The sequence below is a fragment of the Parasteatoda tepidariorum genome, chromosome 2 (assembly GCF_982258835.1).
Source record: "Parasteatoda tepidariorum strain Cologne lab strain chromosome 2, Ptep-v5.0, whole genome shotgun sequence".
NCBI lineage: Eukaryota > Metazoa > Arthropoda > Arachnida > Araneae > Theridiidae > Parasteatoda > Parasteatoda tepidariorum.
In genome coordinates this window covers 89,303,102-89,364,049 of record NC_141756.1, presented here as the reverse complement: position 1 = coordinate 89,364,049, position 60,948 = coordinate 89,303,102, and the positions used below count along the sequence as shown (strand labels likewise).

General features: G+C 27.9%; 3 protein-coding genes across 4 annotated transcripts; 2 read left to right on the top strand and 1 right to left on the bottom strand.

Moving 5' to 3' along the window:
* Window positions 1-7,878: 7,878 nt before the first annotated feature.
* Window positions 7,879-22,012, bottom strand: LOC107441176 (DDRGK domain-containing protein 1). The gene is made up of 8 exons (XM_043041363.3): window positions 21,556-22,012; window positions 17,289-17,405; window positions 15,566-15,672; window positions 13,301-13,402; window positions 10,641-10,763; window positions 10,442-10,477; window positions 10,295-10,351; window positions 7,879-8,147 (listed from the first exon to the last, which is right to left on the bottom strand). Exons 1-8 carry the CDS (start codon window positions 21,659-21,661, stop codon window positions 7,932-7,934), a joined length of 864 nt encoding a protein of 287 aa, XP_042897297.1. The 5' UTR covers window positions 21,662-22,012; the 3' UTR covers window positions 7,879-7,931.
* GCS1 (mannosyl-oligosaccharide glucosidase) lies at window positions 21,994-33,102 on the top strand. 2 transcript variants are annotated; one of them, XM_043041362.3, is made up of 4 exons: window positions 21,994-22,312; window positions 24,637-24,768; window positions 26,942-27,519; window positions 30,959-33,102. In XM_043041362.3, the coding sequence occupies exons 3-4, from the start codon at window positions 26,947-26,949 to the stop codon at window positions 32,864-32,866; spliced, it is 2,481 nt and encodes an 826-aa protein (XP_042897296.2). In that variant the 5' UTR covers window positions 21,994-22,312; window positions 24,637-24,768; window positions 26,942-26,946; the 3' UTR covers window positions 32,867-33,102. The 2 variants fall into 2 exon arrangements, with proteins under 2 accessions (XP_042897296.2, XP_071033911.2); XM_071177810.2 differs by having other exon boundaries at window positions 22,237-22,491.
* Window positions 33,103-38,727: 5,625 nt separating this feature from the next.
* LOC107441177 (uncharacterized) lies at window positions 38,728-43,947 on the top strand. Its single transcript, XM_087156094.1, has 3 exons — window positions 38,728-38,833; window positions 40,068-40,175; window positions 42,912-43,947. The coding sequence occupies exons 2-3, from the start codon at window positions 40,071-40,073 to the stop codon at window positions 43,935-43,937; spliced, it is 1,131 nt and encodes a 376-aa protein (XP_087012220.1). The 5' UTR covers window positions 38,728-38,833; window positions 40,068-40,070; the 3' UTR covers window positions 43,938-43,947.
* Window positions 43,948-60,948: the final 17,001 nt, after the last annotated feature.

Genomic DNA, 60,948 nt, shown 5'->3' with positions numbered 1-60,948 from the left:
AGGGGGTGAGCTGCTTGACAGTGATGCATAGGAACTCATTGACAGTCAAAAGGAAAGAGGTGTGCGAACTTCACGCTTTATTTAGAACCATTTCCCCCTGTGGTTTTAGAGAAACACAAAATCCCAGATTTGTTGATTTGGTTATTTATTAAAAATTCGGGAATGGTGGGCTTTTGGGAATTTATTTTTGAAATCCCCGCGTCCACTAAAACAAATATCATTTTAATAAAATTGCAATGTGTTAACTGTTGACTACCAAACGCAAATTTGTTATATAATTAAAAGTGCACCATCATAAATACCGAAATTACTGAAAAACATTTGGATAAAGCCAACGTTGTATAATGCTTTCTGTTAATCACTGATATTTTAATGATAATGTTATCATTAGTTCATAGAAATTTTGATTCTTGAATAAAAAAAAAAATTAATATTTCTATCATTTAATAAAATTTTAATATGTTTTTCTTTTTAAATATTTTATTTATTTCCGTTTTGTTCTCTATTATGCTGTTTGGTGTTTCTCAGTAATCAATTTTATTACAGTGTGCTTTTTATTAGTGAGTTTTAGAGAATAGATAAAATAATTTAAAATACATTATATTAATAATGTATCTTTTAAACTTGAACGAGGAAAGTTGTTTTAGACTTTGTTTTACTGCAGCGAAAAAAATTTTAAATCTTAAAATTCCTATAAAAATTTCCATTTTATGCTCAATTAAAGAAAACTGAATTCAATTCTATCTAAATTTATGATTAACGTAATATAATGCATACATTAAAATGCCTTTTTATATAATTTTAAATACTATACAAATATTTAAAAAAAATAATAATTTTTTCTTTTTTTTTTCTATTTCGTTTTATTCTATTATATTTGCATCGTTGTGTTGTAGTAATTTCGTTCTTTTTGGTATTGATTTCCTATTACTTTCGAATCTTAAATTTCAGTGATTTTATACTTAAAATGCTTTCAAAATAAAATGAATTATTTATTAAGGATAATAAATTATATAAAATTATTGTTTACAGGAAATTACTTTCATGTAAGGGAATTTTTAAAATGTTATCTCACTTTTATGTAAGCATTTTTGATAATGCAGTTATTGTATATCAGTAATTCACTAGGTATGGTCAAACAATATCGTAGATCTTCCTGAATGAAATGGTTTTTCAGATTTCACCTGTAATGTTTGTAAATAATTAATTGTTATGAAAATAGCTTTTTAAATTCGAATACATTTTCTTTGAGAAACAAAACAAGTTATATATTCTAATTGTAAACCAGAGCCTGTTAATCATTATTTACTTTTTTACTACTATTACAATTTCCAAATCAGCTTAAAAATAAGTTTATTGCTTTTTTTTACATTGATGATAAGAATTTAATTTAATTGAATAATCTTATAGTAAATTATGTAATAAATGAATAAATTATGTATATAATAAATTTTGCGTCCTGGATCAGATAGCAGCAAAAAGCATCCAGGTAAAAAAATTATCTTCAAATCACGATACATAATAGTAAGTATCTATTATCTGGAGTTTTCTAAATGGTGCAATTTTAATTGTTAGTCACTCTTTTGATTACTTAAGTCAAATTGTTAGATACTTTAGTTGACTTAAAAATTGAGCAAAATTGTTTCAATATATATCTAATATATATTTATGGAAAAATTTCAAAATTAACTGATTTATTAGAGAAAAGAATTAGGTGATAATGAGCCTTTTAAATCATTAGTTGTTAAAAACGAGTTTGAATGCAACAAATAGAAGATTTCGAAATGAAAGCCATCAGTCAGGAGAAGTGCAGAAAGCGATCTTCCTTGGTCACTGAACGGCGAAAGGATGGCATATTTGTGTTCTTTTGTGACTAAGCCGAAAAGTGAAGTAAATAGATAGGCATTGACAATAGCAACTTATCTTGTTTGAAAAATACTAGGAATCTATTTCCAAGCACTATACGCCGTTATTATTTGCAACCATCTGGTAGTACTCTCATGTGATTAGTAGGTAAAGTGTGTAATTGAGTGCAGGTAGTTAAATAGAATTGACAATACACTCATTTGCAATGATAAATTTCACCCTGTCAATGGTTTATTCAAATAAATAAATAATTTAATTTAATAGCAATTTTGAAAGATAATCTCTAATCTCAGAAAATAAAAAGAAACCCACCAGCTAAAGAGTACCATACCTTATTTAATCGTTAATTTTTTTGTCTGATTTGTTATTATTCTTAAAACAGTATTATTGCTGAATTATCCGATATTTATTTGTTTACGAAAATAATTTTTTTGTCACCATAAATGAATTTAACAATGTAAAGAGCGGTATAAGTAAACTATTTTCATGTTTCAAGATATTTCAGAAATTTTATGTTGAGCAAAATATGGCTTTAAAGGTGTAGGTAGCATAGTTATGGATAAAACCAGACATCAATCAAAATAATTCAGATTGATTCATATATTTCATTTATATGCATTTCAAAAAACATTATTTAGATATACTACTAAATAATACCAAAGATACCACCTACAAGAAATTTAGGTTTCCTTATTATTTTTTTTTTTTTAAAAAAAATAAGAAAGAAAAAAAAAATTACATATATATATATATATATATATATATATATATATATATATATATATATATATATATATATATATATATATATATATATATATATATATATATATATATATATATACATAAAAGAGAAATAGCTAACATGCACCCATTTTCGTTATGCGAAACGGAAAAACTTCTAAATTAATATAAATGAAGGAACTCATTATTTATTATTTAAAAAGCTTTTATTACATTACGTAAGAAAAGAAATTAAGTAAATTTTATTTGTTAAACAATTTTATTTGTTTCGGCGGCAGGATTAATTTGATAGATCAATGAATAAAAATATTTCGTTTAAAATAGTACGAACTCTGTAAAAAATGCTAAATGCTTTTTTTTTTAAAATTCTGTAATTAATATTAAAAAGAAGTATTACAATTTCCTTTTTTCAGTTGATTTCTAAATCTTTACTAACAAGCGGTAAAAAATCCAATTACTGCAAAAAACTTGATTTTTCGTTATGATATTCCTTACTCAAAATTGTAGTCATAATATCATTAGTTCTAAAAATGTGATGTAAAGCCGTTGCGGCTCAGGCTATAGAACATCCGCCTTTCGCTGAGGGGAACCAGGTTCAAATTCCAGTGATGGATAATCATACTTTCATATTATGGGTAGTCATCGGCTTTTCACAGTAATTAATAAACAGTAATTTCCAGTTTCAGCGTCTCTTGTTACAGTTACACCTAAATATTTACGCATTTGGAAAGTTATTTCTATTATTCTTCCACGTATTCAAATCAGGAAAATAGTTCAAATAAATATTTTACAAAAACATTTCTATTAACGAACTTCAATATAATCGAAGCTTTATTTGATTCTTAAAACTGAAAAGAACGCGAGTTCAGTTAATATTAACTCATAAAAAAAATAAAAAAATTTAAAATGTTTTTGTTACTTTTAGAAAGCTGATCTTTCAACACATTTTAAAAATAAAACTTTTTTTTTTGTATTACATATCCATTCAAAATAATCAGTTTTAAGAAAAAATAAACAGAAACTTAAAAAAAATGAAGAAAAATAAATAAATAATAATTAAAAAGGAGATTTGGGAAAAAGATATAAAAATCTCTTTATTCTCGCTTTAAAATAGTTAACGAGAAAATTGTTCAATGGGGGGAAAAATAAGCGATTTTTACAAGCCGATTGTTAGTTTGAATGCCAGGAAGTTCCACTGTCAAGATGAGCACGCCTTTGATTTATTAGTGACGTGGGGGATACTCTTGCCAGCTGTGAAGCAAATGTCCAAAGATAGCCCCCAACAAAATGGGTGAGTTCATTTGCGAGTGAAAAACTAAGGATGTTTACAGTGGTAAATTTTCTTCTGCTTGGGTCTTTAAAGAGTTAAAAGATGATCGCTGTTTTCTACGAGGCATAATTGATCGTTTTTTGAAGAAACCACAAGAAAAACACAATTGCCGAACTTGAAATCGTCGAAATCTCCTAGCCTTAAATAGCGCTTTGAAGTGGCTCCACAGGTGTGAGTAATGTGCGTATGCACTGAAATTCTAATCATTTGCATATCTCACCTCCGCACCTCCGTTGCAAATTTCATATTATTGGCATGCTTCCTTTAGGGTGTTGCATTTACTGTGGCCAGCAGTGTAGTTTTTTTCCCGATATATACTAATATATTTTGTCTAATTTGTATTAATATTTAATTTTTTTTCTCGAAATTAACACTCGTTTAAAATAATTGTCAATAGCTGATAAGAATTCAAAAGCATTTTGCTATATTAAAATTACTCCGTGCAAAGCGCCTGTCTTATCGTATAAAATAAGTTTTTTATGTCTTATTTAAATGAATAAATTCAAACCGCAATTTTATTTAAAGTTCTTGTAATACACCGTTAACTTTAAGAAAGCTGCTGTTTTTTTTTTTCTTCTTTTTTTTAATATGACTTAAATATTTTTAGCGAATAATGTAAAAAATGTTTGTTAAAATGATTTTTCAACTTTAGCACAGTTTGCAAGATAATATTATAGTATATTTTGTTATCAGGGAAAACCTGATTTTGTTTAACAGCAAAAACTAAATATAGAAAATTGTAAGAAGAATTCAAAGTTGGGCAATTTTTAGAATAATTATCTGATTTGAAATATGTAATAAAAAATGCGCAAATTCTTTAATCCGTTTTGATAAAAAAAAATTTAAAAAATACGCAGCGATAGGCTTAACATACTTTTTTTTTAGAGAAATTATGAATAAAAATTTTTCCTATATTTCTCCTAGGAAAATTCTCAGTAATTTCGTTACTTCTAGAATTGAAATCTGATTGAACGAAACATATTGCTTGAAAGCTAAAGCGAGAAAATATTTAAATATTGTTTTTTTATTTAAGCTTATCCCATTAATCTGTTGATGGCGGTATCAAGGATTAGGATATGCTAAAGAAGTCCTGGTTAACTATGGATGCGTTACATCATATAGCTTAAATAATTTATTTTAGTCCCGCAGTGGACTGATCGTTAAGACACGGTTCCCAGCAGATCACCGAAGTCAAGCATCACTGGCTGCTGTCAGTGTGCAGGTAGGGACCGAGGGTGTGCGGTATTGGTCCTCGTTAAACTGTTCTGCCGTAAAGTGCTCGACTTCGCGTGCAGGTCGTCGGGCTACCGAAGCAGGGGTGCCATCCCCTCTGCAGAGGATCAAAATTGTGATGGCATGTCTTTGGATCATCCTCAGGGATGTTTCCCAGACCGTCGCCAATAGCCCATTGTGCAGCTCTAGTGCGACGTAAATTAACAACAACAACAAAAATAAAATCAATTGAAGTACGCCAACTGTTTACCCTAAAATATATCTTGAATGAATTTTGAAGAAAATAAATAAAATATACATTTTCTAACAATTTTGAGTCAGATAAAACATTCGAACCTACTATCTTTTTATCGTTACTTGTACTTGGTCCCGTTACCATTTTATCAGTACTCGAAGACGCTAAGATTTGAGCAAGTAGTATTGAACCCACTGTCTTTTTGTCAGTACTTGAATCCATAATGTCCAGCTGTAGAATCCACTATAATAAGAGCTAAAAACGTACCCTTTACCATTTAATCAATACTCGTACCTGCTATAATTTAAAACCCGCTGTCATTTAATCAGTACTCGAACCTATTATGACCATTTTTCGAATTCACTATCATTAGAACAAGAATCGAACTTATTACCTTTCCGTCGGCGCTCGAACTCATCGCTTGTTTCTATGAGCATCTAAAGCGATTATCACTTGGTAAATGCACCTTGTAAAGGTTACATCAACTGTTTGAAGTGAAAAAAGCCGGACCCCTAACTCTAAATGAAGAGAAAGAGCTCTCCATCTACAAGTCTTCATTTTTTGTTCCTAAACAAACATAATAAACTTTTACTGGTAGTTTCGATCAAATGAATTTTCCATTTATCTGATATTGAACTTGTCCTGCTTGATTTATGAATAAAATTATTCTAATCATTTTATATAAAATTTATATTTGGTTTCAAAACCTTGATTATTTAGTTAATGAAAAAATTGTAATAAATTACTTTAAAAACTTTATTAGAAGTACTCAACCAACTACGGTTCGACTCAGGGCCGGATTAACCTATGGGCACGTGCCTAGGGCCTACGAAAAACTTGGGAGAAAAAAATTTGTTGACAAAAATAATTTAGCTTTAAAAACAACAAGTGCATTTTGCACAAAATTATGAAGATACAAATAAAAATATAATATTTTTCGGAAATAAATTATTTTGCAGAATCTTATGATCTAATATATTACTTTTTGCAATTTTTGGATTCAACGAAATCTTGTATTATGCTGTCGAATTCCAAACTACGCAAAATGTCGTATTCAATAGGCATAAGTGCGAGCGATGTCAAATGATCTTGATTCATTGTTGAACGCAAATAATTTTTTATCAATTTTAATCTGGAGAAAGATCTTTCTCCTTCTGCATTTGATCCAAGAATCGACAAATATATTCTTAATGCAATGTGAACGTTTGGAAAAGTATTCACAAGTTTATATTTAATTTGAGCCTTCAACATTTCTTGTGCAGATTTATGTTCATACAAATTTGAAAATAGTAAAAATTCATCTACAAAGTTTTCCTCAAAATCGGATGAGTAAATTTTCACCAAATTTGCAGATAAAGTTCAATAAACAAATTTGTAAATTAAAATCCAAATTAATAAAAATGTAAAAAAAAATATGCAAGAAAATTTTAGCATAAATTTTGAAAAGAGGGGAGGGGAGGGCCCAAAAACGGCTATGCCTAGGGCCTACGAAAGGTATAATCCGGCTCTGGTTAGACTAGTTTTCAAATTCACTATTTTTTTATCCGTACTTGGTCCTGCTGTCATTTAAACAGTGATTGAACGTGCTTAAAAATATTTAAAGTGGTAGCAAAATTAAAGAGTTTAAAAACTATATTTTGTCATATTCGTAATTGTCTTGATATTTTTAAAATTTAAAGGGATAACCATAGATGAAATACCCGGAGTTTTGTGGTTTCGATTTGAATGGAAAAGCTTATAATAAATTAGTTATAGTTCTACAATTTTTAGATGTTCAACAAATCCCAAAAATGTATGACTTTAAAGTTTAAAAAATAAATGTTGTTATAAAGTCACAGCTTTCACATTACAATTTCAGATGAGCATTTCAATTTTATTCGATAGGCAAATAGTGCTTATATAAAGAGTTTTCTCAGAAACTTGAAGATTCATTACGCTCAATTCAAAATTATAGCCAATAAAATAACAGAATCTAATTAGTCTTATCAGATGTAATAAAATATTCACTTTTTAAGGATTCTATCGCAGTAAGATTTTTTTTCTTCTGAAAACAAAACGCTGAATTTTTATGAATAAAGAAATATTCACAAATGTTCAAGAGTTATTTAATAGCTCAGAATCAAGACAAATGATTGCAACCCCACACAGTATATCATTTATAATAAAATATAATAAAAACTGATACTTGTGCAAAGTAGAAAAAGATCAGAAATGTATTTTTAAAGATTCGCATGCTTATGCATCTTGATGAGTCATTAATTGTTTCCAAGTCATTAATTGTTGTGAGTAATTAATTGAAACTTAATAAAAAAATTCACATTAAATGGACGAAGAAAAGCTTTTTAAAGAAAGTGTAATAAATTAAGACCAAATGAATACAAATATTTTTTTTTTATCATTTTATATAAAAAAATATTGCAAGTTGAAGATCATCTGTATTTTTTAAGTGAACTTTATAAATAAATAGGACTTTGATAAAACAACATTTATTATAAAGGCATCACTAAAATAAAATATACATTTTCAAGAAGAACTTTCAATCGGGCTCTCAGGTTGAAGATTAATTAATGTGTTGCTACAATCCACTAACTCAGATATAGACACCCTGCCTCTTTGCTTAATAAACTGGCCAACAGATTCTAATTCTTCTTTAGTAATGTAAATAAATTTTCCTCTGTCATCAATTACTCCTACTAGCCATTCTTGAGCCAATAGATCTTGAACTCTATCAATTGTATCCTGCATAAAATAAAAGCACTGTTAGTTAGTTACTATGACTAAACAAAAATGATTAAAAAAATTTAGAACAGCAAAAATACTCTTAACGGAAAATAATTATTTACATCATTTGATTTTTAAAAATTAAGATTTTATGATGAGAAAAATTTCATAGATACTTCTAAAGGAATTAAATTATGAGATTTCCTATGGCAATCCTCTGGTTAAAAGTTTTTTGGTTAGAAATTAGATTAATTATTATATTAATAATAAAGCAATGTATATAAAATTTTAAAAAATTGAGACACATTAAAATTAATAAACAAACATTCGTAAGAAATCTTTTCCTCTCTTGTAGAAATTTTGGACAAAAACCAAAGCACCAAGAAAAAAGCTTGTAACCAATAAGAATACGATATATAACACTTTGATTACCCTTGTGTTCTTTTTAAGATGCATATACAATAATTTATATTAAGAAAATAAAAGACATAAAGAACAGACAAACAATGAATTGTAAAGAAAATAATTAAAATAGAATTGAAGATCTAACTAACAATGGGACCTAAAACTGGCACTCTATGTCTTTATGTGCTCAAAATGACCACAATGACTGTAAACAATTGAATTTTTTGAAGGTTTTGTCATTGTAATATTTACCTTAGCATGTTTGAAATAAAATAATTCATGCCAGTGATGTTTTGACTTTTAATGGTGAGCATGAAAATACATAGAGTGCCAGTTTTGGGTAATTATATTAAGTAAATGCAATTATATTATGGTTGCAAATATAAAAATCCAAACAAAACTTATGCCCTCTCTAAGTAAATTGAATTTGGTTTATAACGGTCGGCATAAATCATAATTAAAATATTTAGTTGAAAGAAGAATTTAGATAGCAACCAAATGTACCTAAGCAACAACAAAAATAAAAATTTAAAAACATTGATTTAAAATAACAATAACATTAAATTGATTTCCAAACATCATTCTTATTGTTAAAGCATAGTTATATTAAATCTAATTTTTATTTTCAAAATCTAATTTTATACTGAGTTATAAATTTGAATTGATTAATAAATTGGAACTGTGATTGATATAGGAATTGCTGGAAGCAAAATATCACTATGGTAAGATTTTAATTTTTTTCTCCAAACAAACACACAATTTCAACTTCATATAAAACGTTTTGGTGTTTTTTAGCATACATAATTTGTTTTTCCTCTCCTGAATTTACTAACTCCTATTTTTTTTCCAGAAGATAGTTTTGTTGATCAGAAAAACAATTTCATGTCATAAAATTTAAATTAAGGGCAATAAGTATCCACAATTGCTTTCAACAAAATTGAAGTAAAGTGATATTCAATCCTCTGATAGAGTGTGTGAAAATTGAAAACAAAATTCATTTCAATTTTAAGGCACTTCAGTTTACGAAATAAAACTATATTGAATTACCATAATTGTTTACAAGGAGGAAGAAAACTTTACAAAATTTCATATTAATTGATTTTATGCTGAAGACTAGCATGAATTGTATTTAAAAGCAATAAATTGTAATACATTCTAAATTCCTAGATCTGAGAAATATTTAATTAATGAATAACAAATTTCTGCATTGAAGATGCAATAGGTAGTACGGTGACAAAAAATAATAAAATATACTTTCTAGATCATGTATTTAAGACAATTATGTATTAATTTATTGCAGAAATATTGTTTCAATACATAATATTGGTTATTCACTATATTCAGATTCACTAACTCAGATAATATTAAAACTCTAAACATATTCAAAAATTAACCTAAATTTAAAGATATTTAGAACATTTCCGTTATTTTAAGCAATCACAAATGACATTAGCAAATTGAGAATGATAAAATATTAAGTATCATATTTAATTACAATTTTAAAATTCTTTTAGCTTAAAACACTAACATGATAATCATTAAAACCAAATATCCAATTATTGGAAATTAAAAAAAGGACTTTTAAAATATATGACAGAATTAAAGGGAGAATAAAAAAATATTTTACAACCTGCATGCAAAATTTTTAATTGAGTACCATTTACAAATACAATGATTACAATAAATGATTTTCAGCAGTCTGAGGTTGATTTAAATATAAACTATGAACAATAAAAAAAAAAAAAAAAATCAATATTTACTTGTGTCTTAAGCTTGAACTGTGAAGCCAAATCTTCCAACAAAACTACTTTCTGATTCTATAATTGATATAAAGGAATGAATTCAAAACATTATAATTCATGAGTTCATAGTATAATAAATGTAAAGGTAAAGTAATTATAACTTACTTTGATGTAATCAATAAATTCTTGAAATTTATTGGCCTAAAAAGAAAATGTTCATGATATCAAAGGCTACAATATATTTAATTTAACTTAATTAATGGCTTTTAATATATATAAAGGAAAGAAGCATAAATAGGATTTTTTAACTAAATTACTTTTCAGTACATTTAGAAAAGTGTAACACACAATATTTAATACTTACTTCATCTGCATTATCTTCTTGATCATAGCCTTCTTCTTCAACAGCAAATGATTCTTTTAGTTTTAAGTATTCTTCATGCTCTTTTCTTTCTTGCTCTTCTTTAAGAGCCTTTTCTTCCTCTTCCTTAAAACGAATTGTAGGCATTATTTTAAAATAATTTTAATATAATATAATATTACAGATTTCTCCTTAGGAATAAAAAAGGACAAAGTGTTTCCTCAAAGAAAAGAACACTTTGAGTATTGAAAGGGCACTCAACACCATAAAAATTTATTAAAATGCATAATATTATGTAATAAAAGAATTCATCCTCAAAAATTTTTAAGTTCCCATCTTATACTATTTTATCTGTATATTTCAAAAATTAATTTTCAATCATTATCTAAATAAGAGAAAAATTTGTAGTTTATAAATAATAATCAAAGGCATGCTGAGAGACTATCTCTGCGCATACATGAAAAAAAAAGAATTTTTTTTTTTTTTTTTGATAAAGGACTTGTAAGATTTTTTCTATTATTTATACTGAAAATTAATTTTTTTTAAACTCACATATTTAAAAAAAGGTATTTATTTAAAAATAATTACAAAATTTAAAATCACTTAAAAAATTTATTAACATACTCCCTTGAAAAAACAGAAACTTATAAAAATTTAATCAGTTGAGAATAATCCTAACAAAATAAATATTTGTAGTAGTAATCAGAATTAAACTATAAACACAGATAATTTTTGGGCGGAATTATTATTTTAACAGTTAATTAATTTTTCTTAAAAATGGAATATGAATAAATAGGCAGTGTTTTAAGGGATGGTAGCTTACTTTTACAAAAAGGGCACTTTTATAGAGATCAAAAAGCAAGCAGGGCTGGCTGCCCTTCTAAAAACACTTAGGGAGAGCACTATTAAAAGCAAAATAAATAAATAAATATAAATAAAAAATAAATTCATTTTAAGGAGGCAATTTAATAATAATGACACTCATTTTTATCGTAAAATGTTTTAAATCAAACATTTAATAATTTGATAAAACAATATATTATCATAAAAATTTCGCTAATTAAAACTTTTTTTTATATAATTGTATTGTTCACAATTTTAAATCAAAAAAGGGTATGTAATAAAATTTAAATAAGCTTATACTGTAAAATTTGTAAACTGTAAGATTTATGTAGTAAAGATTTTAATAAAATAATGGTGCAGAGGATTCAAATTGAAAGAGTTTTTTTTAACAATAATTATGTAACATAAACTCATTTTTTTTGTATGTTATAAAATCTCTATATAAGAAGAATTGAATTTCAACAAAGCCATATGCCAGAACAACAAAATAATAAAAAAAAAATTACTTGCTTTTGATAAAATACTTTGCTCTCTTAATGTCTTAAAAACCTTTAGAAAAAATTATGTGGTTTGTTTTTAATGTTTAATAAAATGAATTTTATAAAACTATTTAAAATAAATTAACTGCATTTTATTCGTAGAAAATCATTGATTTTTGAAAGAATATGAGAACAAGTTACACACCTTCAGTTTGTTTTAATTACTTAACTCAATGTTAAACTCAATGTTATACTTAAGTCACGTGGTATTTAAATGATTCCTTTTAAGAACTATCAAATGCAATGAAGTAAAAACAAATAAATAAAATAATAATTGAATCTTTCCTTCTATTGATATAAGTAATGTCTAAAGAAGTTTTGTCAAAAATTACCAGGAATGAAAAAATTAAGAAACAATTACATATTCTTATTATATAAAAAATTAAATAATTCTTTTTTTCCCATTCTCCCCTACTTTTTAAATTTTTCTTGCATAAATCATTAGCAACAATAATACTGTTAAAACACTTAGCACTAAAAAAAAAAAAATGATTTCTTGTATTCTTCTATACTTCACATTTTAGGTACGTTTCCATAATTTTATTCAAAATTCGTCAAGAAGAGAATAGTCAAATTTTTCTAGATAAATACTTAAAAGCATCAGGTAATAATCAGAAAAAATTATCAAGAAAAATTAATTTTAATATAAAATAATTTAAGTTAGGAGAATTTTTCAAAAATAAAAATAAATAAGTAAACAAATAATTTTATTTAATGCAGGAAAAGAATACATTTCACTAGAATGGAATAAATAGCCCTCTTTAAATTGGCCAACTATGTTTGGTAATGATATGTTTATAAATATATATATTGAGGGGGTGACCTGGGTTTAATTAAGGCAATAGGAACTATTTAAATAGGTTTTCTTATGATCCCAAAACCCATAAATACATTTCGTAAAATTATTAATTGAAATTTTTTTCCTTATTTCAATTAGAAATTTAAAAAAAAAGTGAGGAAGAAAAACACTTAGAACACACAACTTTTTGTAATAAAATGTACTACTTGAAATTAATATAAATAGGAAAAAAATAATTGATAAAATTAGAAAATAATCTATATGAGCATTTAAAAAAAAAATTGTTTACCTCACATGAAACTAATTTTATAGCTATTAACACTGATAATGAAGTCTAATTTGATGCGAGCATAAAAGTATAGCAGTAGTAAAAATGTTTAAGCACAAAAAGTATTCAAGTATAAGCATACAAGAATAGCAACAATTAGAAGTATAGAAGTACGGAAAAATACAGCAGTAAACACAAGTAGAATGACACATACTTTTTTACGTTCTTCTTCTCTTTCTTGTTCTTCTTGTTTTTTTCTCCTTTCATCTAACTCTTTCTGTCGTTGCTTTCTATCTTCACGTTCCTCAAGCTCTCTCTGAAAAGTTCATTTGAATCATATTTTAATTAGCAAAATTAAAGAAATTTAAAAAAAATAAAATAAGGCATAAAATTGCATTTTGTTTCATTTGAATTTATTAAAAATAACAGAATATCAGAGATGCCAACTTGCTCCGGAGAGCAAATATATATTCTAAAATGGTAGTTTATCAATTGTGATTCTCGGTTTAATAAATTCAATTTAGAAGATTTTTATCCACCACTATTTCTACATAATTCGTAGGCTTATATAATTCACCACCTTCTAGTACTTACATCATGCTGCACCTTTAAAAAAGCAAGCAAAAATCGTCAAACATTTGCAAAATTTACTTTGTAGTTATTTACCGTTATTTTAATTATTTAGGCGTGTCCGGAGCAGTTGGCATCTCTGGAATATAAATAAAAAATTTGTTTCTCATGGTCATAGTTCAGAATGAAATACATTGTGAACATTGTTGGTGCTGGGTACTTGCTTCCCTCAATAATTAGTTAAGTTTGACTTTAATATCAGAAAGTCTGCACTAGCAAGTGAAAATTATTAATTTTCATCTATATAAATTGGGTTTATTTAAAAACAAGCTAAAAAATATTAAAAAAAAAAACCTATTGCAAACATTTAGCATATTAAAGAAATTTTTTTAACTTCTTTTCAAGCATGAAAATTAAAGAACTAATTGTAGTTTTATGTTTTAATTTCACACTCAAAAATCAGATGTGAAAGACACTCATGAAATATATCTTAAAGAAAGCCTTTAAATATTAAAAAGTTGTTCAAAAATAATAATTTTTTCACTAACTAAATTTTATTAAAAATTTGTTCGAACTGTTTAATGTGAAACAATTGAAATTTATAAGAGCAATAAACAAATGTAATGCAAAAAATAAACAATAGTTAATGTTTTTTAAACATTAAAATAATTGAACTTTGCAGCACTAGTTAAAATATCACACGTACAAATGTCAGAATTTGAAGAATAAAAAAAAACAATGTTGCACATAAACTACAATTCGTCACAGTGAACAAAATTCAGTTTTACAGATCGAAACAACAAATTATGTTCTTCAAAAATATTTAAAAATGGCTAAATTGTTTTTAAAAGTAAATTTCAGCAAAAATTGATTCCTCTAATTATATTCAACAGAGAGAGCACAATGGCTTTATAATGTCTGATTAAATTCTCTATGGTACAATTACTCTTATTTCTTCCACTTCATCATTTGATTATGATAATTAGACACTTTTATGAAAAATGATGTTTCATGAAAAATGTCAGATCTGATAGCCTTTTACAATAAGTGTTTAGTATTATTTTTTTAAATTTTAAATTTACTACTGCTACTTTTCTCTATTTTTTGTACATTATAACGTAGATTTATAACTCATAAAAAAAATGGGGTTGACTAATACAAAAAAAAGACATGGAGACATGGCGAAACCTCAGTAAGATTTTAAATGAGTAAAAGAAAAATAACATTATGGATAATATTTACATCTGAAGTGTGAGGATAATTAATTGTCCACTTTAACCACATATTTAAAAGTAGTTTGTTACAAGTTTACAGTTTGCCTCACAGATTTTGCATTAAACTAATTGAATTAAAAATTAAATTATAGAGAAATTAGAATGGCATTAGAGATAACACTATGGCAGACATTATATAAATAAATAAAAAATTGCTTAATTTGGTAGCATATTTCAAAATAATTATTTAAATATATTTAAGTTTAAATTTACAAAAATATTACAGAAGCAATGTTTTTTGATATGCACATTCAGGACTTATGCATATTTTAGACATATTTTTCATACATAAAGATTTGTACACTGATTATGTTACTTTTGCTACCAATTAATCAAATGAACTACAATTTTAATTTGTATTTTTTACAATAAAGGAACATTAGTTTATTACCAAAATAGTTTTTCCATTTATTATATTATATTGGTAATATTTAATGATAATCATTTGTTAGTCTTTTAAAAATAATTTATAACATTAAACCACAGGCTTTCTTCATGACAAATGATGTTTAACATAGGGATGTAACTAATAGTGATTTGTCTGAATATTCAGAGAAAAAAATTCATAATAATAAGTTATAAGTTGTTTTAAAACTTCAAGACAAAAAATGTTTAGACATGATTTAAAATTATACTTCTCTTTCTCTTCTTTTCTCTGCTTTCATTTCAAGTTTCTTCAATTTTTTGGCACCTATTTTACCATCAGGCAAAGCAATATCATCTGGTAACAAATCTTCCTCTTCTAATATAAAAACATAAAATATTTTAATGTTTAAAATACAATTTTTTTTTAATTAATAACATTACTTAGTTATAAAGCTAAGTATAATGAATATTTTTTAAATACTTAATTACAAAAATTCTTAATCATAACTTTACACCAAACTCTATACTCTAATTCAATTACTCTAACTCCAAAATTTCTAAAATTTAAAGAAAAGTTTTAATATTGAAATAATTATTTTTGTATCAAACCAAATCTTTTTAATAAAATTTAAATGTTTTAAGCTTATTTTCCAAAAAATAAAAAAAAAATTGCAAAAATATTTTTAATAAATATTTTGCGGTTTAATAAACATTGGATTTGTTCTTAAGAACCTTCCCAAGGCTGATACAGATAAGCATCAAAATTTAAGCAAATATTTTTCTTACATCCTCATTTCAGCAAACAACAAAAATAGATGTAAAATTTTTATTCTAACAACAATTTTTAAAAAATGTATCTAAACTCAAATCAAATCTCCCCATTGCTTCATTGCAAGTAATATTTCGTAAAATATAGAATATATATACATGTATAATTTTCAGGAGATAAAATTAATATTGTTAATCATTTCAAATAATGTTTTAAATATGATGCTACAGAATCGCTTTTTTAGATTAGTAATTTGCCTAATATCCTTTCGGCAGAGTAGCTTATAACAGTCATGCATTAGACTTAACATTTAAACAATTATTTAAAACAATAATTTGTAAGAATTCCTGAAATAAATTATGTTTTTAATCATTAAATTTTTTTATACAAAATGTTTTGGAGCTTTTCTTTTATAAACCAAGTCTTATATATACATATAAAAATTCTTGTTAGCATGTAGCCAAATTTCCCACTGGAATAGTTTTTACAAATTTTAATATTTTTTCCTTACAGTATAACTTTACTAATGTAAGTAAATTCTGGGATCAATGTTCAACATTATTTGGTACAGACTTCATATAAAGCAGAAAAATGTAAGAATAATGCAAAATAAAAAAACTCTTCTTTCAGAAGCAATGTTTAACCAGAATGTAGTATAACATCATGAATAGCTGACCCCTGCTGAGTCTTCTTACAAATTCTTGGAACTCCAAGCAGGTGTTTTTTCACTGGAGGCGACCTTCTTGAGAGAAGATGTTTGGACGAGCGAATGAAGAGCGGACCTTGTGCCATCTCGATTCAGAAGATATTTTTCTGACAATTTTTGTTGTGTTTTGGAGAATGCAATTATAATTTTGATGAACTCAAAAATAGAACTGTACATAAATTCGAATAATTTAATCCAGAAAATTCTAATAAAAAAAATCAGCTTTGATAAGAGTGACAGTTTTGCCTTTCAAAACATACCAAAATCGTTTACAGTAGCATTATCTTTCATATGTTGAAGTGATATGCTTTGGAAATGTAGATCAATACCAACGCTAAAATAACCAAATTATGATGATTTTGCAGCATTGGCACACCAGTTATCAATATGGAAATTGCTTCTGTTACTAACAAAAAATTACCTTTCTTTAAAGGAGAAAAATTACGTCAACTAATTCTTTAATGATCATTTAATTAAATTTACTAAAATAAAAAAAATATTGCATAAACGCAGCTACCTTCTTCAGGAGATCTGGCAGCAGCTTGTCGCATTCTTTGCCTAACATTTCTTCCAGCTCTTCTAGGTGCTTCAACACCAGCCCCTCTTAAAACAGGAACTGCACGAGGTCTTTGTGCTACAAATATATACTCATTCATTCATCAAAGCAAAAAATATTAATAAAACTTTACAAACATATAGAACAGGGTTCATACAGAGATCAGAAGAAGAAATCCAAGGAGTATTCTAAACTAACTAAACTCAGTGGCGCGACAGCCCATAGAGGGCCAAGGCCTACTGTGCCCATCTCAGTTTTCTTGACCTTGGGCTCTGGGGTGCAGGAGCAGATGTTCTGGTCAGGTGGTCAGCCGAACGTAGAACCCCCAATGTTAAGTTCCCAAGCATGCTTGGTACTCATTTATCGACCCACTGAAGGGATTAAAGGCTGAGTCAACCTTGCCCGACCCCAGATCGAACCAAGGACCTGAGGCACGACAGCGCGAAGCGCTACCGCTCAGCCACCGGGCGTCAGGAGTATCCAAGGAGTCCAAAATTTTAAGGACTTATCAAAAATTTAAAAACTTTGTGTAAAAGATAACTAGACAGTTTTTTTTTTCGAATTAAAAAGCAGTAATTATAAGGAACTTGCAAAAATGTATATTTTGCATATTTTTTTCTAGCCCTTTTGAAATAAATTTTGACTTTGTCAAACTTTATCAAGAAAAATAAATAAAGTCATTTTTACACATAAATACATTTTCCAATTTCAAATATTTGAATAAATCTTGTTAAAGTACAGATGTTCTAAAGATTAACATAAAATTCTACCAATCTTATATTTTTAAATTTGAATACGTAATAAAATCTAGGGCATTTTATACACACTAAAAAAAAAAATCACAGTAAATTATTAATTAAGTTTGTTTGTAACATGTAAAATTAAAATTATTTGTTGTTATTTTTTTCTTCTAACTCTTGCAATTCCATTTTTTTTCTTTTAAAGTTTTTCTTATATTATTAGATTTTGACAGCTAAGTTATATCATTTAGTTTCCCTGCTTGGACAGCAAATTCATCAGCGGACTTAGTAAGTTTATCTATGCAACACAATAATCTAAGGAGTTTTTCTAAGGACTAATTTGGAAATCTAACTAGTTCCAATACTCCTTGGAGACTTCGTTATTTCCATGGAGAATGAGGAGTCTGTGCGCACCTTGCATATAGAAACATAAAATAAAAAAATTAATCAAAACTGTAAAAATAAGTATTACCATATCCAGAGTTCTCCCTAGAAATAAAATAGAGTAGGGCACTTTCTCTCTGAAAAAGGCACTTTGAGTTTTGACAGGGCACTTACTTAGCACTGCAAAAATTTACCAAATTGTGTAACATTACATAATAACTGAATTTCATTCTCAAAAATTTTTAAATTACCTTATTATACTATTTTATGTGTGTATTTAAAAAAAAATAATTTTCTCGCATTATCAAATACGAAGAAAATTTGTAGTTTAAAGGCATGCTAAAAGGCAACCGCTGTGCATATTTTTTTTTTTTTTTTTTTTTTTAAAAACTAACAAAAATGAGAAGTAAAAAAATAACTTGAAAGCTTTTTTCTATAATTTAATCTGAAAATGAAAATTTAAAGCTGCATTTTTTTACTTGGAAAAAAAAAAGAAATTTGATTAAAAAATAGTTTTAAAATCACTTAAAGAATTAATTAATATCTCTCCAAAAAAAGATACTCATAAGAATTTAACCAGTTGAGAATAATCCTAGTGAAGTAAATATTTTTAATAATCAGATTTAAACCTATAAACACAGATAGCTTTACCGAAATATTACTATTATTTAAACAGTGAATTAATATTTTTCAAAATGGAATATTTTTAGAAAAAGAGCGCATTTATTGGGTTAAAAAGGCCAGCCGCCCTTAAAAAAATGCTTAGGAAGAACACTGCCATATCCTATGAGCATGGGCAGATCATGATTTTGTGGGGCCCTGGGCTGAAACTACTTTGGGGCCCTAATAGCAAATTTGTCAAAAAAAAAAACTGTTTGCTATAGTGATGTAAATAAGTATATAGAAAAAAATAGGACAATAAAATAATTTTATTAATTTTTTTTACTTATTTATTTTTATTTGTCTATACAAACAGCAACTGTACAACATTATTTCAAAAGAAATTGACAGGTTAGGTGTAGTTATGTTATATAAATTATAAAGCAACCTTTCTGCATTTTTGTGGCGCAAATTCCTTTATTTGTTCAGCACATTATAAGATTTATGGAAAGAACTGATAAATGATTTAGTCGATGGTTCGACATTGTTGTCCTATATTTGTTTTCTATGTATGACATCCTGGAGAAAGAGAGCTCAGCTTCACAGCTAGTGATTGGCAAAGTTAAAAAATCCTTAAGATAGTGTAGCATAGAAACATCATAGAATGATAGTGTAGAAAATATCAACAAATTTCAGTGGGATGAGAGGGTTGCTGGTAGTCAAGACAATTATTAGTAAACTAAACAAGTTTGACACTTTGACGACGAGAACAGAAGTGCGGAAGAAAAAATTACGTCGGGAGTTAAGCGGCGCTGCGGGAAGTCCCCCGTAATAGACACGAAAAAATACACTGACCAAAAACAAGCAACTGGTAATTCCCCGTTCCGTTCGATAGACGCGCACATGCATGGGTTGATTGATCTCAGGGTTGCCAACCTTATAATAGTTATTTTTTTTTAAATATTAGATTTTTTTTTTAAATTTAAAATATCACCGATTGTTTTCAGTGGGGACTGGGGCCCTTTGTATCCACGGGCCCTGGGCTGCAGCCCAAAAAGCCCTTAAGTAGATCCGCCCCTGCCTATGAGTTGAATTATATCCAACGTAATGCACCATGACTTTCCGTAATTATAAACATTCAATAGGTATCCTCAAAAGTAAACTAACAACTCTCATTAGTTACACTATTACCATTTTTAACTGACATTTCAACAGCATTAAAGCTTTTCTGACAATTTGGACATTAGTTGTTTTACAAGGACGTATGCTATAAATTCAACTACCATCACCAAAACATTTCTGAACTTCTTAAATTAAAAAAACCAAAACAAATATGTATAAATGTAAGTAGAGATATGACCAATAGTGGATAAAAGTAATGCCTTTTGAGTTGGTCCCTTTATGCAATGCTATTCTTTTGGTTTCTAGCCTGCAAATGACTGAAAGTCAGCAAAACTAAGCAATTTATTTGGAAATTGAGGCAGGTGTCAATACGGAAATCTTATGTTATGGAAACAATAGAATACTGGCATGCAAGAACACTGCAGATATTTTAAAACTTACTGTGAACTTGAAGATTTTAGTAAGCGTAAATCGGCGTACTGATCTAGAGACATCTTTAGTATTTCTGTACTTTTGCCAGGGCTGGCAAGTTTTTGACACATGATGGTTTTAACCGTCATGTCAAAAACTCCCCTGTCGAAAACATAAAAAACCCCGACAACTGAACATGTAATTTTGTTTGTAATTATGTTTTCTTTAATGTGCTTTTTCAACTGAATAAAAGTTCTTAACTTTTATTCAGTTGAGTTTTAAAGTTTTTAAAATAGCAGTAATTCTTGACTTAGAGTTTGTTAGTAGTTACAAGTTTTGAAAGTTTTGTTTAGCTTATTTCTAATATTTAAGAAATGCCAAATTTTAAATTCTTCTTCTTAGTTCTAGAATTTATTAATAGTTCCAAGCTTTTTTGTTTCTTGTGTTTTGAGTACCTAATGATAAAAGTAAGTATCACTATTTTTAATAAGTATATTACAGTATTTCTGTATGAATGTATATCCTTCTATAAGAATGCATGTATATAGTTGCAAAATCAATAGCAATCATTTACAACATTCATTTATAAAGGCCATTATGTAAAAATAATATATTGTTCGCTATATGCCATAAATTAAAGAAAACAGTAGGTTTTTGACGGTTTTTACCACTGTCATGTCAAAAATCCAACCCTGACTTTTGCTAGTGTTTTTTTCGCAAAATCAATGCAGGAAGATGTTAATCAATTGAGAGTAAAATAACAAACAATTTTACGTAAAATATGCTTACATTTTTCAACACATTAAATTGTACAAAACAAGGCTAAACTTTTATACTGAAGAGGATCAGAATTATTTGTTTCTAATTACTAAAATATTTTCAATTTGATGGCATTTTAAAAATTCAGAAACATTTAGCGACAAATTACCTAAACATAGAAATTAATACAAAATTAAAGTATATATAATTACCCTCGTTATCAGTGTTGTTACTTGATCTTCTTTTACTTAAATAAGTTAAAACTAAAAGCAATATGATAACAGCAACAATAACAGCAACCAATATCATTGGCTCCATAATAGATATATAAAATTAACCTAAGAGCTATTGTGTTAAGTGTGTAGTGTAAAAATTTAAATTTTATAGGCTTAAACAAATGTGATACATTGCTAACTTTTAGAAAGTAACATTAGAACAATATTAAAAGCTCTATATTTAAATGAAAAAGTATCAACATCAGCAAACAGAAACAGAGCAGAACTTCGAAGGATTTCGAATAAGTATGAGAATGTTCGGAATAAACTGAATGCACCGAATAAACCTGATAATAAAAATTAAGCTCTTTTTACGAATGAAAATGTGAAAAGTAGAATCAATCGAATAAATGTTTTAGTATATTTGATTGGTGTACGTAACTGTTTTGTGTTTCGGGCTGAGTTGTAAGAAATGTCTTAAGAAGCTAAAAATTATAAAATGCGAGACACGTCGATGCAAAAATTTCCTTCTTAAATCTGTTTACTACTGCATTTAATTTATAATTTTTAAGAAATTGATTGTTCAAATGTGATTTAATGTTTTAACACTTTAGTGAGACAAAGCCTCAAACTGTTTTGTTTATTTGCCCCCCCCCCCCCTCTAAGCGGCTTTTCTGCATTGTGTACAGAGTAATTTTATTCTTATCGCTATAAAACAGTAAAATTTATTAAAAAGAAGACACTCTATATTTCTGTATGCCATTTATTACCATCTGCTATGCTTTTAAATTTTCAAATGATACAATTATTCTATGATAATATATTGTATTTGTTGTGATCATGTTAATAACAGAAATTGTTTTATACTTACTTGTGCAGTGTTTTTCCCCCCATTTAATTATATGAAAATATTGAGCTTTATAATTAAGAAAAGTGAGAAGTTTTAGAAATACAATCAAATATAATATTTAGCTTGCAGGGTATTTTGTATTGCTGTGTAAATAATCTCACTGCTGCCAAGTTTTAAGTTACTTAAACGCTGTGTTTGCTGAAAAGTTATGGTCATACCCAACAAAAATTTACTGTTTATTTCATCACTAAATTTCTATAGTGTCCAGTTTGTAGAAATTATTTCGTATTTACTTCTAATATCTTTTTGGATTGTAGAAACTTTAATAATGTTGTAATGATATGTTAAGATACGAAAGAAAAATACAATTGGTATTCGTTAATTTAAAAAAAAAAAAGAAATTTATGCAAAATTAGTTGTAGCTTACAGAAGATACTTTTGAATTTTGCTGAACATAAGATAAAACAAGCTTTTCCTTTTTAAATTATAATTAAATCCTGGTAGGAATTTCTAATTAATTTTCTAAAAATTTTTGTTTGAAATTTGCTGAAAGAAAGAAGACGTAAACATAACATGAGAGCTTAAAAGTCAAGATTCCTTGTATTGCCGCTTTGTTTATTGTACTAAATGCTTGCTAGCTTTTTAAACTATTTTTTTTAATTTTATATTATTATTGTATTATTATATGCAAACACAAAATATGCCCTGTTGTTTATTATTTCATTTTGTTTTAAGAGAAAACTTAATGGAAATTGTTCATCTTATTTTCCATTTTATTTATTTATAATATATAAGATGGAAAAGTAAATTATTATGTATAATAAATAATTATGTATGATGAATAATTATAAATAATTACTATAAGAAGATTATAAATCTATATCTGTCTGATATATATTGAAAAAGTGATTATAATAACAATATTAAGTGACTAAAAGTCAACCAGCAAATGGTCATATTAAGACTCTGAAACTTTACTGACATTTTATTACTGGAAATCAGTAAATTTCTAGTAAGAAATGTATTTTCACTTAAAAATTATCACACTTAGTCAATTTTGAATATTTTACGTTTATCATGCAGTGTAATACCATGAATATTGACAAGTAATTAATTGATAAAAACAATCAAGAATCTATTATTTAAAATGAGTATTTAAAATGAGTATTTAAAATAATGATTTTTAGTTGATGTTAATCCTTTGAGGTACACAGAACCCCTGTGTTCCTTTTATCTATATTTTTTCTGATGCTCTAAATAAAAACAAAAATATATATTTTTTATTTTTAATTATAAAAAAACGATCTAATAGTTTCTAAAAAAAAAAGTCAGTTAAATTATTGAAGTTAATTTTGTACTAAAGTACAAAATTCCAAAAAAAGTAATTTGAAATTTTTTTTTCCATTCATATTCAGAAATTTATTATTAATTGATTTTGTCTAACTGTTTCTCTTAGATCTAAAAGGCCGTGGGTGTTACTCTTTAGTTGTGGGGACTGAAATCAGTCTTGAGAAATATCAATAGACTAAATTCCATCAAATAATATCTCTTTCCCATTTAAAATTAAATTTTCTACTTTTTCCTATTGTAACCTATTTTTTGCTAAAATATCATTTTAACAATCATTTTGTTGAATCTTTATTATCATTTTGTTAAATTCATTTTAAACAAAAATTTATTTTTGTTAAAAAAACAAAATGAAATTAGCTGAAATCATATTTAAATAATAAATTAAAGTTAGCTGAAATCATATTTTTATATTCAGAGTATATTTTATGAAATAGAAACTTCTTTTATGTAAGATAGTTATAATAGGATGATTGCTCCATTTATAAATGTCATGCCAGCTGTTCTAATAAATTTTGTTAAAATAACTCTTTGTGACATTTCCATGCCAATTTTTTATAACTCTTAGAAATTTAAAACTTTTTTAAAAATGAGCTATGTAACAGATTGTGCTTCATATTGTATTTGAAAATCAGAGTAAATGTAAAGGATGTCAACAATTACTTAAACAAAAATTATTAGAAGCATTTGATTTGATATTTTGCAAACACGATATTCATAAATGATGGAATTGTCGAATTTTCTGTTTCAACATATATCATAAGAATGCTATAGCTTCTGAAGATTTAGTATCAATTACTACCATATCAAGTATTTTAAATTTATTTACATATTGAGCTTTATTATTTATATATTCATGTAATATATATTTGAATTTTCAGGACTTTGATGGAAAAAATAAAACAGATGATTTCAGGATTAAGCCAGAAAAATAGGATTTGAAGAAAAATTAAGAGAATTGTTATGTAAACAAATTTCGAAGAAAGAAGTTTTGAATTAATATTCCATAAACAGTAAGAATTAAATTATTTTGGTTTGTATTTATGTTGCATGAGCAAATTGGTATTAAAGTTCCTTTTTTCTAATTTTTTTTCACTTATGTTTATTTTTAGCCTATTATACATTTGCTACAAATCTATCATTTATTTTGAAAACTTTAAAATTTTCATGCATTTGGATTGAAAATTTTATATTGTTATCAAGGTACAAATCATTGCCTTTTTATTTATTACTTAATTGTTTTATGTTTGTTTAATGGGATAACTTCAAAAGTTTGAATTAAATTGTAATTTATAAGAGTGTGATTTTGAGCAATTTGTCAGCAATGTCATTTAACTTTTTTCCGTTTTTACATTTTAATTTTGAAGTAGTTGAATGCTCTTATAATGAGCAAATTTCCAATTAGAAAAAAAATGATATTTTTTTTTAACATTTATGCATAATAGAAAAATGTCACAATAAAATATGGAATATCCTTGTATAATAAATACTCTCTATTTTAAAGATAAGTTTATTATATTTTTTCTTTCCTTGATATTTATTCAAGAGAAAGTTGCACACTGTATATTTGCCTTTAAATTGGTAATACTTAGCAATAAATTTATTGATTATTTTATAGCTTTGTACGAATCTTTAAAATTTTTCATTGCAAAATACAATTGGTGGTACTTTTCAGTTAACTAGATAGAAGACAAAGAATTTCAATTTTTTTTCAATTGATTAAATTCAATTCGAATTCCAATTGATTAAATTTTCATTTTATTGTGTTTATTTTTTATGTGTTTAAAAAAAAAAGTTGGCAGAATTCTACATTTTTTGGCCATTTTTCGCTTGCGCCCATCAAATTGAAAACCCAACCAGTACAATTTATGCTTTGTAATTCAAATTCTAATGAAGCATTTAATTTCTTTTCAATGGCGAAAATTTCAAATAATTATTTAGCAAATTTTTTTCTTGCAAAGTGATTTCTCTAATCTTTAAAAATGTCTTATTATTGGATTTAACTGTCTTATTCAATTTTTAGACTATAAAAATTAAAATAAGTAGAGATAAAATTTTTTAAAATTTGTTATATCATTTTCCCTATGTTTGAATTAGCTGAATGCTTTTTTTTTTAATTAAGAAGTCATTAAAAAAATTAAATTTAGAATAAAGTGTATAAGTTTAATTAAAAAAGAAAAAAAAACTTTACAAATGTATTTCAATGTAGTAGATTCATATAACGTATTTAAAAATACAGATATTTGAATAACTGAAATTTCTTTTTATTATTTCCTAAAAGCTAGAAAGCTAGTATTAACATGTTTTTTTTTTTAAATTACTTATTTTAATGTATTATAAGTAAAACAATTAAGGTATTAAGCTTCTTATCAGCAGTGTGATGAATAATTTTAATGGAAGCAATTAATAAAATTTAACAATTTAATTTCTAAAAAGAGGTATCAGTAATTGTCTTTTGATATAATTCCTTACTTATTTCAATTCATTTTTTGATTCATCAATATTAATTTCCTTAATGCATTGAAGAATTTTTTCTGCTATGTAATAAAAAAAAGAAACAAGCATTTCATTAGGAATACAGTTCAGTTTTTTGTGTTAATTAAATTTTAACAATAGTGCTTTCCCTATACGTTTTGTTATATATATATATATATATATAATGCCATTGCCGAGTGAAAGGATTAAAACAGGTCTAAGGCAGGGCAGGAGGGTACAAAGTTTATTTATTAATTATTAGTCAGAGCAGCATGAAAAGTGTAAATGAAAAGTTGTGTTCCTCGGTTATATGTTAGGGAAAATCTTGCAAAGTAAAGCCGTAGAAGGTTTCAATTTAGGGAAAGAGGGAAATCTTAGTAAATGTAATTGGTTTATCAAATAGGTCGAGCGTTTCCCACAGAGAGCAAAGGGAAAAATGTCTTGCTTTTAATTAAATGCATACTTGAGCCAAAAATAGATTAAAGGACAGGATGTGAATTTAAAAGTGTGAGAAAGCATTTTGTTTTGAATAATAAAATAAAAGAATATTCAGGAAAGAACTAACATAAAAAGATTAATTTAAGCTTTTTATGTTTCATACATATAAAATATGTTTATTTAATAATAAGCAATAAGTTTTATATAGGATGTTTAATTTTATGAACATTATACTAATTCTATATTATCATATTTAATTAATAATTTTTTCAGGAAATATGGCTAGACAACGCACGCATGCTAAAGATTCTCGAAGTAATAATAGCAATATTAGACATCGTAAAACTTCTACTACAACTCGATCAGTCAAACAAAGAAGTCCTTATTTGGAAAATTGGAATAACAAACTGGCAATATTTGTGGCTGCAAATGTGATAATTGTTATTCTTTGTGTGGTATATTTTTTCTATCAACATCATTTAGAAAACATCATTGTTACTCCTTTAAATCTTCCAAAAGTAGTGATAAAAAGTGGTTTAGATGTACCAGAAAAGTTTTGGGGATCCTACAGATCTGGTGCTTACTTTGGACTTCAGACTCGTAGCGAGAATACATTAGCTACTGGTATGATGTGGTTTACTCAAAAGGTTGTGAGTAATCGAATAGAGATTCGTCATTGGTGTAACCAATGGGATAATATAAAGCATTACAGTTGGTTAGAGCATGATGGAGAAAATTTTGGCATTCAAAAAATTGAAGATAAGGATTATTTCCTTGTTACTTCATTTGTAAAGCAACCAGGTGGTGATCATGGTGGAGATTGGACAGCAAAAATCTCTGTTCGGCATAAAGTAAGATATATATTTTTTTATAGTTGTAACTAGACATTGCATAAGTAAGAATATTCTAAGAAATAGAGTTTTTTCAATTGAATGAACTTAAAATATGCAACAAAATTGGCAAATTTTATTGGCATTATTTTGAAATGATCTTTCATTTTGTAAAAATATGTACATTATATCATATCAGTACTTCATCAGTGTACATCATCATATTAGCTTTAGCAGACCATATTCTCTTCATTTGTGCCTATTAAGCTCAAATATTTTTGTGTGTAGTAAAGAGAAGAAATTATAAAATGTTTTGAGTTCTCATGTTATCCTAAAATGTTTCGCCGAACACTTAATTGGTGAACTGACAATATGCAGCAAAATCAACAAATTCAAATATCTGATTTTAAAATAATATATTTTCATTTTGTAAAAGTGTAAGCCATTTTGTGAAAGTGTAACTTTTAGTATACCATATTTTCATTGTCAATATTTTTAAGCTCAAATGTTGAGTGTAATTAAGAGATGAAGAAATAATAAGTTTTGGTTCTTAAGTTTATGTTTTTTGAGTTATCCTGAAGTAAGTAAAGTTAGCAGTTTGTTTAATTGGATAAACCTAAAGTATGTTGTAAAATCGACAAATTCTAAGATACCACTTTAAAATAATAAATTTTCGTTTTCTTAAAATTTTAAAATATGTATTTCAACAAAATATATTTCTAGCATATTATTTTTACTTTGTATAAGATCATTTGAATGTATTGTGTTTGAATAATGTAATCTTTTAAATTTTTTGTTAACTTTATCCAGATGTCTTGACGCTAGTGTCAGCTAGTCATAAAACTTATTATTTAATCTATTCTTACTTAAAAAAGCAAGTAAAACTAATTTTATTTTAAAAATACTATCTTGAATCATAATATTAACAATTGATCTATATTCTGACAAGTACTATGCAAAAAAACTGTTTTAAAGTCAAGTTACATTATAGATGAATTTTAAGTTTTAGTGAAAAAAATATTTCATTTAATCGAATTTCAAGATAATATTTTATTAATTTCAATCAAGTTAATTTTTTTAATGAATCAACTGCTGTTAAAAATTAATTTTCTAGAATGATATTTTTTGTTGCCACGAGGATTTTAAAATATCAAATTCTGTAAAAAAACAAGGCCATAGTTTGAGGCAGAATAAGATAGCATTTTGAGAAACGAATTTTTCTTCCCAAATGATTTGAAAACATAACTTTACCACGTACAGGCTTGGACTACCCCTGTGGCAGAATTTTTTTGAGCTTTCTGTGACATACCTCTCTATTACTAATATCTTTCTGCAAGATACTTTTAAAAATAGCAAATATACGTGTTACTAAATTAAGTAACAAAAGCGTCAACTTCAAAAAAAAAAAAAGAAGAAACTTTTCGGATCAAATAAAATAATTTTTTAATTAAATAAGTAATATTTTTTTTATTCTAATATTATGGGCTATATTCTTGCATTTTGTAGGGGGAAAACAAACTAATTATTTTCTTTTTTGCATTTTGTAAATCATCATCTCATTAAAAAAAAATTAAGAAATTGGGAAATCAGTAGCAGTACATCGGACTCTTCAAAAAAGGGTAACTAAATGCGCATTTTCATTTCGAGATTCAATTGTTGCAATAAATGATATAATAAAAATATCAGATTTTTAAGCTATCTGGATATAAATAGTAATAAAGTTATTAAAAAATTTAGAAAGCGAGCGCTCGCGAAGAAACCAAATTTTTTACTTCATTAATCTTTATTTTTCATTGTTCTCAAATGAGAATAGAAAAAGCATTTTTTTCCACTCGAATGCGCGAGAAAGGCATCTTTTGAATATAATTCTGAAGAAAAGATAAAATCTTTCGAAAATTTCTACAAAGAAAAAAAAAGTTTTTACATCCCAAACGAAAAATCTTTCTGCAGGAACTTGGTAACGTTCTGCGACAATGTCGCCACGATTCTGCCATGGGGTGGACTACAAACTCCAAAGTTTCCAAAATAAGTTCAATTTTTGCTCTTCTTAACTGCTTATGAAAGCTTAATGCAGTTTGTTTCATTCTGTCAGAGTTTTCAGTAGGGTTTGAAAAAACCTGGGTATTTTAGAAAAAACCCAACCAGCCTGGGTTTTATTGAAAAAAACCCGAGGAAAATTGGGTTTTATTTCAAAAAACCTGGGGAAAATTGGGTTTTTTTATTTAGTGCTCATAAACTTTAAGTTTTACTGTGTAAATATTTTTTTTTATTAAAAAGTGTTGTATAAACTTAAAAATAGAAATAAGTCCAAAAAATTATTTCAATTTTGTTATACATATTTTATATTAAGTTTAAATAACGCTTTATCACTAATACATATTTGAATCTTCTTTATTGTTAAATACATAACGTTTCACAATTTTTAACCCAAGCATTATAAAATATAAATGCAGTAATATAAAAGGAACAAGTTTATTAATCTTTTTGTTTTCACACGCATTTATTTACTATATTTATTAAACATTTATTAATATATATATATGTATATATATATAACCCAATAGAAAATTATAATCAGTAAAAAATAAAATTTCATCTGACTTTTGACTTTAATAAAAAACTGAAATAAATATTTAATGGTCTTCTATGTTTTTATAATAATATTAATAGAAAGTGAAATTAAAATTGCGTATAATTATAAAGAGTATCAGTTACTTACTCCATTTTTTTTCTCAAATAATTTATCTTAGGAAAATGATTTCATTTTTAGATAAATAATTTTAAAATGTTCTTGTATAGAAAGTTTAGCTTATTTTTTAAAGCCAGAAAATAAAACTGTTTAAATTCGTTAATGTATCACTTAGTAAAAAAAAGTTTCCTTTGAATTTTTTTAAACATATGAATTAATAATAACCTGTTTATTAATATATAAAGCATGCAACTATATTTGAAAAATTGATATTTCAGACTATATTATTAAATTTCTATTTGATTTAATTTCATTAAAATATTACTTTTTGAAAAAACCCACTTAAAGTTTTCAATAGTACCTACTATAAAATTAGATTCGAATTCCTTTTACTTTACAAATATTAGAAACTTAATTATATAAATCCTGCAACTCTATTTGACAAACTCATGCTGTACAATAAATGATATAAAATTAAATGTGCAACAATAAGTTTTAATAAAAAGTTTTTTTTAAAAAAACCCACTTATCGTTTCAAGTGGCTTTTTTCAAGGTGGGCACACCCAATAAAACCCGGGCAGGTTTTTTCAAAGTAGGCCCACTTGGCGAACCCTAGTTTTCAGAGAAATTTTGAGTAATAGATAGCTAAAATATTTCAGCTCTCCACATTATTCTCATGTTCACACAAGCCACTTTCTCTCCCTTTAAATTTTTAATAATCTCTTTTTTCGTAACAAACTGTTGATATTGAATGCTATTTTTTTCTTTTAGGAATTCAATCCATCACCTGTTCCAGTTTCTCTAATGTTTTATGCCTATGCTACTGCTGATGCTAGATTGACACCTTTTGTCGTTAATGAAGGCCATTTACGTGGTATTCGGGGGCATATGAATGAGCTTGGAAATTTTACTATTCAGTTTAGAGAAATTGAAACTAGCAAAACTATTTTAAAGTATAATTATCTTTCAACCTACGCACCATCTATAGCACATTTAAAAGAATCTGTAATTAGCCACCTTGCTCAATTTCAAGCAAAAGAGCGTGTGCAGCTCCAAATTTTAGGTTTGAATGGTGAGGCAATATTTCGTAACAAAAAAGGTGATAAATTTACACCAAATTTTATTGTATATCAAGTAACATTCATTCCACCATTTGAGCTTGAAGTTTATTTTGAATCTGGTAGTTTTACAAGTAGACCATCAAAATTTATCGGGCCATTGTATAATATGGAGTTAGATAATCACATGAAAAGATTTGAAGAAACATTTGAATATAAATTTCGTCTTCTGGATAAACTATACAATCCAGAAGAAATTAAAACTGCTTGGGCAGCTCTAAGTAATATGATTGGTGGTATTGGGTATTTTTATGGTTCCTCTTTAGTCCAATCTAGTCATAATAAAGATCCAATAAGTTATTGGAAGGCTCCTTTGTACACGGCTGTACCATCTCGTTCATTTTTCCCTCGAGGCTTTCTGTGGGATGAAGGGTTTCATAACCTTTTGATCCTTGAATGGAATCCTGAGATCTCTAAAGATATTCTAAGTCACTGGCTTGATTTAATAAACACTGAAGGATGGATTCCGAGGGAACAAATTTTGGGTGTAGAAGCAAGAGAAAGGGTCCCAGCAGAATTTGTTATTCAAAAAAACACGAATGCAAACCCACCAACTCTCTTTTTGACTTTTGAGAGATTGTTGAATAAGATGAAAACTGGAGAAATTCCAGAAGATATAGATTTTCTTAAAAGAGCTTTCCCTCGTCTTAAAGTGTGGTTTGGTTGGTTTAATAGAACTCAAGCTGGAATGATTCCAGGTACTTACCGTTGGCGGGGACGCGATTCTCAGACAGATGCAGAGCTGAATCCAAAAACTTTGACTTCTGGATTAGATGATTATCCTCGTGCTACTCACCCAACTATAGATGAAAGGCATATAGATTTGCGATGTTGGATTGCCTTTGCTGCTGGTGTGTTAGCTGATATCGGAGATTTTATTGATGAACCTGTAGAGAAATATCGCAATACTCACCAATATTTAACGGATAATAAGCTGTTGGATTTATTGCATTGGTCTCTTAAAACTGAATCTTACTGTGATTATGGATTTCATTCCAGGAGTGTTAAATTGGTTCAAGAGAAAGTTCCTTTTTCACCGGGAAGTCATGAAACTCAAACAATTACTTATAGGGAAGTAAAAGAGGAACCAGCCTTGAGGTTTGTCAATAATTTTGGTTATGTTAGTCTTTTTCCATTCCTTTTAAAAATCATTGATGCTGATAATCCTAAACTTATAAAAGTAATGGCTGACATAAAGAATCCTAACTTACTCTGGACAGATTATGGGTTGAGGTCCCTTTCTAAGAGTTCACCATATTATCTGAAATATAATACTGAACATGATCCTCCCTATTGGAGAGGGTCTATATGGATCAATATTAATTTTCTTGCTATCCGAGCTTTTCATCACTACAGTGTTGTAGATGGACCATATAAAAAAGAGGCGAGAAGTGTATACACAGAATTGCGAGACAATGTTGTGAAAAATATAATAGATGAGTATAAACGAACAGGTTTTATATGGGAACAATATGATGATAGAACTGGGGAGGGAAAAGGTGTGCATCCTTTTACAGGTTGGTCGGCTTTACTTGTATTGTTAATGGCTGAGATTTTTTAAAAATGCCTCTTTTTGAAGCAAACCATTATTCATACTGTGTATGAATACAAAATGTTTGTATTTGTTTTATTGTTCTGTTATTTATTTCAATTGTTTATGTGTTTGATGTTGAAAGTAATGTGACAGTGCAGTAAGCGACCATCTTTTGATAAACTTCACTGATAAAGTGATATTTTTTTTATTACGTTTGTTATGATTCTTATTTGTTGGGAAAATAAAAATGTGTTTTTAAAACAGAGGATTTTGTGTTAATTGATTTATGTATTAATTAGCTTATTTTGAGTATTCCAATATTGTGACCTTTTTAGTGTTTTTTTTGCAACAATGCATAGCAGGGCTCAAAAAGTTTCCATATTTTTTATACGTCCTCCTAGACTTGTAAATAAAAAACATGCCCAGGTGAAACTCTTCTCGGCTCAAACATCTTTTTCAAATGTATATTAAGAAAATGTATGTATGTCTCTAAATGGATGTACTATTTATTAAAAAAATTTTTTTAACACTTAATAATTTTAACTTTCGGTAAGAAATATATTCTTACTATATTCTAAATTATTCTTAATATATTCTAAATTCGGAAAAGAGAAGAATAAATATTAAGTAAAAACAATTTAAAAAAATTGCATGCTATCTCCTGCTTTGATATTTTGGAATTTTATTAAAGGTTTCAAGTAGATATTGTTATTAAAATGTTATCACTCCCACTTCATCTTCAACATTTAAATTCCATCTTTGATATATATCCCCCCCCCCCACAGCTTTTGGGGTAAGTTTTTTTTTTCAATAAAAATAAAAATGAGTAGGAAAATAGAAAAAAATTAGTTAACTTTATTTTATAAATTTTTTTGTTTGTAATTTAAATTTGAGATAGCACTTCGTTCGGATTTAAGACATTTCCGATGGAATATTTATGGGCTCCAGGCTTGTAGTGCGTTATTTTCAAGCCTTGCTGTGGAGTACTTTCATAGTTCTTGAGATTTAAGAACTTATTCAAGATTTGTTTTTCCAGAAAGAATTAATTTTGATCTGGGATACTGAATACTAGTTGGTTGTATAGTTTTGCGTGCATTATTACAAGTATCAGGGTGCTTAGCGTTTGTAAAAAGTACTTAAAGGTGCTTTTTTGGGGATTTCGTTTTTAAAAGCTTTTAAAGGTGCATTTTTCAGCTGGCGTTTTTAAAAAGTGCTTAATTTCCCGAATAATTTTTTTTTTCTCCCTTCAGTGATATCTGGTGGATCCCATGCATTTCACGAAAAATGGGGTGTTTGCTACGTAATCATTCACGCGGACTTCATGTCGTACCCACGCATGCACGCTCACTTGAAACCGAAACCCGAGTGCTCCAATTCGGATGGAGAATATCAGATCCTTATGAAATGTTTTTCTTTTTAATTTATTTAAATTTCATTGTTTATTTTATTTTACTTCTAACACTTTTTTGACGTAGGGGGTACGGGTACTTTTGTTCTGAATTCAGGGTCAAGTTGAATTCACTCGATGATGTGGGAAAGTACTGATTGTTTCGATTTACGTCTGTTTCTTTTTGGGTTTTTTTTTAACGCTAAAACTGCTTATAAAAAGTTTTTTTTGTTTTTCAATGATATCACTGATTGAATATGAATTTTTTGAGTGCTTGAAAATTTTTGTAAAGTGCTTGAAAAGTTTTTAAAAAGTGCTTATTTTTGATTCAAAGATTTGGCTACGCACCCTGAGTATTAATTAAAGAAAAACTATTATCCATATGGAAAGACCCTGTTTGCAGTGAAATACATGCCAAAGGAATAACTGCTAACATAAATGTATATATTCAGCACACAAAATTAAGAGCAGAACACTTTAATAATTTTTGATACTATGGTCAGATTTTCGCGTATTAGATTCTTAATGGATCCATCAAGAGATTGACTTTGAATATGCTGCAATATTCTAAGTTATGAAAGCAGATACAAAAATATACTTTCTCTGAATCAACTGCTTTTGTGTATATGTATACTACAACAAGCAGTTGTTGGCCAAGGGAATCACGGAGGTTGAGGGTTCAAAATTTCAAGACCAACTGCATAATTGTGGTCAAGACCGCGCACTGGCCGCCTTGTCTTCCCAGACAAGGTTCCCATCAGCCTGAAACAGGATGAGATCCAGTTGCCAACTGAGATAGAATCCTGGTTCTATATAATGAATTTGAGTGCCACAACCACTTCCATCGTTTCTTCTGATTTGGTTGTAATGCATGCAGATGAAACAAAAATCATGGCATTTCGAATGTGATTAGTGATTTTTTTTCTTTCTAGTATATGAGAAAGCAAATATTTTGCGTAAGCAAAGGGCGCGAAAACAGTTTCCGAGAGTAATTTATTTCAATAGTTTTTAGAAAATCGAAGATTTTGGAGTATAATTTCCTTTTTTCTGCAAACACTTTTACCCTTCTTTTAATTTTTTTACTTATTCATTCACTATTTTGATTTCTTTCATTTCAGTTACACTAACGCATAAATAGATGGCAGCACCATTATCTCAAAAAACCTACTGTTTTCTCCATGTATTTTCTTTAATTTTTAATATAAAATGTTGGAATGTTCGGAACGGAAAGGGGAAAGAAATCTGTTATTAACTTTTTATATTGTATTAGACCTAAGGCATTTTATATGGATAAAATGCCCATTGTAATATATCAAGATGGAAGGTTCTGGACCTTCTACTGTTTACAAACTCGATTTCATGTGTACATTTCCAGAAGTGTTGTTTATCCGTGCAGCAGCAATGTTAAAGATTTTATTTTTTTTGAATAAAAAATGAATAATGTTTTTGATCTTGGCCACCTATTTGGGTATTTTAGGCAAATAAAATTTTAGCTGAAAATTTTGTTAAAAATCTGACCTCTCTATTTTTAGGAAATATTACATTTGACGGCCGTAGTCCCGGGATAGCCGAGTTGGTAACGTACTGGGTTCATGTCCAAGAGGTCGTAACCGAAGTCTCCTCTTGTAGTTATTTCCTTGTCGTCTGGATTAGGCCAAAATTACAAGACTACGCAGTTGAACACAATCTTTGGTTGAACATTGGTAGCCGTTGACTCAAAATTGGATCGGCTGTTCAACGACGGTTATAAAATAAAATTACAAAAAGTTATGGGCGTCTTTGCCGGGGGGGGCGATGAGAGGGTGGAGTGACGGTGGGTTAGTCTGCGACAATGTTTCAGACAAATAAGCAAAATTTTCATAAGCCATTATTGATTTAAAACCATCGAAGATAAAACCAAGCTAGAAATAAAAACAATCTTCTTGCAGAAATTTAGAAAATATAAAAAATTTCTTTCTTATGTTAGTGAATTGTGATCGAGTAATTAAAAAAATTGAACCCCTTTTTTGTCCAAGAGTCAAAAAATGTCTCTCACTCAAGTGTTTGTGAGTCAAAAATTGATTTTAGAACTTTCAGAAAGATTTTGCATTCAAAATGACTTCAAAACAATTTAATTTTAAAAATAGTTTATTTTTTAAATTAAAATAATAAGTGATTTCAATTAATAATGAATGATTTCAATGGAATCAGATACGATAGATTTCCATTTCCTAATTATAGTTTGTTTAACAAAAGTAGTCACTTGTCCCTACATTATCTCTTGGTTAAGCAGTACTTTTTCTAAAGGAAAAAAAAGAAAAAGATTTATAAATTTCGATAAATAAATAAATAGGAGAATTTTTTTAACAAGGATTTTTAAATTTCAGTTTCGAATATTTAATCTGTCTAAAAAGTGAATAATAACATAAAAAATAATAATCTTTTGAATAACAATGTAAAAAAGCTGGAATAAGTAAATTCTTTAAAACAATAAATACATAAAAAGAAAATCAAAGTACTATGAGGAATTGTTTTGATAAGACTCAAAGTGACGGAATGGGATGCCTGCAAGTGACGTAGTGTATCTCGACCCTTATAGGTTGATGAAACGTGGCATTTGCGTTAGCAACTGTTCTTTCCATTCCATTTCCAGCCTGTCAAGAATCAATTCTTTTAAGTGACACATTCTAAATTCTTTCACAAAAATTCTTTCTCTATATATTTACGCAGAGACTAAACACAAAGATAGGCATGAAGCCATGTGGAGCAAAAACAAACTAATTAGGCATCGAAGTTGCCACGTAGACAAAACAAAAATATATCACGTTTACAATAAAATACATAAACAAATAACAAATCTAAGTTAAGTAAAAGAAATAGACGAGAAAGAATTATGCTTCAACAATTTCGATGTTCGATACGACTCTGTACTTAATTAACTTTTAGTTAATTAACTTTTAGTTAGTTAACTTTTAGTTAGTTAACTTTTAGTTAGTTAACTTTTAATTAGTTAACTTTTAGTTAATTAACTTTTAGTTAAGTAACTTTTAGTTAATTAACTTTCAGTTAGTTAACTTTTAGTTAATTAACTTTTAGTTAATTAACTTTTAGTTAATTAACTTTTAATTAATTAACTTTTAGTTAAGTAACTTTTAGTTAATTAACTTTTAGTTAATTAACGTTCTTAGTTATGTAGCGAAACTCTGCTCAACTTTAATACACCATTTTGCTATTAAAGATTAGCTGGAGCTGACTTCATAGATCACATGTGTGGGTATGGGCGGTCTTCTTCTTGAAGTGCAAGTACCCAACTGCATTAAAATTGTATTAGGACTTGCATTAAAAATAAAGGAAGAAGGGGGAAGGGAGGTAGGAAAAGAAAAAAAAAACTTAAGTTGATTATTAAGAATTGAGTGATATTTTAAGGGGTCACAGTACCTTTGCAACAATTTTTTAAAATAAAGGTATAATCATTCATTTTGAGGATGCCTTACATGCTCATTTAAGTTATAATCAATAATTTATCTTCAAAAAGTAATTAAACTGTTTAATTTTTTTAAAATTTTAAAAAAAGTTGAAAAAATTCTAAATTTTTAAATCCCTAAGGCTTTTTTATTTTAACATATTTTCAAAAAAAGTTTTTTTCATAGTGCTTGCAATATTTATCTTAATAATTTTGTGCATTCATTTGTTGATATATCAATTAGAATATTTTTTATAGATTATTTTGTAAAAAAGTAGAAAAAAAAGGGTAAAAATTCCTGTTAGGTATATATAACATGCTGTAAAAATTGTAATACCTCATAAAATGCTTATTCCATGCACAGTTTAAATAAGTGTATTATACTCAATATAAAAAAGTTTACTTCAAAGCTTTATCTCAAATAGAAAAAATTCCTTAGGGATTTAACTAAGATTAAGACACAAAATAATCATCTATGCGAAAAAGCACTTTAAAGTCAAACTGCTGAGCAAGTTTCTGTATTAGAACAATTTAAAATCATTCATAACTTTTTTAAAAATGCAGATAGAGAGATGAATTTTTTTTCTGTACATTTGAAATACTTTGAAGTCTTATTATAAGCAATAAAAAATTTTTTGGTATTTTTGTCATTTTTTGGGTACTGTGACCCCTTAAAACCATAATCGTCTAAAAACTTCATATTTTTTTAATGAAATGTTTTTAAAACATGTGTTTCTTCTTACGTTACTGATCTAGTTCCGTCTTGCCTATTCAATGTGAATAATTTTCGTGACGTATATGGTAATAAGGTAATATTAAAATTAGTATTCTAAAAGTTGAGTGAAATCACTTGTTTTTTGTTAACAGTTTTCTCTAAAACGCGTTTTAATAAATGTAATGGTAAATCAATGGGAAGGGCAACGATCAACAAAAATTGAAGTTAAAGTGATTGTCTGTGTTATTTCCATTTGATACAAGAATAAGATACTGTTGGCATTTCCTATACTTTGTAAAATTAATGAGTTAGCAATAAGCAAAAGCTTTCATAATCATATCATTTCAAAGCCATTTCAAAATTATGAAGAACTCAAAATTTCAAAACAATTATAAATTTTATGTGATAAAATTCTTTATGCGAAAACTTCAAAATTCGGTTCAATAAAAGGTAAATTTGCTATAGATAACTTCTTATTAATTGTTTTAATTATTTTAACTAATTCCTTTTTACTATTAAAAAGTAATTTTGCAAATCAATTATTTTGAAGTGTTTAAAGAACCAGTAAAATAAATTGGATTGGCTGTGGTAGCTTTTTTTTGCAGTCAATTGACCAAAATGACGGACGAATTGGAAAGTTTGAAAATCTTAAAAAATCAAAGTCCTGACCAAAGAATTCCTATTTTTATTGAAATCATTATGAGGATTATTTTTAAAAAAGATTTATATAGAAACTACAAATGGTCTGCAATTATAGCGCTGGAAATTTTTTAAATAAATAATCTTTAGCAATATTTTACTTCATAAAATTAACCGTGAAAAATGTGGGGAAAGTAGAAAAATACAAGATTTATTATTATCCTTTAACTCTTAAGACATTTAAAATATCTTTAAAACTTTATAGTTAGTTCTATATTACATCCTACCTACATCCTGAGAATACCCTACATACGATTTGTAACTGATATAATTTGTTTGGAATTCATGTGCAGTATGTTTTTCAAATAAAATCATAATGTGTAATGTTTTCAAACACAACAGATGATTTTTTGTTGTTATTTCGACAATCTAAATGAAATTGTACAAAGAACTAATTGCACTCTCTTATTAAACATAATCATCTTATGGCAGTGATGTCATATATATTTAATAAGCTCACTGGATAAAAAATTAGTCACTCGTAGACATGCCATTGTGTTAACAGCAGAGTTCGTCTGACTGATTTTAAGAACTCTCGCAGACTTTCTTACAACTATATTGGCCTGAAAACTCACCTAACTTGAAATCGGTAGGAAATGTTGGCGCATCCATCGAGCACATTTTAATTTCAAAATGAACTGGGGAGCTATACCCCCTGTTAACTTCACTCACCTCATCGCTACTCAAGCGCAATAATTTTTTTTCACGATAAACGAATTATTACATCTAAAAGAAAAATGATTCATTTGGGTACCTGCAACTCGAGTAGAAGAAGAAGACCACTGAAATCACTCGCTTGTGCACGGCCTGGTAACGTTACAGCTATTAATTAAACCAGTACTGTATGTTTAGCATATTTAATTGTGATTTAGAATGTTGTTTGCGAAATATTATTACCAAAGATGCCGCAATGCTTTTTCACTCATCTGGAATAATATATTTTTTTGTTTTTTTTTCATTACAATATTTTAAAAAATAGTTTTAGATCATGGGTCTTTCAAAGAAGAAAAGATCAAAAGCCGAATCAGCGCCCATACCTTCTTGGGCTAGACCCGTCACACGAAGCCATGCAACTCAATTTAGAAAACATGAGGTATTTATTTTTTTTACTATGCTACTTCTACCATGTACAATAATGGAATATATATTTAAAAGGCATGTTTAAATGTAACAAAATCTAAACAGTGTGTAACAAAATTATAAGACCACTGTGGTTTTGTTGACTTTTATTATAAGTAATATAAATTTTCCAAAATTAGATTAAGTTAATGAAGAGTAAAAAACAAAATACATACATATAGTTTTTAAGAGATATATTTAAATATGAATATCTTGTCAACAATTTCACTTCCATTTCAATTCCACTTTAATCTCTCTTCTTTATGATGCTTTAACAGTCTCGGCTTTTTTTTTAAATTTTCGAAGAGAAACATTCGAATTTGATCTCTAAGTGCACCAGACTGTTGTATAGGGGAGATCGTCCTACTTGTTGTTGAGTTATTTTGCGAATAGACACGTCCTATTTTGTTACAAGTTTGAAGATGTAACTATTTTTCCGAGCTGATAATTTATGCTTCCCTGTGTACTGTTTTGTACTTTTGTCGAAATGTCTAGTAAAATTAGACATTTTCATAGAAAAAATTAATAACCAAGATTTTGTTTTCCTAGAAAGCTTTGTTATGTTGTAATTAATTATGTAGTATAGTTTGTGTACTGCAGGAACTTCAATCGCCACAAAGTTTGAGGCCGCCTGCTGCTATGGAAACAAGAATAGCGCATTTCAGAGAGGGTATTCTTTTCACTCTAGGGGTAAAACAACAGAATGAAGAAAAGGATTCCCTTTCTCTCACCGACCAAAACATGTCCTAAACTGTGACTCCACGCCCCTATTTGAAATAGTTAAACCTCGTTAACATAGTCACCCCCACGGGTCCAAGCGAATGGCTAGGGGAGTTCTTACTTTAGACAAACTATAACTATGTTGCTGAAAACTCCCCTACTCTTCCTCCTACACTTCACCCTTTTTTTTTTTTAGAGAAAATGGCATGATTTGGGGGGAGGGAGAGAATCGAATATCCTTTGTGCAATCAAGTAAGGCTTTGCTCCCGATGCATTCCCCCCCCCCCTGAATCGAATGAAACCGATCAAGTTTAGTTTAGAAGTCATAGTTTTTTTAAATATGGTATTTATTAGGTTGTCAAAACATGCATTAATTTGACACGTACAAATATTGGTTATAAATTTTTCATTGTATTAAATTTGTACTTAATGTTTATTCTAACTATTATTTATTATGAGAAATCAAGCTGTTAATTTGAGCTCACAACCTTCCACATCGACTTCAGCTCAACAACATTTCCTTCGATTGTACTTTCAAGTGCAATCCTGGCTTGGTAACAATTTGAATCCTGAGAAGTGGGTCATTAAAAACAATAGTTCTGGTAAGAGGTAAGTAGCCACCAGCACCTGTTTCCCCTTTAAATATAGTTTTCTGCTCATGCTCTACTAAAAGATGTGGAAATGCATATGGATGTAAGAAGTTGGGATTATATTGAGAAGTAGTGTGTAAAAATTGCAATGTAATTTCTAGTTGTGATAATGTACTAGTTGAAGAAGTGTATTTTAATAATAAACATGTAATTATTTTAATAAGTGTAAAGAATTTTAATAATAAACATGTAAGAAATTTATCACTGCAATTTATTATTTAATATGACCAATTGATCAAACTTTAATCTATATTTTAACATTATATTTTTGCTGTGATCATTTACTTTCTCCATTTCCTCATATGCAATTTTTTTACTTTAATTTATAACGTCTTATTTCATAAATACAGTAAAAATAGGGTTTTTACCTGACACCCCAAAAAACTATTAGTTCTATTGATTTATGTTAGAACATTTCAATTTAGCGTAATAAAATATGAAGGTAAAAATGCTTCATTTGGTTAGATAGCAAAATCTGATGTATAAATTGGTAGAAGAACAAAATTGTACAGGTTTGCTTATATTACCCTCGTATTTTCTGAATTTTTGGTTCGATCGTCTCGTAATTGGTCTTATTCAGTTCACCGTAAAAGAATGCACCGGAAATAATGCTTCATTTGCATGTGCAGAAGAAATTTAATTCTACTTCTCAAATCACCCAATTTCCTTCAAAAAATAGGGAAGCATAGAGAGAAGAGTAGGATCCAGTTTCCAGTTATCTTTTATGAGGACATAACAAAGTTTTCTACGAAAAAAAAATCTCAGGTATTAATTGTTCTGAAGAAAAATTCTAATTTTACTGGATTAATAATCAAAGTTGAGCTAATTAAAATTAACTTTAAATAGAAATGTTCAAGTCATAGGCTGAACTATATCACTTAACTATTATAATTCAATCAATTAAACCAGTGGCTTGAGCTATTTTACTTGAAATGAAATGAACGTATTCCAATTGATTGCTACTACCAAGTGATATCACAGATGAAATTTCAGTAGGCACGTAAGAGAAGGATGGCCTATAAAATACACCGACAACAGTTAGAAACGGTTCCAAATCATTATTTTTTTTCATGCTGTAAAGAGAAATTGTAAACTATAGAAATGTTCAAGCCAGAGGCTGAACTATATCACTTGACTATTATAATTGAATCAATTGCTGTGTGATTGTGAATGGTAACCAGTTGTCTACACCAGGGCAATTCCTATCCTTATTCCAATATAAATGTATCTCGTTGCTTCTAGCAATGATTGACCAACATGAAATGAAATCACGTCAGCTCAGACATCTCTATCTTTAAAACTTTATTAAAATAAAAATTTATTTTTCCTTTTTTTTTTAGCTTTGGCATGCTGCTACAACAGGAAAACCAAACAATTTAGACGAATCTAGCACAGGAATGATATTCTTAAATGGTAAACCAACTATTCTTACTAGTAATACTTACAGTTTACTGAAATCAAGTTTTTACACCGACAATTCTAAAGAACCAAAAGCTTCTGAAGTCAACAGTCAATTCGAGAGCAACGATTTAAATCCACCTTTGCCGCTGTCTTATTGGGATGATAAAACAAATTCTTTTCAAGAAATTGATGGAACACGAGCAAAAGACCGTTTTCTTGATTTGACTAATAAAAGAAATGAAGAAATTGAAAACTATGGCTCGCAATCCACTTTTTCACCACCTGTTACAGTAGAAAACCAGAAATATTCGCCAGAAGAAATAGAAATCCAACCCAACCTGCTCATTAAAAATGATTCTCTTTTCAATAGAAATGTAGAGCAAAGGCGAGTCTTAGAGGAAACTCAACAAAATTCATTTCAAGAAGTCAGTGGCACACAAGCAAAAGACTTTTTTCTTGATTACTCCAGTAAAGGGATGGAAGAACCTGAAAATCTTGTCTCTCAATCCAACCATTTAATACAAAAGTACCCTTTTGAAGAAGCTCAACTTAACCAGATCACGAAAAATGATTGTCCTATCAACGCAAATGTGGACCAAAGGCAAATTCTGGAAAGAGTAGAGGAAACTCAACCTAAAAAGTTTGTATCTGATTTAACATATAAGAATGGTTTTCCAATCTATAAAAACTTGAAGCAATGGCAAGTTCCAGAAAGAATGTTGCAATGCCAGACAGCGATTAATAACAGTTGCGCTGCTGGCAAGATTAAAATGGATGCGCGACAACAAAATACCAGATTTCATCACATTAAACGAAATGGCAACATGCGCGATGAGCATCGAAGATTTTCAGCAGTTTTACTTGATAATTTTTTTACAAATGTTCTTTTGATCGTTTCTCCTATTTTTGATTTGTTTGAAAGTATACCTTTCCATGTTTATAATTCAATAAGAAGATTTTCTTGAGCGTTAGAGATTAGTGTATTTTTTAATCAAGCTTTACTCTTTTATTATCGTTTGGTGTTCCACAAAGTATGTAAACCGTTAAGATAAAAAAAAATATTAAAATGGATCTCTTTTGTAATTGCTTTAAGACCAATTGTCTGATACAGTTTTAGTAATTTATGCAATTGATCGTGCAATCAAGTGGTAAACCCTATTTATACAGGTTGCATCGACATCCTGTTAAAAATTTCTTACGTAACTCATAGTTATCTAGAGCTGCGGTTCCCAAATAATATTCCTCGGATCCCTAGGATTCCGTGGAAAAGTTAATGTGATCCGAGCCTTTGAAACCTTAAATTATAGTTCGATCCAATCAATAATCCATAATTTATTTCATATTTCGCTTGCCCTTATGAAATGATTTAGAGTAAAATGTCATTGAAAAATAAATGGCTAATTTTTTTAATAAATAAAATTTTTCTTCGAACTATATATTGAGCAAATTATGATAGGTTTATGCATTTATGAAACTTTCATTATTGTTTCTCATGTCGCTTTTTAAATGAAAATAAAAATTTTCAAATTTTTTAATAAAGAAACATGTTTCCATAATAACTATTTCTAACGCTTACAGCAGTTCGTTGTAGCTTTTATTTCAAAGAAAACCACATTTCTTCTTATTTTATTAATTTTCAGCTACGAGTTTACAATATATCAAAAACAAGTTGATAACTTGACTATATTCATCTTCAGGACTGCGAATTCAACGGTCAGACATAAAACATAATTTAAGATACATAACATAAACATAATGGTAAAAAGAAGAAGAAAAAAAACATTTTCAAAATATAATAGACTTTTATTGGTTATAACGCCCACAATTTTCTTTTTAAACTTTATTTGCAAAAGTAGGGGTTCCACTGAAAGAAAATCAATCAGTTAGAGCAGCGGTTACCAATTTTTTCGGCTAGGGAACTCTAAATAATTTTAAAAAAATTTCGGCGGAGCCCCAACATTATTAATAAAGTTTAAGGTAATTGCGAACGTTATAAGCTATAAAGACTACACTTAAAATATTTAATTTATGGAATAAACATTTCTCATCGTTTTATCATTAGTAGTCTTATATCAGGTTTAATGCCCGACAGTTAAACTTGCAATCTTTGTGCAAAACTTAGTCTAGTTCAAAATTTTGAAATATTTCATAAAGGCAACCGTAAGATTAAATACATTATGAATTATAGGTAGGATCTAAATATAATCAGAGGTTTCAAAACTCGTCACTGGTTATAAAAAGTGCTTTCTCGTGGAACACTTTTAACTCTTTCACGGAACACCATTAAGAATTCTATAAGCCGAAAGAAATTTGAAACCACTGCTGTATACCATATTTTAATATGCATGAAAATTTTGTAGAGTTCTAAGGTTCCAAAACAATTTGATAAAAGTTTTCATATCAGCTCCATCTAAAGTTTTCTTTTCGTTAAGATAAATAGTTACAAACTTTGAGAACATTTTAAAGTGTTCTCATCTAATACATTCATCATATTGTGAAGGATAAATTGATTCGACGAAAAAATACTATGTTAGTTTGTTTATGAAACCTTCATGTTCTGTTAGTTTCCGTGAAAAACACAAATAAGACAATTCTACAGCGCAAGAGGATCTAGAATTAATTTTTCAATAAAAAACAGAATAATGTGATAATGACAGAATGAAAGAGCGCCTTTCATGAGCTCGAGCTTGGGAGGGGTGGAGGGGCTATTTTATTTTCAAGTGGTCGCCACGCTGGAAACGGATCCGACGCGCGCCACCCTGTCTTTCAATCTTATAGAATTACGCTCTTTAATTCCACCACTTACTTGAAAAGTCATGATGCCAGAATTTGTTTGAAATATGCAATATCTATTATTAGGTTATTGCTTTCGTGATGAACTCAAAAGAAAATGGCGTGAAAGTTACCGTTAAAGTTTAAGAATCAGTTAAGAATCAGAATCTACATTAAAGTGTAGAAATCTTTAATTTTTCAAGAATTTCTTGCACTGCAGATAATTCCACACATCATATAGACAATATGAAGATTAGCTTGGTTGATCCGTTGAATTCAGTAAGCATTATTGCAAGAATTACGGCATAAAATTTACGGTAAAAAGTACTAGCTTCCTGCGGGCCTCTACTATTTACAATAATTTTTACGGATTTTTTTAAGTGTAGATAAACTGATAACTACTAGCTAATTAGCACATTATCTACTCGGCAGATCTTTGCTAAATAAAAAAATTTTACTGTAAAAAATACTGGCATCCTGAGTGCCGGTGCTATTGGTCGTAATTTTTAAGGAATTTTTTTACTGTGTAGATAAAATGCAAACTACTAGATAATTTGCACATTATCTACTCCGAAGATGTTTGATCTTTGCTGAATAAAATTTTACAGTAAGAATGGATTTTACAGTAAAAAGTAATGGCAAAGTGCTCGTACTTTTTACTGCAACTTTTCAGGAATATTTTTTAAATTTTATACTTTAGATAATACGAAAAGTACCTAGGCAATTTGCACAATACCTACTAGGCAGATATTTGATATTATCTGCAACAAAGTTTCGATACTGTTAAATTAACATAATGTTATTTATTTATTTTTCTCTTCCACAAAAAATTAAGTTACTACAATCAAACAGTCAGCACATTACTTGATAGAATAAGTCCCCAATCACTTTAAAAATACATAATACAAAGAAAATCAAACTATTTAAAATATTATCACCAAAATAGAAACTAATATAATGTCATCAGCTTATTTTTCTATATCTAAAGAATCAGGTCAGAAATAGAATCGAACAATCAATAAATTACTTTATAGAATGAACAAACTTTTGATTTTGACGATGCGGAAAACGCTAATACGTATTACCAAGGTAAATTGCAGACAATAAAAATCATGTTGTGCATGTTAACCCCACATAGAGGTCCTGCATCTGACATAGTGAATTACGGCAACCAGCTGATAGGATCCATGATAGGATTTAAGAAAAGAAAAGGTAGTAGAATCGATTATTACTCTTGGCGAATTGTCCTTCAAATTTTGATTTCTCTGATTCAAAATCATTTTAGCAGCATCAAGCTAAGCTTCGTTTATTTAATCCCCCCCTAATCAACTAAAAGACACGCTAGATAATTAGCACTAAAATTAGCTATATTTTTGATAAACTGACTCATTCCTATAAATTTTAAAATATACTTATATTTTTATTTATTTCTAAAATTCCAACATTTCTAATAATTTCTAATATTTTAACAAAAATAAAAAATAAATATTTATTTGGATAGAATATTTTGATAAAAGTGCTAATCGAATATAAAAAATATGATATAAAATAACATTAAAAGTCATTTCAAAAATATAATTCGTTTTCAAAAGGCAATCATATTTTAAAAATGACTTTTATTTAAAATGAATTTCAAATAAAACACATTTGAAATTAATTTTACATATAATTGATACTTTGAAATAAGGTTGAATAAAGATTAGTTTTAAAAGCAAGAGAGATCATATCATTTAACTGTGATTTTTAGATTCCGGTTGATAAAAGTATCATATCAATTTTTTTTAAAATTTAAGTGAACTTTCACAATAATAACTTTTAATAATTAGTTTTTGCCGTTTGTTTGAATTTAAACAAAACTGCAATTTAAGGGCATTTTTAAAAGCAGATTCAATCATTCATAGCAAAACGGTGACATATATTAAAAAAAAAAGCTAAATTCCCCCCGTACCCATGAATAACAACGAACGTTGTCATAACCATCATACACAACAACAACGAATAACAAAATAATGTAAATCAAAGTAAGCGATAAGAAACATAATGATTAATTAAAATTAAAAAAAAGATATTAACTGTTATTTAAAAGCCCTATATAAGTTCAAGCTACAACAATGCTCTTTTCTCAGTCACTAGGTTACAGTACCGCATACGGTACACAACTTACCTAGTACGGTAAATACCATAACTATGCATATACAGTACGGTATAGTATACATACAATTATGGTTCGATATTTTAAAACAAACCATTTACAAATAAGTATTATTGATATATATATATATATATACTAATCTCTAAATCGCATAGAAACTGTCATTGCTTTTCTTGCACGTGATTGTTTTTCAGGAAGGTTTAAAATTTTATGAGGTAGTCTTGTAGAGTTAGGCCTATTGTCATTGTTGATTGTTTTGTAATAATGTCTGGTAATTTCAAGAAATATGCAGGCTTTAATCTATCAATCGACACACTTTGTGTTTGATTTCTACAGTAAATATTCTTCTTTTCAGTCAACGACTTGAAAAGGCGACGACTATGGAGATCCCGACTGCTTTTCAACTCTATCTTTGCGAATAAACACATTCGATATTATTCTTACGTTTTGTTTTGCTGCGCAAAAATTATACGATTAGAAACTTGATATTATATATTGTGAAGAAAGATATACTTGTAATGATTTAAAGACTGATAATTAGTTCGGGAGTTATTAACTGTTAAACTTGTAGCAAAAAATATTATTTGGTACACTCTGTAGCCCACAGAAAGGCAGCTATAGAATAAAAATTTGCCATACAGAATGGGTCATCTTTATTTATGAACTGAACTCGAGATTGTGTACGAACTCCAATTTGTAAGCTATTGAGAATTACAAAGTTTTTTTCCTTGAATTTTCCTCACTTTTCATGCTTTACCTAAATTGGTATTATATTTTTTTTTTTGCTACGCAAAAACTACAAGTCTTAGAAACTGGAAATTACAAAGAAGTGAAGAAAAAATGTAGGGATGAAATTAAAAAAAAAATAACATTGATTAATTAGTTTGAGAGCTATTAATTGTTCAACTTGTAGTAAAAAATTCCATGCGGGCAACTTTGCAGTTCACTGAAATGCAACTATAGAGTTGAAATTTGACGTCTTGAAATGGTCATTTTTAATGGTCATGTGAACTTAAGGCGAGTATTTTTTTAAAGAAATTCTAATTTGATAGAAAGCTAATGCAGTTTTAAGTAATTTTCATCTCAGATTTGGTTCTAAGTTATAACGAATTATTCATTGTTGTAGAAAAGTTAATTTTTCTCATTTGAGATCGTAATTTATAATATTACTTTAGTTGATGAAGAAAGTAATAAAAAAAGAGAGAGAATAGTTGTTGCCAGTTATAAATCTTAACATTTCTATTGAGTGGCTGGGTGGCGCAGTTGGTTTGTCGTCGGCCTTCTGTGATCAAGTCTGCGGGTTCGATCCCCACCCAGACATCGGATTTTCGGGATGCAGAAAATCCTCAGCGGCCATGTCGTATGATAATGCGGCATGTAAAAGATCCCTGGAGTGCCTCATTGGCTCTTGGCATTTCCGGCAAAATTAAATTCCTAGTGCACTTTAGCATCCAAATAGAGTCTCGGTGCTGCCATCTAGTGTGGCAGAAACTAGACGTCCAAATTAACATGACCAACGGTATCTCACCCATTGTGGTGGTCCTGAAAGAGTGGATACCACCTCTGGAGAACGCACTAGGTCTGCTCATCGGCAAGACCGATTGTGCAGCTCATTGGAAATAAAAAAAAAAAAACATTTCTACTGAAATGTTTTAGAAAACTATAAAAAATTTAACACAAGAGAGAAAAATGTTATTCCTATTCCTATTTGAAATGTTATAGGTCTCGTTAACGATTCACATTTCACATTTATTTCTTATTAAATCACACAATGAGTATTCCTTATGTTATTTTTTTTCCAAGTACAGTTAGTTATTTTTCAAATCCAAGTAGTTGCTTTGTTCGTCACAATTAGAAAATATAAACAAAAGGTTCTTGCATAAAACTACAACAATTGCACATTTTTTAGTGAAATGCTCTTTGTTTTTGAGGAAAATATTGACGGTTGAGGAAAAAGAAATGAATGAAAAACAATCATGGGGACTGTGAGCATTGCGAGCAGGGGTAGACCCTCCTGCGTAAACTATTAACTAACTTCATGAGTGATTCCTAGTGAATTTTAAATGGATTTATTTAATAAAATGTTAAAATTATTTTTTGAAATTAAATAACTTAATTAAGTTTTAAGGGAACTTAATTAAGGAAACTTAATTAATTATTTCTATTTTATAATTGTGTGATATATTAATTAAGATAAAAACTAAACATTTATAGTTTAAAATTGACATATGATACTCTAATATGTTGACTTTTAAATTGAGTTTCATTTGGTAAAATGTTTAATTTTTTTTTCAGTTCACAATCGAGTAATTTTGGTGTCATATTTTCAGGTTTTTTTTCTCCCTAAAATTAAAGTTAACCTCTCGAACTTATTCTTTAAAAAGTATATTTTGCAACTGTAACAGATGACAGAAATGAGATATTTTTGAAACACAATTAAACATATTTTTTTCATGCACCTAACAACAATTTGCTCTTTTTTATTTTTTAGACAACACTTGATCTTGGCAACTCTTAACTAACAAACCACCGGCATAGTGGCCTTCAAATAAAAAAAAGTAAACAGAAGTAATTTTGAAAAGCCACAAAAAATTTGTTGGCGTCACGGGCTTTTAAGCACATGAACGCTGCTTTGTGGTCTGACCGAAGAAAACAGAATATACCGTTTATGGCACTAAAATAAGAATTTTATGATTACAATTCATGTTGTTCATATTCGATATTTTTTTAAACCTTTCTTTTTATTTCTGGTAGTATCAATATCACATTTTTGATAGAATAATAGCTGATTCAAAAGATTGTTGAAATGTTTTCACAATGATTTATCTATGCTTAATATTGATATTTCTGATAAAACTTTTATGCTTTTTTTTCTCTATTCAAAATGAAATCATTTGGGTCGTTTTAAGTTGACATTACACTATGTACCTAAATATATAGTTCAAGAGTGGCATGCCTTTAAGTGGTTTGCCCATCATAAGTCAAAAAAATATACACATTTATTTAGTTTCATATGAGTACTTCAGTAAAATATTATACCGTAATTTTTACAGTAATATTTATTTTATTAGAGTTAAATGATTTTACTGTAAAAAGTAACTAACACCCTGAGTGCCGGTACTTAAAATAATATATATATATATATATATATATATATATATATATATATATATATATATATATATATATATATATATATATATATATATATATATATATATATATATATATATATATATATATATATATATATATATATATATATATATATATATATATATATATATATATATATATATATATATATATATAATACAAAAATAATAAATACTTTTGTATTAGTAAAAGAATTAAAACTCTTTCGGTTTCATAAAATGTCTTTGTTAAAGAGTAAGCGTAGAGCTATTCTATTTTGGGAATTCAAGGCTGAAAACATACCATTGAATAATAATTAGATTTATATTTGAAAGGAGGAGTTATTTTTAGAATCTTGTTCCTCTTTCACTTCCATATTAGGAAGCATTAAATGATTTTCCATAGTGCCTAGAGTTACAATGGCATGTACGACTGTAACCTAATTACACCAATATTTGTAGTATTTAATGTGAGAGCGAAGGTTTTCGCATGTCTCTTGCTGAATAACGTGTTCCACAAAACATCTGTCGGAACCTTCCGGAGCTACGTCCGCGCCCCCTCCCTTGGGGAGGGCGGATGTGAACTGTTATAACCACCAGCATATCTTTTAATAAACCCTTTTGCTAACTTATTATGGCTTTTTTCTGCATTTCTTAGTATGAATACACCAATGATAACAGAGATGTAGCCCTGTTATTACATATATATATATATATATATATATATATATATATGTAATAACAGGGCTACATCTCTGTTATCATTGGTGTATTCATACTAAGAAATGCAGAAAAAAGCCATAATAAGTTAGCAAAAGGGTTTATTAAAAGATATGCTGGTGGTTATAACAGTTCACATATATATATATACATATATATATATATATATATATGTATATATATATATATATATATATATATATATATATATATATATATATATATATATATATATATATATATATATATATATATATATATATATATATATAATAATATAGTCAATACAGATTATAGGCAAATGCATTGTGGGTGTTATAAATGAAACAAATATTTCGTTTAGTATTAGATTTAAATAATCATTCGTCACCAGGATTGGAATTGGGACTGTGTGCTTTTTACATGAGTGGATTCATTCTATTATTAAAATTCGATTGAAAATAATTATAATGAACGCATATTATTTTAAACAAGTTTGTTAGTTTGTGTAATCAAATGCCTTTTTTTATTTCAGAACAAAATTTGCAATTTAAAAGAGTAAAATGTTATAAAAACTAGATTGAATTAAAAAATAAATAAAGCGGAAGTACAGTAAAAGCACAATGGAAAGAATACGGAATTTTTACGAGAATTTGTTTTTTCTGATAAGTTTATATTTCACCGTTCCATTCCGTCCATTTCACTGTAATATTGACCCTACGAAAATTATATGTTTATATCGAATAACGTGTTTAAAATAACTAGCCTTCCGTTACTGTGACAATTTTGGTTTAAATGTATTTTGGTTTAAATGGTTTTTTTTCTTCTTTTTTTGTTATAATACAAGAGAAAGAACAATGTTTCATATTTCTGCTATCAATATAGGAAAGCGAAAAACAGAAATCACATTTCTTTATATCCTTATATCTATCGTAAAAATTGCACTTATACTTAAAAAGCAAACCTGTGCCGACGGTCATTGGTTTAGTTATCTTAGTTGTTACAAAAGAAAGGTTTTTCTGATACTTTTAATGAATCCTACCACATACTGTAAAATGATACTCTTTAAGTTATTCATAAATCATATATTCTGACAGTTTGGTATTCAAGTCAATTTCAGCATTATAAATGACATGGAAAGTTAATACACAATATAACACCCGAGTATTTTTTATTGTTATTTTAGTATAAGTACCTATGCTTATAACGACAAGTTCGTTGTGATGATGATTTCATCTACTATTATGAATTGTCGCTGCGCTATAACAGACTTTAACTGTATTACTTAGTTTTTCATGCCTTTTATTGATTTAAATCTTAATCTGAGATAGATTCTGACACAAAAAGTAGTATTTGCAACTAAAAATTAGCTGTATCAGTTTGTGACTGATATCGAAAAAACTGGTTCTTACCAATATCTAGCTGCAGTTAGGCGAGAAACATGTGAGAAACCACAAGGGCTGATGTCTGACTTTTCCTCAAAGTGCCTGCAAGGCTGAACATATTGGGAAGCCCTTCACGCCTTGAACTATTATGAACCTGGAGTAAATTTCCTGACGTACTTCATCCCACCCTTCTACCACAATGAGATAGTAAGGTGGAGTTTGAGCAATTTCATTTTTAGATTACATCTTAAATTATTATCTTTATGTTATATTTTAAATTTTTTTATTTGATAATTTTTTTGAAGTTATCTTGAAAAAATATTATAAAAGAATGTGCAACAGAAATCACTTTTTTTTATATAAGTAAGTTTTTTTTAATCGTTTCACAGGGAATGTTTTCAAATGTGACAAATAGTTATATAAAATTAACAGTTCAAAGCAATAAGGATTGCAAATTTTATTTACTATGCAAATCCTACAATTTCTCACTATCCATCATTTATTACATCAACTTGAGAAATCGTCCATCATTTTAGCAAAAATGTCCATGTTAGGCATGAAAGTTCCTTATCAGTTTAAGAAAAACTCTCATCATCAGTTTAGCAAAAATGTCATCATCAGTTAAACAAAAAAGTCCATGTTTAACTAATCTTCATCATCAGTTTAACAAAAATGTTCATGTTAAACGAAAACTTCCATAATCAGTGTAAGAAAAAAGTCCATCATTAGTTTAGCTAAATTATCCGTCATCAGATTAAAAAAAAACTTTTGACACCAGTTTAACAAAAATGTCCATGTTAAACTACAGCTTCTATCATTAGTATAGGAAAACGTCCATCATCAGTTAAACGAAAATGTCCGTTATCAGCTTAACAAAAATGTCCATGTTAAACATAAACGTCCATCATCACTTTAAGAAAAACGTCCGCCATTAGTTTAACAAAAATGTCCATGTTAAACAAAAGCGTCCATCATCAGTTTAAGAAAAATGTCTGTCATCGGTTTAACAAAAATGTCCATGCTAAACGACAACTTCCATCATCAATGTAAGAAAAACGTCCATCATTAGTTTATGAAAAATGTCCATCATCAGTATAAGAAAAAGGTCTATCATCAGTCAAACAAAAACGTCCGTCATCAGTTTAACAAAAATGTCCATGTTAAACATAGACGTCCATTTTCATTTTAATAAAAACGTTCATCATCGTTAAACAAAAATGTTCAGCATCAATTCTGCAAAAAAAACATCTATCATTAGTTTAACAAGTCATCAATGAATTTTTTTAGAATGTCATTAAAATTAAAGTAATTAATTACTATTTTGATTAATGCCAACATTTTTATGAACAGAAAGCTATTTTAAATTTTAATTTAAATGGTTAAGAGCATCTTAATATGCTTAAAATAAAGGCAAGATAGTTTTTTTTCGAGAATATGAATGATACATTCAAAAATATATTATTACCGATTAAAAATAATAACTACATTGTTTGTAAAAGATATTTTTATTTAAGATTATTTTGATATGTAGTTATTTTGGTATGTAGGTATTTGGTTTTGGTAATATAATTATTTTGATATGTAGATACACAAGCATGGTGCATAAAATAACGGTTATTGCAATTTTATTTTTGTTTCTTCACAAAATAATTGTGATGAAATATATTTTTTTAAATAAATTACCAATGCTACCGGAAGAAAAAAATTAAAGTTATAGTTGGGTAAGGTGCACACATTTAGAGTTATTTTATTGCATTATGATTTTTTAATTGTAAACCTCATGTTTATTTTTTGATTTCGATCTATTTCATGCAGCCAAATTTCAAATAATAGAGCTTAAATTTTCTAAAAGTAAGGCAATCATAAAAAAAGAGCATTTTAGGCTTAATTTCTTAAAAGTATTTCACTTAATTGTGAGAAAAAATGAAAAAAAATTTTTTTTTTTTTTGAGTCATAAGAGGAAATAATTAATTTAAGAATATTTCATCGATACAAAAGATTGTTCCCATCTCTTATCAATTTTTACGCTGTGAAATTTCAAATAAAGGACATTATTTTATTGTTTAAAAAAACTTAGTCAATGAGTAAAACATTTCATTAGAGTTTGACTGCACTGTGAATATCTCGAAACTATAATTTCATTTTAATTAAATTAAACCGATTTCAATGAAAATTTATGAAAAATTTCTAAACCAGTTACAACAATTTTCGCGGTCAATTATGTGAGGTGCTTTATAATAACCGCCCTTATTATATATTTTTAGAAATAATGCCGAAAATGAAGCCTAAAACGTATGTGCATTAAAATTCTTAGATTAATGTTTCAGCTATAAAAAATTATAATATTAAACTAGTAAGGCAATGATTACAGTATTACCTATAATTGAACTAATAAGTTATTTTTCCTAAAGTAGACAAGTTATGTGAAAAATGGATCAGAATATGCCAAATGATTTTTGAACATCTCTCTAAGTAGTAAAGATGGATCAAAAAGATTTGACACTGATTGTTTTTTTTCCTTTTTTTTCTTCTTACAAGCTATTTCCTCTAGAAGCTCGTTTAATAAAATAATAAAATTTTTTTTTAACAAGGATTACCTTTATCGAGAAATTTTTCAAACTAATAATGGTTATTTTAATATTGTAAAAATGTGTTAATAGTGTATCTACAAATTGTTGAAGTGTTTTATTTCTAAGTAGAAAAAATTGTTAGATACGATGTTTATTTTGATGAAACGTATTAGATACTACAATTTTAGAATGTTTTTCTTAAAAAAAATTAATAGTTAAAGTAAATAAAATGCTAATATTTTCCCAATTATTCACATTTCAGTAAGAACATATTGTTCATATTTAAATTATAACTGCGAATAAAATTAAGTGCTCTGCAAAATGAAAATGAAAATATCACTTTACCTTAGTTCATCATCAAAATAATCTTATTAGCTGTATAATCCATTTTTTTTCCACTCATAATTACGATGTTTTCGCATTCTTTTTTGTTGTCAATATTAGGGTTGTCAATATTAGGGTTGTCAATATTAGGGTTGTCAATATTAGGGTTGTCAATATCAGGGTTGTCAATATTAGGGTTGTCAATATTCAAGTTTTCATATTTTGTCTCATCCTGCTAATTAAAAAGGGCGAGAATTCTCTCATATTCATCTTCTACCCATTCGGTGTATTTCAAATACTCATCGTCCTCAAAAATAGGTTCATCAGTAGGTTCACTGGCAGAGAGAGGTGGTTTTTTTTCTAACAACCCATTACTTTTTTCCATCAATGAAATTTCGCCATTTTTGGCGCTAGTCTCGGCAATATCAACCTCATTGCACTTTTTAGATTTCTTTTCCTCTGCAAAATAAGATAGCTAGATAAATAATACAATTATTATTTTTATTTTTTTTTATTCAAGTACCATTGTTATATCCAGATTTCATATTGTACCATATTAAAAAACGCTCATATTCCAGTATTCATATTCAAAAACGCTCACGTGATCTTATAACTTGCAAATTTATAAAATATCTAGAAATTAAAGCTAGGATAGCAACTGGAAACAAGCGTTGTATTCTCTACAAAAATTATCAAAACGTAAACAATTGTAAGATTGCCACAAAAATGTAAACGTCAATTATAAGATTGTCAAAAAATGTAAACGTCAATTATAAGATTGTCAAAAAATGTAAACGTCAATTGTCGAAATGTAAACATTAAATTTAAAGATCTTATGCATAACCGGATAATCAGACAATTGTGTAATATATATCTGAAACATGGACTTTAACTAAGAACAATTCTAAATCAAATCTTCAAATAATCTAGAAATTACTATTGAACGGTTACTACGAAACGGTTACTATAACTCATATTAGAAAAGTAAACTCTAATAATATTTTTTGGAAGAAATATGAATAATGGTAGTGGTAAATACATTTGGTAGTGCTAAAGATAATAATAAATGCGATAATGTTTATACTATGGAAAGATGTTAATGGGAACGTTACTTTACTGATATATACTTTAACTGATTTGCTACATAAAAGTTCGGAATCAAGTGCTTTCAGAGTTTTTATTAGGTAATGTGCATATTAATGGATTCCTTAAAATTTGTTTCTTTTATTTCCTTGTGATAATATTTTCCTTTAACTCTCATTTAATATTAATAATATTTAAAACCCTTTGATTATTTGTTTTATAGTTATTTAATAGATTGATTATAAATTATATCGACTAATATGTTGATGGTTTGTGGTATTAACTTGATTCTTTTGGTATTGAAAAATGAATGAACATTATGTTAATTTAAATGTACAGAAACGTTTCTGCTATTCCTGAAAAAAAAACATCTTATTTTAACTTTTACCAACGCTTACAAGGTAATATACAGATCATCTAGGAAATATTCGAATTACCAAGGTACTGTGAGAAATGAAACAATTTTGGGCACTTTAAAGTATCATCATAATTAATTTGTACATTTAGATAATCAGCAGAAAAACTAATTTTTCACTTTAGTGATCACATTTTAAAAATATTTATAAGAGTATATCAAATAAAATATTAAATCATTAAATATTTAATGGAGTATTAATTTAAAATTTCAAAGATAATCCAATGCTGATATCCAAAATTGGAAAAAAAAAAGTTTGATAAAAATATAGGGTCACCAAAAGTTAACCGAAGTCATAAAATATATAAAAATATATAGCATGTGTGAATGAGTATTTACATAAATTCAAAAAAAATTAATTTTGTTTTATTTTAACATCTTTTTATAACTTTATTTAAAATATAACTTTATTCTTAAATAGTAAGTCAGAGTACTATTATTTGTCAATTTTTTACTATCGATTAAAGCTTTATGTTAGAAAAAAAGAAACGAAAATTGTGGGAGATATCTTTTGAAAATTTATTATAAATAAATTTTTAAACTTACTCAAATATTGAACTGGTATTTAAACAAAGACCAAACCATGATTTGCATTTGAATAAAACAATTGTTATAATATAAATTCTTTCTCAAGACATTTTCTAATCAAATTTATAGATTTATAATATCCGATGTATAGATAATTTATAGATCCAAATTTATACTCTTCATTTATTTTTTTAAACAAATATTACGTTTATTTACCAAAAATATATAAGAGGTACTTTGTTGTTAATACTTACCTTTTCGAACTCCTTTCTTATTTATCCAATTTCGAAAAGCACTAAAGAATTTAGTTTGGTTCGCTTTTTCCGTTCTTTTTTTCAGTGTAAAGAGCTTTGGAAAATGGAACTTGTTTTTAGGATTTTTGGAATCAGCATTGTCATCTTTGACAGATGCTTTCACCGTTTGTTGCGCTCTTTTTTCACTTTTTCTCGATGCACAGAGCAATCGAAAACCGAACCAAAACTTTCTTTTTGGCACTTTCTCATTTCCCTCAGAAATTGAGCTTTCCGCTTCAAGGATATTTTCCTCCTCATGGCAGTTCAGGTGGCTACTTGTAAGAACTGAACCATCTATATCCAGGTGGCCTACCCTAGCTTTTTTCAGCTCCAGCTTTTTAGCTCTTTTCATTTCCTCAATCCACTTACTCCCTTTGTCTGAAAAACGGAGAGTATGAATCATGATCCCTAAGTATCCCGTACGTTCTAGTACAAGAGCGTACTTTGTAAAAGAACTGTCACAGTGATATTCATTAGTAACGATATACTATTCATATTTTTTACGTGTTTTTTACTATATATATTATACTTTCCTTAGCAGAAAAATAACTTGGTGCCCTAAATAAAATTGCCCGATTCACTCTATATTTTATTGCCACTTTACAACCAATATCGGTCTTATATAGAATTCTCTAATTCTTCCAATATTTTATAATCATTATTCAGCTAATATAAGCCTTATATAGGCCGATATCGACATTGCATAGGACCAATATTAAAAAATCTAGACATCCCAACATAGGTCCCACAGTGCATGTTCATATAGGACACATATTGGCCAATTTTAAGGCCAACTGGGGCCAAGGTATAATTGTTGCTAGGGATACTACTATATATTATATAAGGATATAGTTTCAAAACTATACATTTTTGAGAAATAGAAAATTGGTGCAAAGGTTAATTTATGTATCCATAATGTTAATGTGAAAAGGAAAAATTACATCTCAATTAAATTTCTTGAAATCAAAGTATTGATGTGTTTCAACATTTTTGTCAGCATGTTGTCGAAAAATAAAATTTCCTTTATATGTTTTTTTTTTACAACTTTCAATCTTAAAATTCAAGTACAAATAGAAAAAGAATTTCGAAAATAAATTAAACATGGTAAAATTAAAAAGAAAGAAAAATTTAACCTAATATTTACACAGCAAAAATTTTAGTGTATCTTAACCCCGAAAATGGTTTACAACTACCATACACCAAAGTGGTGTTTCTCTATACCAAGACTTAATACTGGGAGTAGTGTAGGTTCAAAAAGGTTTATTTACAGTTCTTGGTATATAGTAGCCACCACCATTTTCATTAATCAGCAAAACTAAAATTTATAATTAGAGTGAAATATGATGAAAAAGAACTTTAATATAATTAGAGTAAGATATGATGCACTCATACCATATAAATCAAGAAATTATAACTAACACTATCTTTTTAATTATTTTCAATTACAGACTTTAATAATTAATTAGTGTTAAGATTTAAATAAATCCTTTAAAGGATGCATGAATGCTGGATTCAGTATTAACATGAAATGAAGTAATGATTCCCACAATTTGAGTATTTCAGCACCAAATTCGGATAAGTATCACACCAGTTCTTACAGTGTAAATCAAATTTGAAATATTTTTTTCTATTTTTTTTTTGCAAATTACTCATAGAAGTTTAGTGAATATTTTTTGTATACTCTTTGTATAGTACACGAGTAAAGAAAAAAAATCAAAGATGTGAATGCATTTCGAACATAGGTTCAAACGCGTGTTTTGAACAGTTTAACCAAGTAGGGACATCCCTGGTCTAGAGGTTGCTGGAACAGAAACTGCGATAAAACAAAATGCATCTGAAGCATAGCTTTATGTTCAACAGTTAAATACGTTTAAATGCTGTACTTGATAGCATGGCGAAAAATTATGCAATAATTCTTTATATATCTAAAATCTATACTCAATAATGCTAAGCTAAAAATGATACAGCACTTTAATTGGAAGCAAAAATCAAAACTTTTTATCACTACTAAACTGGACAAGAAACGATACAAAGTTTTTTGTATGTTTAAAGCATTCAGTCTTTTATATCAAGTAACTAGAGTGCTTAAATTGGAAGAGTAATTGACAAGATTTTTAAGCCACATGTCCGGCGGCCACGTTTGGTCCAACGAAAATTATGGAAATTGTCCTGAGTTGTCTGAAAATCATCTCTTCACTGTTATGAAAATTTCTTAAGGTTTCTGAATAAATGAGGCAGATACGGTGCATGTAATATTCAAAAGCATTTCTGAATATATGAGGCAGATACGGTGCATGTAATTTTCAAAAACTTTTCTGAATATATGAGGCAAATACGACTCGTGTAATTTTCAAAAACGGTTCTGAGTCAGCTGCCATGCGATTCAGTTTCGTACTTATGAAAATAAACGAAATGTTTCTCAATTGATCGGAAACATGCAGAACCGGAAACATGCGGAAATGAAGTTCTCTGAGATTTTCGGAAGCATTTTTATTGAGTCAAAATTAGTTTCTGAATTTTTTACAGTGCTTGCTGTCGACATTCTAACTTCGCAATCAACGTCTCTTAAAAACTTAAGACTCGGTAATTTCTGTGTACAGATTCAAGTATACTGTTTCGGT

Excerpts from the sequence above, each read along its gene's own strand:
- GCS1 (XM_043041362.3), top strand. The coding sequence starts at position 26,947 with ATGGCTAGACAACGCACGCATGCTAAAGATTCTCGAAGTAATAATAGC. Across the intron at positions 27,520-30,958 it reads AAATCTCTGTTCGGCATAAA|GAATTCAATCCATCACCTGT; the intron begins GTAAGATATATA and ends TTTTTCTTTTAG.
- LOC107441177 (XM_087156094.1), top strand. The coding sequence starts at position 40,071 with ATGGGTCTTTCAAAGAAGAAAAGATCAAAAGCCGAATCAGCGCCCATA. Across the intron at positions 40,176-42,911 it reads CTCAATTTAGAAAACATGAG|CTTTGGCATGCTGCTACAAC; the intron begins GTATTTATTTTT and ends TTTTTTTTTTAG.
- LOC107441176 (XM_043041363.3), bottom strand. The coding sequence starts at position 21,661 with ATGGAGCCAATGATATTGGTTGCTGTTATTGTTGCTGTTATCATATTG. Across the intron at positions 10,764-13,300 it reads GAGAAGAAGAACGTAAAAAA|GAAGAGGAAGAAAAGGCTCT; the intron begins GTATGTGTCATT and ends ATTCGTTTTAAG. Across the intron at positions 10,478-10,640 it reads AAGAAGATAATGCAGATGAA|GCCAATAAATTTCAAGAATT; the intron begins GTAAGTATTAAA and ends TTTTCTTTTTAG.